Here is a 72,089-nt window from a genome sequence, read left to right as displayed (position 1 = left end):
AAAGGCTATACGATCGTTTAGGTCAACTGCACATGTACACGATCGTTTAGGAAAACTTAAGCTATCGTGTATGCCCTTATTAGCTAGACGATGGGCAGTGTACAAATCTCAAGCGATTGTTTGATCTCTTTGCAAAATGAAAACTATTTTCATTTTACTCCTCAGTTATGAAAACTGAATGCAACCTCCCACTTTCACGTACGGTTATGGAGAAAAACCACCAATAATTATCTCATAATTGTTTAATCATAAATAAATATAATCATATTATATTTATAACCTATAGTTTTAATATCACATCATATGCAACATATAAACCATAGTCATTTTCTTCCCCACTAGATATAAATCATATTTATACCATTTTTCTCCAATTAATGTATCTCATACATCATGTCAACTATATCATATATAATTGACCAGTTTAATCATATCATATATAATCAGACTCCCTCTTGTCAATTTGAGTACTTCAAATTGACCCAAAAATTGATTCTCAGCTTGAATCCATTGAGCTACCAAGGGGAGCTTATGGATCTGTGGCTTGAAGCTCCAACGGTACGTGAATAGCTTACTAAACTCTTTAGCCACGAGATCCACCATCCGTTAACTGCCAGACATTCCACTAAAGACTGACAACTGCACTATTCTCACCACAGATATATTTTTGTGTCCATCGGATATAACCAATCAATAGTAGGATAACCCTTCACAGATGCTCGTAAGTAAAATTGGGCCAATTTACTTTTTTCCCCTGTAGTTACATCTAACTTCTTAAGTACCACTGATCCCTCTAATGAACAATACAACATAGTCCTACTATGTGTGGACACCTCTCGGGTCATGAGAAGGTATATGGCGCCACATCATTGAAGCCCCAGAATCAACCCTTAAGGGAGCAATCTATTTACTTACCCCTGCTTTGGGGAAGGAGTGAATTCCATCTTGTGTAGCTGAGTTCCCAGCTCCCAAATCAGACGAATCCCCGAAGTGGTAGGTTTGAGACAGCAATTTGGCCATTCGCACCTATGCAAATCAAAGGACCGCCCTCAAACACAGGAGTTCCCAACTCACTCAGGATTGAGGTCTTGTTACCTATGGTCATCTTAGTGCAGTGAAGTCTCTGTCATGAACAATGTTATATAACGAGTAATGAGACTATAACACTTCGTGGTCTGGTCTTTTACAAACTCCTTTGTATAGGATGCCCCCGCTCGCATGTCTACACATGAATGATCAGGATCAGACCATTTGTAGCAAGTCACAACACTTGTAACTATTGTACAAAGCGAGCCACATCCATAGTATCACCAGGATAAGGTTTCCCTCCTATATCCATATACCACATACCATTTTGGTTATCACTTAAGGCATGATCCACTTGTATGTCTCCACATAGATGCTTAAGTTACAACGACAATCAGGGATCTTAGTTTATTGGTTTGTGGTAAAGAAAATAAAACATCCCATGTTTCATAGACAATAGTGAAGAAAATATCATATATTATTACATCACAAGCGTTTGTTCAATACAGTGTTTACAAACTACAAAACACAACGAGAATTTAGGACATCAACCCCAACACTTCTTGTAAACACAAGGTTCATTAACATTTTGATCGAAGCCATAGGATTTGATTGCAACATCAAACCTTATATTCCAAGATTGAGATGCTTGTTTGAATCCATAAATGAACCGATTTATTTTACAAACTTTTTACTCTTAACCTTGTTTAGTGAATCCTTCTGGCTGAGATCATCTTCTCAAGATTACCATTCAAAAAGGCACTCTTGACATCCATTTTTCGTATTTCATAGTCATAATATGTAGCAATGGAGAAGAGAATTCGGATAGATTTTATCATAGCAACAAGCGAGAACGTTTCCTTATAGTCCACCCCTTCAACCTAGGTATAACTCTTTGCTAATCATCTAGCCGTAAAGGTTTGCACCTTTCTATCTACACCTCTTTTCCTCTTGTAGATCCATTTTCAATCTATAAGTTTAACCCCATTAGGTTTATCTACAAGTTACTAGAAAGAATTGAAGTACATAGACTCCATTTCTAGATTCATGGCTTTAATCCATTCCTCCTTGTCGACATAAACCATTGTGTGCATGTAGGTCAATGGATCCTCAATGTTGTCATCTAAGGACATTTTGAGTTTCTATTAAACCCTGGTTGGGTTCTAACCCTCCCACTATGATGAGGCTCCCTCAACTCTTAAATAGGATGTGCTTGACTCGATGAAGCAATATCAACAACTCTGGTTGAAGTGTTTCCTTCTTCAACAACTCTTGTTGAAGTTTCAGTAGTTTCTTTGGTGAGTTCATTTAATACAATTTTACTCCTTGATTTATGTTCTCTAATGTGGTCTTCCTCTAAGAAAGTTTCATTTGTCGATATAAACAATTTATTCTCTTTCAGATCATAAAAGAGACTACCTCTAGTTTATTTGGTTGCCTACAAAATAACATAATTTTGAACATGGTTCCAATTTCCTTGGTTTTTCCACAAGCACATATGCTAGACATCCCCAAATTCTAAGATGTCGTCAACTACTTTTACGACCTCTTCATAATTCCAAAGGAGTTTTCGAAACACTATTTGATGGAACTTAGTTCAAAATGTATATTGTAGTCTCCACTACATAACCTCAGAATGAGATAGGTTGAGAAGCATAACTCATCATAGATTGAATCCTGGACCTCTCCATAATTCCAAAGGCGTTTTAGAAACACTATTTGATGGAACTTGGTTTAAAATGTATATTGCAGTCTCCACTGCATAACCTCAGAATGAGACAGGTTGAGAAGCATAACTCATCATAGATTGAATCCTGTCTAACAGGGTTTTGTTTCTCCTTTCTGATACACTATTTTATTGAGGTGTACTAGGCATTGAGAGTTGAAATGTGATTCCATGTTCTATCATATAGTTACGAAATCCTATATCCATGTACTCTCCATCTCGATCTGACTGAAGTGTTTTTATCCTTTTATCTAATAAATTCTCATCTTCAGCCTTATACTTCTTGAACTTTTTAAGTGTATCAGGCGTATGTTGCATTAGGTAAACATACCCATATCTAGAATAACTTTCAGTAAAAGTGTCGAGGTATTTGAAACCTCCTCTTACTTTGGCTCCATAACCTTTTATAGAAAAGGTCATTTTTTTATCATTTTTCCTTCTAGACAAAATTCATATACAGGTAAATAATTTTCTTCTAACTCGTTTAGAAGTCCATTCTTAACCAATCTCTCAATCCTACTAAAATTACTCTGACCTAGTCTTAGATGCCAAAGATGTACAGTTTTTTTTTGGAGAAACTTTCCTTCTTTTGTTTTGTGTGGTTGTAGTATTGAACATTTCAACATTATAGAGCATTTTAGATACTATCGAGAAAAACGCTTTATAACGAATAAACAATATATATTATAAGATTGTTCTATCAAACATGAAATTGGAATCAAGTTCCTCTTAAAATTACGAACATAGTAAACATTGTCTAACAATTAAACTTTGATTAAAAAAAATAACTTCATGCTCCGTATTGCAACTGTCGAGACAACCTTTCCAGTTCCAACCCGTAGAGTCATCTCTCTAGCCTCAAGCTGCTTTTAGAGACTAGTTTCCTGTAAAGAAGTACAAACATGATTAGTGGCTCTAGAATCAAGTATCCAAGAATCATTATCATGCCCCACTAAGCATATTTCTAGAACCAGTAAATCATATTTATCTTCTTTTTCCTTCTTCTTTTCGGCCTAGTAGTTTTGGTAGTTATGTTTCCAGTGCCCGTCCTAGTTGTAATGAAAACAGGTTCCCTTCATAACCTTGAAATTCTTACCGTTTTGGGTAGCAACAAGTGGGTTAGCTTTATTTTTCCCTTTGCCACCTTTCTTCTTCTTCCACTTTTTGGAGCTAGAGAAGAAGACGCGAACTTAGTCCTAGAGGTAGAATCCCTCTGGACATTTTTTTAAGAACTGGCAACGTTTTCCTTCTCAATTTGTCCTTTGACTTTCATCAATGACTCATAAGTCTGCAACTCATTTAGAAGGGTGGTGAGGTTTTATTCTATCTTATTCATGAAAATATTATTGTGGAACTAAAGGTAAGTCTTTGGAAGAGTTTCTAGAATAAAGCTTACTTGGCTGGACTCGTCTATGACAACCCCATTCATCTCGACCACATTGAAGTGGACCATCATATTAAGGACATGCTCCCTAACAGGCGATCCCTCATTCATTCGGGCGTTGAAGATGTTCTTCAGAGCATCATGCTTGAGATGTGTAGCAGGTTGGCCGAACGTCCCACATAATGACTCCATGATCTCACGTGCAGTGACCATGGGCTCATGCTTTTTGGCCAAGATTGTAGATAAGATTCCCAAACTATAGACCTTGTCCTTATTGCCATTTAGTTTATTTGTGCCAAGCAAATAGATAACTGCACTAGTCATTTTGCCGATACAAAACAAATCACTTATTTTAGACACTTATGCAAAAATTCGTCTTACTCCAATCAGTTTAGCAAAATAATAATTAATAATGATAATAATAATAATAAAACCAACATCATTTTATTTTGCAATGATACTTCAGTGACTTAGAATAAATGCTACCTCGAGGTGAATAGTTACTCCGTCACTAAATTGAGACATTCTCGATCAAATATTACACCATAATATCTCTTATTCCTATAGCATTGAATTATCATTGATTTGGTCCAGAAATCATTAACTACCTTAATGTTTTCTTGCAAGTGTAACCCTTCATTTTCAATCCTATTACCCTGCCCCTACCAGTGTGCCTCAGGGTATAACATAATTGGTGCAATTGATCATAGCGATCTTATCCATTTCTGAAGTTTGTTATGTCTCTTTCCCATGCAATCATCTTTCTAAGGGGACGCTCCCAGGGTACCAACTTGTCACACCCCCTCTCGAACCCCTTTCCTATCCTAAGAGGAAATGTGAAGACTATTGGGGCTAATGCCCTAAATCTTGTAAGGTCTTATAGTTTGTAAATGTTTTGTACAAACTCATTGTTTATTTAATAAAATATATATGATATTTTATTCAATATTTTAGTTGCATTAACGACAAACCAATAAACTAACATCCAAGATTAACTTATAGCTTAAACATGTATGTAGAAACATACGGGTGGATCATGTTTAAGTGATAATCTAAATGGTCTGTAGTAGATGGATAAGGCCGAGTACTTTATCCTTGTGACACTACGAGTATGATTTACTTTGTAGGTGTTACAATTGTTGTAAATTGCTATAAATATCTAATCTTGATCATTCATGTATAGACATATGAGTGGGGATATTCTATATAAAGGAGTTTGTATAAGACCGGACCACGAAAAGTTTAGTCTCATTATATAACGTCGTTCATAATAGAGACTTACATTTCCCTAGGATAACCATAGGAAACATGACCTGAATCCTGAGTGAGTTGTGAACTCCTACCTATGAGGGCGACCCATTGATTTGTATAGGTGAGAGTGGTCAGATCGCCGACTCAACAAGCCTATCACTTTGGGGATTTGTCTAATTGGGGAGCTGGGAACACAGCTACACAAGAAGGAATTCACTCCTTCCCCGAGGTCGGGATAAGTAGATAAATTACTTCCTTAAGGGCTAATTTCGGGGATTGAACAATGTGGCACCTCACCCTCTCCTGGCTCGAGAGGGGTTTAGTCATAGTTGGACTATGATCTATTGTTCATTGGAGGGATCAGTGGTACTTAAGGAGTTAGATGTAACTACAAGGGCAAAACGGTTTTCTTCGTCCAGTTGTACTTACGAGCAATTTATAAAGGGTCATTGTACTATTGATTGTTTATATCCAATGGATACAAAAATATATCTATAGTGCGAATAGTGCAGCTATTGGTCTTTAGTGGAGTCCCCGATAGTTAACGGATGGTGAATAATTTAAATAAAGAGTTTGATTAATTATTCATGAACCGTTGAAGCTTCAAGCTCCAGGTCCATGAGGTCCCCTTGGTAGCTCAATAGGATTAAATGAGAATCATTTTTTGGGTTAATTTGAATTATTCGAATTAATTGAGGAATTTAATTGTATATGATATAATTAAGTTATTTTAATTATATATGATATAATTATTATAATGTATTTGATACATTATAGCATTTTTTAGAGGAAATAAATATTTGAATGAGATTCAAATATTAATTATATAAATTGTATTTATAATTATTAAATTTTATATAAATGTGACTTATATTAAATGCCATATGAGAGAGAAAAGAAACTATAGATTATATTGTATATGATACAATATTAGAAATATAGGTTATACGTTATATTGATATAACATACAGTTAATATGTATATTATATGATAAGTTAGTTATCATATATATATATATATATTAATTTCTTAAAAAATAAATTTATTTTTATTATTTTATTTATTAAAATTAATTTAATTAATTTAGGGAGCATCTTTTTTCTATCCACCCACGTAAGTGGGTAGTTGATGATATTTGTCTTTTGATAGGAGAGAGTCTTCATCACCGAGACATAGAGAAATGTTATGTGTGTGGGATTTTCTCAGAGAACAATCACAATTCCTCATCCTCCTCTCTTCTCTCAATCCCTTCCCTCATTCCAAAATAGCAAGATCCCACCACTCCTGGGTTCTCTACCTGAGAATACCAAGGTCGCCATCGTGGTAGTGCTCGTTTCTAGTTCGAGGGATTCTTGAAGATCTACCTTCAAAGGTAAGGGTTTCGATAACCCTAACTTTTTAATTAAGCATGTTGTAAATTATGTAAATGCATAATTTTTTTTTCTTTTATGTAAAACTTTCATTCTATAAAAAATGGGAATTGGGACGATCCCGCTTCCGCTCAATGTTCCCTTCAATGGGATCCTTCAATTGGTATCAAAGTCAAGTTCTGATTCCAAATTCCATTTTTTTAATTAGTTTTTACAGTGCTGGTGAGTTTTTCTTTTCTGCATTTTGTTCATGATACACGTGATGAATGGCTTTGTGAAGAATGTGGTTTTGTTGATAGATATTTCGGGATAGGATATTTAGTTTTAAGGCTTTATTCTTTTACAAATTGGTTTGAAAAGGCCCCTGTTTTGGGCATATTTATGCAATTGAGTCTGTATATAAATTTTTGAGTCGCTCGTGCTATTCCCGATGAGTTTCAAAGAGGAAATTCAAAGCAATGCTACGATGAGGAAGAAAGTTCTTGCTACAATATCGTGTAGCTTTTGCTATGAAATCGTGCCATAAGTTCGTGCAACTGTTACTACATTGTTTGCTACACGATCGCTGTAGAGAGTTCGATGATGGGCGGTTCAAGGCCTGGCTCACCTGTTTCGAACCCGATGGCTCTTATTCTTGTAATAATTAGCATTTAAATTTCTTTTAGGTGTTCTATCCCAGTCCATTAACTGTTAGCTTTAAATATACACACGTTGTGTATATATATATGTCATATAGATGTAAAACCCACCATAGGTTATGCATTTATATTCATGCATCATTTTATATTATAATTGTTATAATATATATATATGCATGATTTAAATTATATAGCATGCACATGCATCATGTAGTATAAATGTTATAGTGTATGTATGCATGCATTTATAGCATATTCATGCATCATTTATATTATAATTGTTATAATATAAGGTTGAATGAATGTATGGATGTATACTATAGTTTGATTTATTATTTTGTTATATAATTGTTATATATGTTAGTAATGAATTGAGATTGAATGAAGCATGACACTACCTTAGGTTAATTTATAAATTTTATAATTAACTGAAGTATGTCAAGTATGCAATGAATGTTTTAATTGTTTCATTTATTTATAATCGTTATAACTAAATGAAATTAGAATTAAAATCAATAATTAAGAGTTGCATGCAAACTTTAGATTATAATCATTTTTAAAAATGTTTTAAAATATGATTGAGATAGACCTAAGATCATATTTCCAATAAGATTAGAAATCTAAGTTTAATCTTTTGATTGGTTTAATAGGATTAAATTGATTCTTGATAAAAGATTAAATATGTAACAAATGTATCTATAAGGGACCTTTTGTCTAAGGCGAGTTCTGTCTAGGCTAGGGTACTTAAGTTGACGAAAACGTCGCACCCCTACCTGGGAACATACCTGGAAAGGTGAATTAAATAGATTTGTTACATGCATGCAAGTTTGATTAAAGTCTATTAAAGAGTTTAAAGAGACTTCAATCAAAATTGTTTAGTCATCAAAGATAAGTGTTGTTTTTTAGTAAATTGAACGTTCATTTAGTTAAAATCAGTAGTCGAGTTTTTCGTAAGTTAATAGGTAAAACACTCAGTGGGAGGAAAATGAATATATGATACTTCATTTTATCCTCTACACATTTCTCCCTGTAAATTCACAATGTGAGATCTACACTCGGTCTCGAGGCACCATGGATATCCCCCTACGGATGGCATTTGGGTATATTAATAATAAGGTGAATGGATAGAGTGTTTATAGTAAGTGGGAGCGGGACGTGTGACAACACATCCCTCGGCCTCTCTCATTAGGTTAAATATAGTTTCATGCATCGCCTCGTAACATCGTGGGTGTCCCCCTAAAGGATGGCAGTATTGCATGACGCTTTATTCAATCTCCGGAAATGGATAGGGTTACTTTAGTTTCATGTCCCAATCAGTTTTTCCCTACGGTTGGCTCATTAGGGCAGAACTCTAGAGCCTAAAATGAGGGGTTACACTTACAAGAATTTTAAGCAAGTTAACAGATTCTGGACTGACCAATGGTGACTATTAGTCATAGTAATAAGGGGTTGTTTCTATCTAATGGTTGAAAATGTCTCATTTCAGTGAAGAGACACTTGATCACCATACAGTGACTTTTGTCCTATCTCACTGAAACATCATTGCAAAATTAGATGTCACTTAGGTTACATTAAAATTTTGCTAAAGTTGATTGGTTGTATGAGTGGTTTAATACAAAGTAAATTAATTGTAAATAGCTTGTTCTCTTTTAGCAATTGTTTTATTATGGCTACCGCTACTTTAAACTTGCTTGTCGTGGATAAACTAACGGGTGAAAATTACACTAGTTGGAAAAACACAATCAAAACAATACTGATAATCGATGATCTTCGTTTTGTCCTCATGGAGGATTTTCCTCCCATTACAACTTCCAATGCTCCTTGAAACTTGCGAGAAGTTTACGAGCATTGGTACGGGCAAATGATAAGGCCCAAGTATATATTTTGGAAAGTATTAATGAAGTCTTGGACAAGAAGCATGATCCCATGCTCACAACCCGTGAGATCATGGAGTCTCTGAGGGGAATGTTCGAAAAACCATCCGCACAGCTCAGGCATGACGCTCTGAAACACATCTTCAATGCCCGTATGCAAGAAGGGCCATCTATTCGAGAACATGTTCTCAACATGATGGTCCACTTCAATGTGGCGGAGATGAATGGGTCAAGCATTGATGAAGCCAGTCAGGTTAGCTTTATTTTGGAATCTTTACCTGAAAGTTTCCTCCACTTTCGTACCAATGTTGTTCTAAACAAAATTGACTACAACTTGACCACTTTGCTTAATGAGTGTCAGACCTTCCAATCCTTGATGAAAAGCAAGGAACACAAGGGTGAGGCAAATGTTGCTTCATGCTTAAAGAAGTTCCACAAAGGCTCGACCTTTGGGACAAAGTCTGTACCTTCTTCCTCTCGTACTAAAAAGGGAAAGAAGAAGAAGGATGGGATATGGAAAGCTAATCTATAATTGCTGCTCAAAGGGGTAGAAGGCCAGTCAAGGCTGCAAAGGAAATTTGTTTCCTTTGTAACCAAAATGGGCATTAGAAGAGGAATTGCCCCAAATACCTAGCAGAAAAGAAGAAGGCCAAGCAATATAAATATGATTTATATATTTTGGATCCAAAATGGGCCACTAACCATGTTTCTTCTTCATTTAAAGGAATTAGTTCTTAGTGGCAACTAAATGCTGATGAGATGACAATGCAGGTTGGAACTGGGCATGTCGTCTCGGCTAAGGCAGTGGGAGGTCTCTAGTTGACTTTACAGAACAAATTTCTTATTTTAGAAAATGTATATGTAGTTCCTGATTTAAAAATGAACCTTGTTTCTGTAAAATGTTTGATTGAACAATCTTATACTATCTACTTTCTTTTAAATAAAGGGTTTATTTCTAATAATGTTGTTGATATTTGTTCTGAAAAACTGGAAAATAATATTTATGTGCTAAGACTGTTAGCAACTAACGCCTTCCATAACATAGAAATGTTTAAAACTGCAGTAACTCAACATAAAAGGCTTAAACTTTCTCCTAAAGAAAATTCCTAACTTTGGTGCCTAAGACTAAGACACATCAATCTCAATAGGATTGAGAGATTGATGAAGAATGGACTTCTAAGTGAGTTAGAATAAAATTCTTTACCTGTATGCGAGTCTTGCCTTGAAGGAAAAATGACTAAAAGATCTTTTACTGGAAAGGGTCACAGGGACAAAGAACCTCTAAAGCTAGTATATTCAGACCTCTATGGTTCGATGAATGTCAAAGCAAGGGGAGGTTATGAATATTTCATCACCTTTACTGATGATTATTCAAGATATGGGTATGTTTATTTAATCCAACATAAGTTTGAATCTTTTGAAAAGTTCAAAGAATTCAAGGCTGAAGTTGAAAATGCATTAAACAGAATGATTAAAACATTTCGATCTGATCAAGGTGAGGAGTTTACGGATTTGACTTTCCAGAACTATTTGATAGAACATGGAATAATATCCCAACTCTCAACACTTGGTACACCTCAGTAGAATGTTGTATCATAAAGGAGAAATCGAACCCTATTGGACATGGTTCGGTCAATGATGAGTTATACTTCCTTACCCGACTCGTTTTGGATTTATGCAGTAGTGCAACGTACATCCTGAATTACGTTCCATCCAAGAGTGTTGTTAGAATACTTTTGGAATTATGGAATGGTCGTAAAGATAGTTTATGTCATTTCAGAATCTGGAGTTGCCCAACACACGTGCTTGACGCTATCCTAAGAAATTAGAACCACGTTCAAAATTGTGCCTATTTGTAGGCTACCCCAAAGGAATGAAAGGTGGTTACTTCTTCGATCCTAAAGAAAACAAAGTATTTGTATCGACAAATGCTACTTTTCTTGAAGAATACCACATAAGGGAGCACAAGCCTCGAAGTAAGATTGAGTTAAATGAAATTTTCAAAGAAACTATTGAATCTTCAACAAAAGTTGTTGAAGAACCTAGTACCTCAATAAGAGTTGTTGAAGTAGGATAATCTAGTAGGTTAAATCTACCTTAAGTGTTGAGGGAACCTCAACATAGTGGGAGGATTGCAAACCCACCTGTTCACTATATGGGTTTAACAGAAATCCTAGCTATGGTATCATCAACAGTTTAATAGTTTTTCTAGTATTATATGTAGATGATATCCTACTCATTGGGAATCATGTAGGTTTACTAACTGAGGTTAAGAACTAGCTAGCGACCCAATTCCAAATGAAAGATTTGAGAGAGGCTCAGTTTTTTCTGGGTATTCAGCTATTAAGAGATCGAAAGAACAAAATGCTAGCTCTGTCTCAAGCGTCGTATATTGAGAAGATGTTTGTCAAGTATTCAATGGAATACTCCAAGAAGGGCTTATTACCTTTCAGGCACGAAGTTACATTTTCTAAGGAACAGTGTCCTAAGACACCTCAAGAGTTCGAGGAAATGAGACAGATTCATTATGCATCGGCTGTGGGCAACCTGATGTATGCGATGTTATGTACTATACCTGGCATCTGCTATGCAGTAGGGATAGTTAGTAGATATCAATCTAATCCAGGATTAGATCACTAGACCATTGTTAAAAACATCCTAAAATATCTACGTAGAACAAGGGACCACATGATCGTGTATGGTTCTAAGGATTTGATCCTTATGAGATACACGGACTCTGATTTTCAGATTTATAAGGATTCTAGGAAATCCACATTAGGATTAGTATTCATTCTTAACGAAGGGGCAGTAGTCTGGAGAAGCACCAAGCAAGGGCACATTGCTGACTCCACCATAGAGGCTTAGTATATAGCGGCTTGTGAAGCTGCTAAGGAAGCTGTTTGGCTCAAGAAATTCTTCACAGATCAAAAAGTCGTTTTAGACATGTCAAAGCCTATCACACTTTATCGTAATAATAGTAGTGTTGTGGCTAATTTCTGAGAACCTAGGATGAAGAAACTCTTAAACAAGAGAACCGTTGAGTGGAAGAAGATCATTCCAAACTCATTGTGAAAGAATAAAACATTTACAAACACACAACAACAGTTGTGCATCATTGAGTAAATTACAACATTCTTTTAAGTTAAATACACAGGGAGTCGAGTGACATGCCTTTGAAGAACTTTTCTTCGAGTATTCCCTCAATCAACACCAATCAAGCATCCAAGAAAACTTGATCAAGTGCACAAATGCAACAAACAACCAGTGAAAATCATGAATTGTTAGATCCTTGAACATAATCGAGTAACACTTGATTCTCGACCCTTGAGCAGCAACTCGACACTACCAATAGGCTACCTTTGTATTCTCGGTGTGAGAATCCAGGAGGTGTGGGCTCTGTATAGATTTGGTAAAGGGAAGGAGGAACTAAACAATCAAGTAAACGATTGAGTAATTGGGAGAATGTGAAACATCTATCGTATAGAGTTGGATACTCAATCGCATAGCAAACGAGGAGCTATCGTCTAGTAGCAAGGCACTTAATCTTTTACTCTCTCAAAGGCTATCGTATAGCTTTTCTCTACCCGATTGAATGTAATGCGATTCTGAAAAATGAAAATAATTTTCATTTTTATCCTTCAGTTATTAAAATTGATAAAAACTTCCCACTTGATCAGTTAATAGAGAAAAATAACCAACTGCAATTATCTGATAATTGTTTTTGTTATAAATAAATATAACAACTAATTTATGATATTTTATTTATAACCTATAGTTTTAATATCACATCATATGTAATATACAAACTATAGTTCTTTTTCTCCTTTATTACGTTTAATATAAATCATATTTATATTCATTCCTCCAATTTAATAATGTATCAAATACATCAAATTAATTATATCATATATAATTGAACTAATTTAATTATATCATATATAATCAAATTCCCTCTTGTTAATTTGAATACTTCAAACTAACCCAAAAATTGATTCTCAACATGAATCAATTTAGCTACCAAGGGGACCTTATGGACCTATAGCTTGAAGCTTCAACACTACGTGAATAACTAACTAAACCATTTAATCACGATATCCACCATCTGTTAACTATAGGGCATTCCACTAAAGACTAAGTGCACTCTTCGCACTACAAATATATTTATGTGTCCATTGGATATAACCAATCAACAGTACAATGACCCTTCACAAATCGCTCGTAAGTACAACTAGGCTAATTTACCATTTTGCGCTTGTATTTACATCTAGCTCCTTATGTACCACTGATTCCTCTAATGAATAATACATCATAGTCCCACTATGAGTGAACACTTCTTGAGCCATGAGAAGGTGTGGCGCCACATTATTCAAGCCTTGGAATCAACCCTTAAGGGAGCAATTTATCTACTTACCATTGCTTCGAGAAAGAAGTGAATTCCATCTTGTGTAGCTGAGTTCCCAACTCCCATATCAGACGAATCCCCGAAGTGGTAGGTTTAAGTCAACAATCTGGCCACTCGCACCCATGCAAATCAAAGGACCACCATCAAAGGCATGAGTTCCCAACACACTCAGGATTGAGGTCATGTTACCAATGGTCATCCTTTAAGTGAAGTCTCTGTCATGAAAGACGTTATATAACGAGAATTAAACATTTTGTGGTCCGGTCTTATACAAACTCCTCTGTATAGGATATCTTCGCTCGCATGTCTTCACATGAATGAGCAGGATCAGATCATTTGTAGCACTTTACAACACTTGCAACATCAACAAAGTGGGTCGTATTCGTAGCGTCACCAAGATAAGGTTTCCCTCCTTTATCCCTATACTACAGACCATTTACGTTATCACTTAAAGCACGATCCACTTGTATGTCTCCACATACATGCTTAAGTTACAAAGATAACCAGGGATCTTAGTTTATTGCTTTGTGGTTAATGCAATTAAAATCTCTTATATTTCATAGACAGTAATGAATAAAATATCTCATATTATTACATCACAAAAGTTTGTTTATACATGTGTTTACAAATTATAGGACCCTTTAAGATTTAGGGCATCAACCCCAATAATCTCCCACTTGTTCTAAAGCTAGTGGGGTGTGGAAGATGATTACAAGTACAAAACAATAAACTAGGGCACTGATAACGGGCAGAAATGCATGTTATTACAGTGCTAAGTTATTAAATAATGCAGGTCTGCGTTGATAAAAATATACAAGATCATGTCCAAAAGAATTAAGTTCACAATATTGCGGTCGCATGCGTCAATCGCATTAAAACAATTAGCTTATGTATTTTTGTGTAGAATATGCATTGACGCAAGGCAAAAAATGCGATTACAAGAAATCAATGGCTGAGAGCACCAAGAAATTGCATTAACACAAGGATATTGCGTCACCGTAAGGCTATGCAATGATTTGTACTCGAAAATATCTCCTCAAGAAGATTGCCGCATAGAGCCGGCAGAACTTGGTGGGCGCATCAGGGTGAAAAGCATAATAAATCACGATGGGATAGAAAGCTTATGATGGTCGATTCCAAATTAAGTTGACAAGCCGCTAACGAACTACATAGCAAGTACACTCAAATTTTCGGTGACAAATATTCGGCGCATCAGATAGAGAATTAATGCCATCCTATCAGTGCAATCATAAGAGAGAAGAAGCCTTTCACTCAGAAGCTCTATAAATACCGAAGGCAACCTTCAGAAAAGGAGTTCGGCTAGTTAGAGAGTGAGACAGTAGATAATTTTCTTAGCCTTGTTCATAGCTTTTATTTTACTTAGAAGGCGGAGCGAGAGAAGGGAAGAAATACCAGAAGATCACTTTGGTTAGCCCGAGAGAGAACCCAGAGGCGTGGAAATGTAGAGAGAGGGCCGACTCTTGCGAGAGCGAGACTATCTTTTGAGCAAAGTAGAGAAAACAGTGTAAAAGCCTTGGGAAGCAAGAGATTGCTACCAGACTCTTTATTCTTATTCCGCATTGTTATTCTATATTTCAAATCTATATCTATAAAATGGAACTTGCTTATCTACATTTGTTCACTCTCTTAAAAGCACACATGAGTAGCTAAATTTATCAAATGGGTTGAGAAGAACTAAGCTAATATGACCTAGAATCCTCATTGCATGCAATCATCTTGTCTTATGTTGTGCCTAACACCCCTTTAGAGCTACTCGAGAGAGAGTCTAAAGAAAGAACCTAAGACCTGAGAGAGCTAGGTTAGAATCTAGACTCGAGAGAGCAAGATTAGATCTACATAAGCAAGAGATAGGGACTTAGAGATAAGCTATGTTTGCCAACATGCATCGCATGCACCCTAGAGATAGGTTATGATATTATGTGGTTGCCTTGTTTGTGTGTGTATCATTCGTCATCGCATAGACAAGAATAGAGGTTTATGTGTAGGCCCTATAGACTTATCGCATATATCGCATGCGTTCTAAAACTAGAAGTCGTAGCATTTGCGTTGACAGATGATTTGGTATGTATGTGTGTTGCATGATCGCATAACATGAATGTAATCTTAGGAAGTGTTAGCTGAACCCCATCTCAACCCGTTCCCCGCATACTCATCGCATCTTCCGTACCATTAACTCTTTTCTTAACTCTGCTTCATAACTTTATTACTGTATACAACAACCCAAAAATAACTCTTTGATTTATTGGTTACCGCAAAGTCTTCTTAAAAATTATCACCACATACCGTTTTCCTTAGTCCCTGAGTTCGACCCTGGACTTAACAGGAAACTCAGTAGGATTTATACTTGGATTCTGCTGAGAAAACTTGTTGCACAATGCATGCCCATCACCGCAATTCATTCCATAAAAATCACCGCATAAAACAAAGCATCAGGCACTAAGGGTAGTTCAAAATCTCCCACTTGCCCTAGTCCAGACGCGGTCGATCCTGTAGACCTATGCTCTGTAGGTGACCCTCAACATTGTAGCTTTGAGATCCTTCATAAATGAATCAGCAACATTGTGCTCCAAAGCTATCCTCGTGAGAATCAAGTCCCCTCGATGCATAATCTCTTTAATGGGATGGTATTTACGCTCTATATGCTTGCTGCGCTTGTGACTCTGAGGCTCTCTGGAATTCACCACAACACCACTATTATCTCAATAAAGGGTGATAGGCCTAGACATGTCTGGAACAACTTCCAGATCAGTCCGGTATTTTCAAAGCCAAACGGCCTCCTAAACAGCTTTACAAGCCGCTACATACTCGGCCTCCATAGTGAAGTCAGTGATGCACCTTTGCTTAGTGCTTCACCATGCTACAGCTCCTCTGTTAAAAGTGAACACTGATCCTGAAGTGCATTTTCAAGAATCCTTATCAGTCTGAAAATCAGAGTCTGTGTATCTTGTAAGGATCAAATCCTTAGAACCATACACAAGCATGTAGTCCCTCATTCTCCAAAGATACTTGAGGATGTTCTTGACGACTGTGCAGTGACCCTGTTCTAGATTAGACTGATATCTACTAATTATCCCAACAGTGTAGCAGATGTCAGGTCTAGTACATAACATCGCGTACATGAAACTGCCAACGACAGATGCATAGGGAACCCGTCTCATTTCCTCAACCTCTTGAGGTGTCTTAGGACACTGCTCCTTAGACAAAGTAACTCTATGCCGAAAATGCAAAAGGCCCCATTTGGAGTTCTGCATCGAGTAGTTGATCAATATCTTGTTAATGTACGATGCCTAAGACAGTGCCAGAACTTTGTTCTTTCGATCCCGAAAGATCTAAATCTCAAGAACAAACTGAGCCTCTCCCAAATTTTTCATTTGGAATTGGGTCGCTAGCCAGTTTTTAATTGAAATCAGTAAACCTATGTCATTCCCAATGAGTAGGATATCGTTTACATATAATACTAGGAAAACTACTGAACTATTGATGGTTTTCTTGTAGACACAAGGTTCATCAACGTTTTGGTCATGCCATAAAATTTGATCATAGCATCAAACCTTATGTTCAAAGATCTAGATGCCTGTTTCAGTCCATAAATGGACTAATTCAGTATGCAAACCTTTTGCTCCTGAATTTGGGCTATGAATCCCTCGAGTTGCACCATATAAATGGTCTCCTCAAGATTACCATTCAGAAAGGTAGTCTTGACATCCATTTGCCATATCTCATAGTCATAATATGAGGCAAAGAACCGGAGGATGCGGATAGACTTAAGCATGGCAGCAAGTGAGAAAGTCTTCTCATAGTTAACTCCCTCCACCTGGGTATAACCCTTTGCCACAAGTCTAACCTTGAAGGTTTGCACCTTCCCATCAGCACCTCGTTTCCTCTTGTAGATGCATTTACAACCTATAGGTGTGACCTCATAAGGCTGATTTACAAGATCCCATATTGAGTTGAAGTACATAGACTCCATCTCGAGATCTATGGCTTTGACCCATTCATCTCGGTTAACATCCTCCATGACCTTCTTATAAGACAACATATGCTCAATCTCGCCATCGCTACCATAGCTACGATTTTAGTTAAACCTATATAAGGAACAGGTGGGTTCGCAACGCTCCCACTACGTCAAGGTTCCCTCAACTCTTGAGGTGGATTTGACCTACTAGATGAACTTTCATCAACAACTCTTGTTGATGTAGCAGGCTCTTCAACAACTCTTATTGAAGTTTTAGTAGTTTCGTTGGAAAGTTCACACAACACGATTTTTTTGGACTGTGCTCCCTTATATGATCCTTCTTAAGGAAGGTAGCATTTGTCGATATAAACAACTTGTTTTCCTTAGGATCATAAAAGTAACTCTCTCATGTCTCTTTGAGGTAGCCTACAAATAGGCACAGCCTCGAACGTGGTTCTAGTTTCTAAGGATTAGCCTCAAGCATGTGTGTTGGGCAACCCCAGATGCAGAAGTGATGCAAACTAACTTTATGCTCGTTCCACAACTCAAAAGGTATTCTGGCAACACTCTTGAAGGGAACACAGTTGAGGATATAAGCTGTAGTCTCTACTGCAAAACCTTAAAACGAGTTGGGTAAAGAAGCATAACTCATCATCGAACGAATCATGTCTAACAAGGTTCTGTTTCTTCTCTATGATACACCATTCTGCTAAGGTGTATCAAGTGCTGAGAGTTGGGAAATGACTCCATGTTCTATCAAATAGTTTGTAACTCAAAATCTAAAAACTCTCCACCTTAATCAAATCGAAGCATTTTAATCCATTTATCTATTGCATTTCCAACTTCAATCTTGAACTCTTTGAACTTTTCAAAGGATTCTAGCTTATGTTGCATTAAATAAACATACCTATACCTTGAATAATCATCAATAAAAGGGATAAAATACTCGTAGCTTCCCCTGGTTTGCACATTCATCGGACCACAATGGTCTGAATGCACTAACTCTATAGGCTCTTTGGCTTGATAACCTTTGCTAGTAAAGGGTCTTTTAGTCATCTTGCCTTCAAGGTATGACTTGCACACAGGTAAAGAATTTTCCTCTAACTTGTTTAGAAGTCCATTCTTTACCAACCTCTAAATCCTATTGAGATTGATGTGCCCTGATTGAAGGTGCCAAAGTTGGGCATTCTCTTTAAGAGAAACTTTAAGTCGTTTATATTGGGGTTGATGCCCTAAATCTCATAGGGTCCTGTAGTTTGTAAGCACTTGTATGAACAAACGCTTGTGATGTAATAATATGAGATATTTTCTTCACTGTTGTCTATGAAATATAAGATATTTTATTTGTATTTATCACTAACAAATAAACTAAAATCCCTGGTTTTCATTGTAACTTAAGCATATATGTGGAGACATACAAGTGGATCATGCCTTAAGTGATAACCTAAATGGTCTGTAGTATATGGATATAGGAGGGAAACCTATCCTGGTGACACTACGGATATGACCGCTTTGTGGATGTTACAAGTATTGTAAAGTGCTACAAATGGTTTGATCCTGATCATTCACGTGGAGACATGCGAGCGGGGGTGTCCTATACAAAGGAGTTTGTATAAGACTTGACCACGAAGTGTTTAGTCTCGTTATATAACGTCGTTTATGACAGAGACTTTCATTTCACTAGGATGAGCATAGGTAACATGACCTTAATCCTAAGTGAGTTGGAAACTTCTGCTTATGAGGGCAGTCCTTTGATTTACATGGGTGCGAATGGCTAGATGCCAACTCAAACCTACCACTTTTGGGATTCATCTGATTGGGAAGCTGGGAACTCAGCTACAAAAGATGGAATTCACTCCTTCCCCGAAGCAGAGGTATCCACTCATAGTAGGACTATGATGTATTGTTCATTAGAGAAATCAGTGGTACTTAAGGAGTTAGATGTAACTACATAGGCAAAATGATAAATTGGCCCAGTAGTACTGTTGACTGGTTATATCCAATGGACACAGAAATATATTTGTAGTGAGAAGAGTGCAGCTGTTGGTCTTTAGTGGAGTGTTCGACAGTTAACGGATGGTGGATCTCGTGATTAAAGAGTTTAGTCAGCTATTCGCGTACCATTGGAGCTTCAAGCTACAAGTTCATAAGGTCCCCTTGGTAGCTCAATGGATTCAAGTTGAGAATCAGTTTTTGGGTTAGTTTGAAGTGTTCAAATTTACAAGAGGGAGTTTGATTATATATGATATAATTAAACCAATTTAATTATATGTGATATAATTGATATGATGTATGAGATACATTAATTGAAAGAATTTGATATAAATATGATTTATATTAAGTAAAGAAGAAAAAGATTGTGGATTAAGTGTTACATATGATGTGATATTAAAACTATAGGTTATAAATATAATATGATAAGTTAGTTATTATATTTATTTATAATTAAAACAATTATATTATAATTGTGGGTGGTTTCTCCTTTAACCGTGCGTGAAAGTGGAAGGTGTTGGGATTGTTGTCCTAATTTTCTCGGAGTCTTGTAGTTTGTAAACATTGTACACATTGTTATGAATAAAATAAGAGTTATTTTATTTGCATTTACTCATATCCAATAAACAAAGCTTCATGGTTATTGTATGTAATCTTAAGCTTGTATATGAGATACATAAGTGGATCATGCCTTAAGAATAACCTAAAAGGTCTGTAGTATACGAATTAAGGAGGGATACCTGATCTTGGTGACACTACGAATACGACCCGCTTTGTAGAGGCTTACTAGTGTTGTAAACTACTACAAATGGTCTGGTCCTGACCATTCATGTGAAGACATGCTAGCAGAGGTGCTTATACAAAGAATTTGTATAAGATCGGTGCACGAGATGAATAGTCTCTTTATATAACATTGTTGATACTTGAAACTTACATTTCACCTAAACGACCATAGGTGACATGACTTTAATCCTGAGTGTTTGGGAACTTTTGCCTTTGAGGGTGGTCCTTTGATGAGTATGGGTGAGAGTGGCCAAATTGCCAACTCAACGAGCCTACATTTTTAGGGATTTGTCTGATTGGGGAGTTGAGAACTCATTTACACAAGATGGAATTCACTCTTCCTCGAAGCAGGGGTAAGTAGTTATATTACTCCCTTAAGAGCTAATTCCGGGTCTTGAACATAATGGCCACAGCCTCTCTTTGGAAGAGAGGACTCAGTCATAGTAGGACTATGACTTATGTTCATTAGAGGAATCAGTGGTACATAAGAAGTTCGATGAAACTAAGGGGGCAAAATGATAAATTGGCCTAACTGTACTTACGAGCGATCTGTGAAAAATTATCGCACTGCTGATTGGTTGATATGGACACAAAATATATCTGTAGTAAGGAGAGTGCAATTGTCGGTCTTTAGTGGTCTCAAAACAGTTAACGGATGGTGGATCCCGTTACTAAAGAGTTTAGTCAATTATTCATGTATCGTTGAAGCTTCAAGCTACATGTCCATAAGGTCCCCTTGGTAGCTCAATGGATTCAAATTGAGAATCAATTCTTGGTGTTAGTTTGAAGTGTTCAAATTCAATTATATATGATATAATTAGTGTGATGTATAAGATACATTAGTTGGAGAATTAATGTAAATATGATTTACATTAAGTACCATAAAATAGAAAAAGAACTATGGTTTATATGTTTCATAAGATGAAATATTAAAACTATAGATTATAAATATAATATTGTAAGTTGGTTATCATATTTATTTATAATAATATTCATTATTTGATAATTATCTCTTTTTTTTTACACCAATTGAGTGGGAGCTAATTGGTGGTTTTATTGTAACCATGAGATAAAAGAAAAAATGTTTTTCCTAAATTTAGGAGAGTTACTTGATTTTGAAATTTTCTCATGGACAAGGCTATTAAGTGAAAGTGTTTCACTAAGTGATAGCAACAGAGAGACTAAACAATCATGGAGATTAACTATACGATAGTTCATTTAGCTGGTCGTAGTTAAACGATCACGTGGCATTGTTTATACGGTAGGCTTCCATCTTCTATACGATTGAGCATATTGTCTATACGATAGACACTTCTTATCTCCCATTTGCTCGATCGTCTACACGATCATTACCCTCCAGTCTCTTCCTCTAACAAAGATCATATAGAGCCCAGAACTTCTAAATTCTCACACCAAGAATACCAAGGTAACCATTGTGGTGGTGTCCTCACTCAACTCGATTGATTTCGAGGTTCTGGAGGTCGTTCGTTGGGTTCATGATCATTATGTTCATTGTGTTTGTTGTGTTCGTGTTGATGTTCATGTTGCATCGGTCGCTGCGTTTGAAGGCTGTGTTGTTGTAGACGCTGGTAGACTGATTGAGGGAGTTTGAAGAATGGTTATTCAAAGGTACCCATACTCTATCCCTTGATTCCTCCTAAAGCATGCTGTAATTTCTTGTTGTACATGACCTGTTAGTTTCCTTTCTTGTACTGTAATTGTTTATGTTCAATTTCGAATGGAATTTGGAACGATCCTTCCACTGCTCATGGAAATCCTCATGCTTGATTTCCTTCAATTGGCATCAGAGTCAAGTTGTTCTGATATTACAAATTTCACTTATGTTTTGAACTTCTTTTACAGTCATGGTGGATTTTTTACATTGCGTTTAAGTGTTAAATGCGTTTGTGGATGGATGTTGATGAATGTTTACGGGTTAATTTCCTCTGTTTAAAGCTTTGTTTAAAGTTACAAAGTGTTAATTTATTTAATACTAAACGATGGGGTAAAGTGTTTGCTTTATCATGTAGGCTCGATCGCGTGGACGCTGGAGGTAAACAATCGAGTCAGTGCATTTGATGCTCATCGTTTAATAAAAGGCGTGCGCACTAAACGATCGTGTAGTTAGCATTCTTCATTGCATAGTCACTGATTACACGATCACTCGGTATAAGATACCTCGTACTTGCTTAGCGATCGTTTAGACGATTGTGCTTCACCACAACATTGTCATTTAGTTGATTGTTTAAGGCTTGCGTTATGTGTTGCGTGTTGCACGATCGCGTGCCTTATGCTTCATTGCATAGTCATGGTACACGATCATGGAGTTAGTACACGATCAAGGAGACGTGGACTCTTTCGTGTAGGCAATCACATGGAGTTAGTACACGATCAAGGAGACGCGGACTTCGATCGGACGGTTCAAGACCCGGTTTGCCTGTTTGAACCGATTACTCTTTGCTATATGTAATAGTTAGCTTAGGTTGTGAGGATTTTGAGGCTAATTATCCTGGCTCATCAACTTTTATTTAATGTACATGTGATGTATATTGGTTTATATGACATAGTCTATGACATATAGATTTAAAACCCACCTTAGGTTGCTATTTGTAATAGTTAGCTTTGGTTGTGAGGATTTTAAGGCTAATTATCCCAGTTCATCAACTTTTATTTAATGTACATGTGATGTATGTTGGTTTATATGCCATAATGTATGACATATAGATTTAAAACTCACATTAGGTTGTGTAATTATTCATGCATCATATATTATAAGTGTTATAATATAGCTTTTGTCATGATGAAATTACAAGAGAGCATGTGCATGCATCATGAAATATAAGAGTTATATTTATACACGCAGTAAGCATATTCATGCATCATCTTTATATCATAAGTGTTATAATGAATAGAAGCATATTTTCTTGGTTCATTGCTCGGTTGTATAAGTGTTATAAAAGTATCAATGAATGAACAATGCATGGAGCATTACACTTAGGCTAATTTGTAATTGTTATGAATGCCTTGTATGTGTTTTCTTTGCATTGTGGAAGGTTTTAGTTATTTTCGGTTATAAGCGTTATAATGGAAATTAGAACTAAAATCGATAAGAAAGAGTTGCATGCGACTTAGGTGAACTCATGTTTTAAAAGGGTTTTTAAAATTGGATGTAGATAGACCTAAGTTCAAGATTCTAATGGGATTAGCAACCTATGTTTTAATCTTTTAAATCGATTTAATAAGATTAAATTGATTGGCATAGAAGATTAAAATTGTATTAAATCTATCTATAAGAGACCTTTTGTCTAAGGCGGGTTTTTTCTAGGTTGGGGTACTTGAGCTAACGGAAACAAAACACCCCTACCTGGGAACCTACCTGGAAAGGTGAATTAGATAGATTTTCTTCAAGCATGCGACAGTTGATCAAAGACTCTGTTAAAGAATTTAATGGATGATGATCAAAAGTTGTTCTACTTTCCAAGGTAAAACTTACTCTTGGGCAAATCTAAAAAGTCACTTAGTTAAAATCCTTATTCGTGTTTTTTTAAGTAAACTAAACCCTAGGTTATAAAATACTCACTGGGAAGAAGAGATATATATGATATGTCAATGATTCCACTCATGTTTCTCCCTCAATGTTCATGCCGTAAGATTCATGCTTGGCCTCATGGTGCCCTGGGAGCATCCCCCTTCAGATGGTGTTTACATGAGTCAATATCAAGGTGGACGGAAAGAGTATTTATAGTAAGTGGGTGAAGGGTGTGTGTCAACATGTCTTGCGGTCTCCTTCATTGGTTCACATCATGAGATCATTCTTCACTCCCTCGTGGTGCCCTAGAAGCATCCCTCTTCGAATGGGTTTTGTGCAATTGGTCAATATCAAGGTGAACTCCAGAAATGAATAGGGTCACTTTAGTTTATTCCCCAATCGAATTTTTTCCCTTCGAATTGGTTGCTTGGGGAAAAACTCTAAGGCTTAAAATGATGGGTCATACTTACAGGAAATTGTTAAGCAAGTTAATGGTTTCTTGACCAAGTCAATGATGGCTAGTTGTTATAGGAGCAAGAGTTGTTCCGATATTAATGAATGGTTAAGAACGCCTCAATTCAGAGGAGGGATAAATTGACCACCCTTCGACGGCTTTTGTCCTAAACGTTTGAAGCATCATTGTGAAACTAGATGTCACACGGGGTTCATTTCAGTTTTGCTAAACCGTATTGGATGTTGTATGTTTTTCAATGAGTATTTACTTAAAACCTAACATAGGTCAATATGTTTGTTTTTTAAACAACATGTTTGCTTTTCCGTTAAATGCCTCTAGTTTGACCGATTTCATACAGTGGAAAGAGTCCATTAAAACATATTTCATGGTCAATGAGCTCGAGTTTTTCATGGTTAAGGAATATCCTCAAGTCCCGACCCTTGATGCACTACAAAATGTTTGTAATGCATATGATGTGTGGATGAAGGCTAATTCATTGGCTCGATTTCACATATTGGCTAGCATACCTGATGCTTTGGCCAGAAGAGGTGAGAATATGGTCATTGCACGTGCGATCATGGACTCGTTGCAAGAATTGTTTGAACGTAATTTCTTACTTTTTGAGCACAAAGGGATGGATGCCAAAACCAGTAGTTTCAGTTCCCAAGTTAACCTCCAGGAAGAGACAACAAGTGTTGTGACTCTGTTAAAGTTCATTGACGAGAAGTGTTCTCTGACATGGAACTTGGAGCTTATTTAGGTTATGACAATGATCCCACTACTCTCCAAAAGAGGAGGAAGTCTAAAGATAATAAATGTTATTTATTTGTCTTGGAAACGTGTTTGGTAGAAAATGATGAATCTGCTTGGATCCTTGATTCGGGTGCTACTAATCACGTCAATTCATTTTACCAAGGATTTAGTTCCTGGCAAATATTGCCACAGGGAGAGTTGACTCTTCGAGTCGGTACTGGTGATGTTGTTTCAGTTGTTGCTGTAGGCATGCTAAAGTTTTTTTGAACAAGAAACGTTATCTGTTACTGGATAATGTTTTCGTAGCTTCTCATATCAAGAGAAACTTAATCTCGGTTTCTTGTCTCATTGAACAAGGCTATATTGTCTCCTTTTCTGAGAGTAAAGTGTTTATTTTCAAGAATGATATAGAGATTGGTTTTGGTTCAATGGAAAATAACTTGTATACTAAGGTCTTTAGTCATAAAAACCTTGCTTAATACTTAAATGTTCAGTATGACAACAACTGCTAAAAGACCAAAGGTTTCTCCTAGGGAAAACACCCATCTTTGGCATATAAGGTTAGGTCCATCAACATCAATAGCATTGAAAAGTTGGTGAAATGTTGACTTCTAAAGAGTTTAAAAGAAAAGTCCTTGTCGGTATGTGAATCATGCCTTGAAGGCAAGATGACCAAACGACCTTTTACTGGAAAAGGTTATAGAGTCTAGGAAACCTTGAAGCTTGTGCATTCATACCTTTATGGTTCGATGAGTGTTAGGGCTCAAGGTGGGTATGAATATTTCATCTCTTTCATAGATGATTATTCAAGGTACGGGTATCTCTACCTAATACAACGTAAGTCTGAAGCTCTTGACAAGTTCAAAGAGTATAAGGCTGAAGTTGAAAACTTATTAGGTAAGAAGATAAAATACTACGATTTGATCGTGGTGGAGAGTATATGGACCTCCAATTCCAGAACTATATGATAGAACATTGAATTACGTCCTAACTATCATCCTCATGTACACCTTAGCATAATGGTGCATCAAAAAGGAGAAACATAACCCTGTTGGACATGGTTCGGTCTATGATGATTATGCTCATCATCCAGACTCGTTTTGGGGTTTTACAGTTGAGACTGCATGTTATATTTTGAACAACGTTCCCTCGAAAAGTGTTTTCAAATCACCTTTTAAGTTGTGGAGAGGCCGTAAAGGTAGTTTATGCCGCTTCAGGATTTGAGGATGTTCGACCCACGTGCATGTGGCTAACCCGATGAAGTTGGAACCATGTTTGAATGTTTGCCTCTTTGTAGACTACCCCAGGGAAATGAGGGGTGGATACTTCTATGATCTGAGTGAGAACAAAGTGTTTGTTTCTACAAATGCTATCTTCTTTGAACAATACCACATCAAGGATCATAAACCACGAAGTAAGCTTGTTTTACATGAGATTTCTAGTAAGACTACTGAAGGTTCGATAAGAGTTGTTGAAAAGACCGACAGATCAACAAGATTTTTTGACGTTGGTACACCTAGTCCACCGTCTCAAGAGATGAGACTACCTCAACATAGTGGGAGGGTTATGAACCCACTGGAATGCTACATAGGTTTAACTGAAGCCCAGAACATCATTTCTGATGATGGGGTCGAGGGTCCATTGTCTTATAAGCAAGCAATAGAGGATGTTGACAAAGATGAGTGGATTAAAGCCATGAACTAGGAAATTGAGTCTATGTACTTCAATAATGTATGGGAACTTGTCGATTAGCCTGATGGGGTAAAACCTATAGGGTGTAAGTGGATCTACAAGCGAAAGGCAGATGTAGATGGAAAGGTGCAAACCTTTAAGACTAGACTCGTGGGAAAGAGTTATACCCAAGTCGAGAAAGTGGACTGTGAGGCAACTTTCTCACCTGTTGTTATGTTAAAGTCTATCAGGATACTCTTGTCCATAGCCACATTTTATGATTATGAGATACGGCAAATGGACGTTAAGACTGCCTTTCTTAATGGTATTCTTGAGAAGACCATTTACATGGCTCAACCGGAGGGGTTCATTGTTCTAGATCAAGAGCAAAGAGTTTGCAAGCTTAATAGGTCCATTTATGTGCTAAAAAAAATGTCTAGATCATGGAACATTAGATTTAACAGTGTAGTCACATTGTTTGGCTTTGATCAAAACGTTGATGAGCCTTGTGTTTACAAGAAAATTGTCAACAATTCAGTAGCTTTCCTCGTACTATATGTGGATGATATTCTACTCATTAGGAATGATGTAGGCTTTCTGACTGGCATTAAAAGGTGGCTAGTTACTCAATACCAAATGAAAGATTTGGGAGAGGCGCAGTATGTTATAGGGATCAGGATTATTTAGGATCGTAAGAAGAGGTTAGCCTTGTCTCAGGTATCGTACAACGATCTAATGTTGATCAAGTACAGGATGCAAGATTTCAAGAGGGGTTTATTATCCTTTAGGCATGGAATTGTATTGTCTAAGGATCAATGTCCTAAGACACCTCATGAAGTTGAGGAGATGAGACGAATTCCCTATGCTTCAGCTGTTGGAAGCTTTATGTATGCAATGTTGTGTACCAGACCTGACATTTGCTATGCAATAGGGATTGTCAGTTGTTATCAGTCCAATCCAGGATTAGATCACTGAGTTGCGGTCAAGACGATCCTCAAGTATTTTCAAAGAACAATGGATTACATGCTCGTGTATAGAGATAAGGATTTGATCCTTATAGGATACACAGATTTTTACTTTCAGACTGTTAGAGATTCTTGGAAATCAACATCAGGGTCAGTGTTCACTCTGAATGGAGGGGTTGTAGTGTGGCAAAGCATGAAGCAAGGATGCCTCATTGACTCCACTATGGAAGCCAAAAATGTAGCCGCTTGTGAAGCTGCTAAGGAGGCTGTTTGGCTGAGGAAATTCCTTATAGATTTGGAACTTGTTCCAAATATGTCTTTGCTGATCACTTTTTATTGTGATAACAGCAGGGTTGTGTCAAATTCGAAGGAAACTCGGAGTCATCGTAGAGGCAAGTATACCAAATGGAAATATCACTTGATCAAAGTGATTGAATCAACAAAGGCTCTCATGACTAAAGTGTTCGAGGGTCATCTGGAGAGTCTGGGTCTACGAGACATGCAATATCTTGTTTAGGGCAAGTGGGAGATGATACTAGGGTATAAAGTATGCCCTAGTTTATTTTATATTGTACTTAAATTTTTCATGTATTGTACATTAGTCTCCCGAGGCATTAAGACAAGTGAGAGATTGTTGGGATTGGTTTCCTAATTCTTCCGGAGTCTCATAGTTTGTAAACATTGTACATATTGTTATGAATAAAATAAGAGTTATTTTATTTGCATTTACTCATATCCAATAAACAAAGTTCCATGGTTATTATATGTAAACTTCAGCATGTTTATGAGATATACAAGTGGATCATGCCTTAAGTAATAACCTAAAAGGTCTATAGTATACGAATTGAGGAGGGATACCTGATCTTGGTGACACTACGGATACGACCCGCTTTGTAGGGTTTACAAGTGTTGTGAACTACTACAAATGGTCTGATCTTGCCATTCATGTGGAGACAAGTGAGCGGAGGTGTCCTATAAAAAGAGTTTGTATAAGACCGAACCACGAGATGAATAGTCTCTTTATCTAACGTCGTTGATACTTGAGACTTACATCTCACCTAAATGACCATAGGTGACTTGACCTTAATCCTGAGTGTTTTAGGAACTCTTGCCTTTGAAGGCGGTCCTTTGATTAGTATGGGTGAGAGTGGCCAGATTGTCAACTCAACAAGCCTACCTTTTTGGGGATTTGTCTGATTGAGGAGCTGGGAACTCAGTTACATAAGATGGAATTTACTCCTTCCACGAAGTAGGGGTAAGTAGATAGATTGCTCCCTTAAGGGCTGATTTCGGGTCTTGAACATAGTGGCCACAACCTCTCTTTAGAAGAAAGAACTCAGTCATAGTATGACTATACTTATGTTCATTAGAGGAATCAATGGTACTTAAGGAGTTAGATGTAACTATAGTGGCAAAACGGTAAGGTCGAGCTGTACTTACGATCGATCTGTGAAGGTTATTGCACTGTTGTTTGGTTGATATGGACACAAAATATATCTGTAGTAAGACGATTGCAGCTGTCAGTCTTTAGTGGAGTGCCCGACAGTTAATGGATGGTGGATCTCGTGACTAAAGAGTATATTCATATATTCACGTACCGTTGGAGCTTCAAGCTATAGGTCCATAAGGTCCCCTTGGTAGCTCAATGGATTTAGTTGAGGATCAGTTCTTGGTGTTGATTTGAAATGCTCAAATAGACAAGAGATATTTTGATTATATATGATATAATCGGTATGATGTATGAGATACATCTAGTGGAGGATTGATGTAAATGAGATTTACATTAAGTACCATAAAATAGAAAAAGAATTATGGTTTATATGTTTGATGAGATAAAATATTAAAACTATAGGTTATAAATATAATATGGTAAGTTGGTTATCATATTTATTTATAATAATATTAATTATTTGATAGTTATCTCTTTTTCTCTAATAACCAACTGAGTGGGAGGTTGTTGGTGGTTTATGGTAACCTTGAGTTGAAAGGAAAATTGTTTTTCCTAAATTTAGGAGAGTTACTTGATTCAGAAATTTTCTCACGGACAAGGCTATCAAGTGAAAGTGTTTCACTAAGCGATAGCAACAGAGAGACTAAAAGATCGTGGAGATTAACTATATGATAGTTCATTCAGTTGGTCGTAGCTAAACGATCGTGTGCCATTGTCTATACAATAGGCTGGCATCTTCTATACGATTGAGCATATCGTCTACACGATGGACACTTCTTATCTCCTACTTGCTCGATCGTCTACACGATTGTTACCCTCCAGTCTCTTCTTCTAACCAAGATCATATAGAGCCCACAACTCTTAGATTATCACACCGAGAACACAAAGGTAATCATTGTGGTGGTGTCCTCACTTAACTCGATTGATCTCGAGGTTTTGGAGGACGTTCGTTGGGTTCGTGATCATTTTGTTTATTGTTTCATGCTGGTGTTTTGTGTTGCACTGGTCATTGCATTCGGGGGTTGTGTTGCTGTGGACACTGGTAGACTGATAGAAGGAGTTTAAAGAATGGTTCTTCAAAGGTATGCATACTTTATCCCTTGATTCCTCCTAAAGCATGTTGTAATTTCTTGTTGTGCATGACTTTTTAGTTTATATTCTTGTACTGTAATTATTTATGTTCAATTTTGAATGGATTTTGGAACGATTCTTCCGCTGCTCATCGAAATCCTCATACCTGATTTCCTTCAGGAGGTTATGTTCAGTTTTCATAAATGAAGGATAAAATGAAAAATGTTTTCATCTTAAATGTAATCGCTTCATTAAGTGTTTTACTAATTGTTTAGCTGGCGAGAGACTACACGATAGCCTTCTAAGCGACAACTAAATGATTGTGTATGCGCCTTTCTCTAAAATATCATGTAAAGAGATTTACTAAACAATCGCGTGCCAAGCGAGATACACTAAACGATTGTGTAAACGATCAGGAGTGTTTTTACTAAATGATCGTGTACTTAGCGAGATTTACTAAATGACCAAGCAAACAAAGTCTATGCGATAGACAATTCCTTCTCCCACTTGCTTGGTTGTTTAGTTCGATCCTTGCCTACCTCCATCCCTCTACCAAATCTAATAGAGCCCACACCTCCTGGATTCCCAATCCGAGAATACCAAGATTGTCAAGTGGTGGTGTCTAAGGGGTTGTTTGTTCGTGATCTAACTAACAACGAGAGATTAGCTAGACGATTGTAGTGACAACGAGAGGTTGTTGTTCCACTTTTTCACGAGAGCAAGAGATCTTCAGAAGAAATGTTCTTCAAAGGTAAGTCTCTCACTCCTTTTGTATTTAATTATGAAAGCATGTTGTAATTTGTTAGAAGATGCATAATTGTTATGTACATTTGTGTATGCATTTAATTCTTTCACAATGGGCTTGGAAAGATCTTGCTTCCACTCAATGGTTCTCTTGAATAAGAGTTCCTTCAATTGGTATTAGAGCCAGGTTCTGATAATCCAAATCCATTATTGTATAGAATTGCATTTACATTCTTGGTGGGTGTTAAGCATGTCTATATTCTGTTTAAGTGTGATATATGTTTGTGGATGTGGATTAATGGAGTTTCTAGGATGATTGCCTGTAATTTTTTAATTCTTTTACAATTTCAATGTTAATTGTAAGGGCCCTTGTGTTTTTAGGTATATTAACTTGCTATTGAGTCTATAATTCAAAGTGTTTGAGTTAGCTTGAGCCGTTCGTGATGAAGCTTCAAGGCATGGAGATGCACATTACTTTGAGGAAGAAGAAGACCAAGCATTGGTCAGATCATGTAAACATTGGGTAGGCGATCGTTGTGTATGGGATACTCATTACAAGGTTGACGTGCACGTTTAGCATGCTTCATTGCATAGTCACCGACTACACGATTGCGGGGTAAATGTTACCTATTGCTTGCTTTTCGATCATCTAGACGATCATGCTTCACAGCATTATAGTCGTCTACCCGATCGTTTAGATTTACATTTAACTTGGTGCACTGAACGATAGAGTGGCCTTCATGCTTCATCACATCATCAAAGGTACTCGATTGTTGCTAAATGATTGTGGTTACACGTTCCAATTTACTAAACGATTAGGAAGAAGAATTCGCCCAGGCGGTTCAAGACCCGGTTCACTTGTGAACCAGTTTGCTCGATGGTTTTATGTAATAGATAAATTTAATTTCCAGTTTTTGAGGCTAATCATCCTGGTCCATTAATTTTGGTGAATGTACATAAGATGTATGTTTTATTATATGTCATAATGTATGCCATATAGTTTAAATCCCACCGTAGGTTATGCACTGGTCCATTATCTCTATATTGTAAGAGTTATGATATAGTAGTTTGCATGATTAAAATTACTTCAAGAGCATGCTCATGCATCATATAATATAAGAGTTATATTTATGCATGCATTAAGCATATTCATGCATCATCTTTATATTATAAGTGTTATAGTATAAGGGTGTATGGAAGCATGTATGCTTAATTCATTACCAAGTAAATAAGCGTTATATATAGTTATGAATGGGCAGTGCATGAAACATGACACATAGGTTAAATTTCTAAGAGTTATAAATACATAGTGTTGCTTAGCAATGTGAATGGTTTTGATTGTTTCCTTTTATAAGAGTTATAATCGAAATTAGAACTAAAATCAATAAGAAAGACATGCATGCAAACTTAGGCTTGAATCATGTTTTAAAAGAGTTTTAAAATATGATGGAGATAGAACTAAGATCACGGTTCTAATGAGATTAGAAACCTCATATTTAATCTTTTAATCAGTTTAATAAGATTAAATTGACTAACAAAAGATTAAATATGTACCAAATCTATCTATAAAGGACCTTTTGTCTAAGGTGGGTTCTATCTAGGTTGGGGTACTTAAGCTGACGGAAACGAAACACCCTTACTTGGGAACCTACCTGGAAAGGTGAATTAGATAGATTTGATGTATGCGTGCAAATTTGATGATTGTCTGTTAAAGAGTTTAATGGACTTGATTTGAACTTGTTTAATTATCAAAGACAAGAGTTGTTTTTTAGCCAATTAAAATCACACTTTGATAAAATCAGTAGCCAGATGATCTAAGTTAATGAACCCCTAAATAGAACATTAAATGTGAGATACTTGGGGTATATGATACTTCATTTAAACCTCTTCACGTTTCTCCCTAATGTTCATACAGTGAGATATATCCTCAGCCTCGAGGCACCCTCGGAGTGTCCCCCTAAAGGATGGTGTTTGGGTAGGTCAATACCAAGGTGAATGGAGAGAATGTTCATAGGTTCATAGTAATTGGGAGCGGGACGTGTGACAACATATCCCACGGTCTCTCTCATTAGGTTGGATAACGTTTCTGTGCATCGCCTCGAAGCACCCCAGGAGTGTCCCCCTATAGGATGGCAGTTTTGCACGACTCTTTATCTGATCTCCTTTATAGGATAAGGTCGCTTTAGTCTCTTTTCCTAATCTACTTTTTCCCTACGATGGGCGAATTAGGGCGGGACTCTAGGGACGAAAATGAGGGGTTACACTTACGCGGAATTGTTAAAGGTTAACAATTCTAGACCGAAAAATGGCGACAATTAGAGTCAGTTACAAGAGTTGTTTCTGTCTAATGGTTGAGAATGTCTCATCCCAGTTAGGGGCACTTGATCACCCCACCCATGACTTTTGTCCTGCCTCGCTAGGGCATCATTGCAAAATAGATATGTTGTCACTTAGGGTACATGGAAACTATTTTGCTAAAACTAAAATTGGTGTTAAAAGTGGTAATGCATAGACTTATTAAGTTTGTTCATGTTTTTCAACAATGATAAAATGGCTACAGCCATGTTAAATACTATTTTGATTACGTTAGTTGGAAAACAATGATAAGCGCCGACAAACTGACTACCAAAAATTACTCTAGTTGGAAAATCACGATAAATACTATTTTAATCATCGATGATTTGATGTTCGTCCTTATGGAGGATTGTCCTTCTATTCCGACTCAAACTACCATTCAAAATGTTCGAGAGGCATATAAGAGATGGACACGGGTGAACGAAAAGGCCTGAGCTTCCATTTTAGCCAGTCTAAATGAGTTTTGGCCAAGAAGCATGAGCCTATGGTCTCGGCGCATGAGATCAGGGAGTCCTTTTGGAGAATGTTCGGACAATTGTCTAGACAACTCAAGCATGAAGCTCTAAAATGCATCTTTAACTCCAAAATGGAGGAGGGTACATCTGTTCGTGAACACATTCTGAACATGATGGTCCACTTCAATGTGGCAGAGATGAATGAGTCACGCATCGATGAGGATAGCAAGGTTAACATCATTATGCACTCGTTGCCAGATAGCTTTATGCACTTTGTTAGCAATGTTGAGCTGAAAAAAGTTGACTACACCCTTACAACTCTCCTCAACAAATTGCAGACATTCCAATCCTTGCTGAAAAGTAAGGAGAAGAAGGTTTGTGAGGAAAATGTTGCTTCATCATCAAGATGTTCCATTGGGTTTCGACCTCAAGGACAAAGTCTGCACCTTCTACTTCTAACACTTCCAAGTGGAAGAAGAAGAAGGGGAAGGCACCTACTAACCCACAACCTGTCGTACAGCAGGGAATACACCTATTAACCCACAACCTATCGCACAACGGGGAAGGTGACCAACGCTGTCGACAAAGGAAAGTGTTTCCATTACAACTAGGATGGGCACTGGAAGTGAAATTGTCCTTGCTGGTTAAAGGAGAAGGAGAAGGCTAAGGCCAAGGCAAAACAAAGTAAATATGATTTACTAGTTTTGGAAACCTGTTTAGTAAAGAATGATGATCCTGCCTGGATTATTGACTCTGGGGCCACTAATCATGTTTGTTCTTCTTTTCAGAGGATTAGTTCCTGGCGGCAGCCTGAGGCTGGTGAGATGACGATGCGAGTAGGCATCGGGATCGTCGTCTCAACTGTGGCAGTGGGAGGACTCCAATTGACTTTACAGAATAAATTAATCATTTTGAATGATGTATATGTTGTTCCCGAGTTACAGCGGAACTTAATTTCTGTAAAGTGTCTGATTGAATGTAAAAATAATTTTCACTTTTCGATGAATCAAGTGTTTATTCTGAAGGATGGTGTTGAGATTTGTTCAGGTGCTAAGGCCGTTAGCAACAAATTCTCTCCATAACTTAGAAGATGAAGAAACATTTTCAGCAAGGATTGGAATGTCTGTAACTCCTTGAGGAGAGTTGTAAGGGTGTAATCAACCTTGTTCAAAACAACATTGCTTACGAAGTGCAGAAAGCTTTCTGACAATGTGTGTAAAATAAAGCTAACCTGACTACCCTGATCGATGCGAGCCCCATTCATCTTCGCCACATTAAAGTGGACCATCATGTTCAGAACATGTTCTCGGACAGATGTACCCTCCTTCATTTTGGAGTTGAAGATGCACTTTAGAGCTTCATGCTTGAGCTGCCCAGACGGTTTTTCGAACATTTCCTTCAGGGACTCCATGATCTCACGAGCAGAGACCATGGGCTCATGCTTCTTTGCCAAGAAATCATTCAGGCTAACCAAGAAGTAAGCTCAGGCCTTCTCATTCACCCGTGTCCATCTCTTATAAGCCTCTCGAACATTTCGAGTGGCATTTTGAGGTGGAATAGGAGGACACTCCTCCATAAGGACAAATCAGAGGTCATCGATGATAAGAATTGTGTTAATCGTGTTTTTTCAACTAGCGTAGTTGTTGTCAGTCAACTTATCAACGACTAGAAGAGCTAAAGTAGCAATTGCCATTTTAAAAGTTGCTGAAAAAAGAACAAACTTAATAAGTCTATTTGCATTATCACTTTTAACACCAATTCGAGGTTTTAGCAAAATAGTTCTTTTGTACCCTAAGTGAAATGACATCTATTTTGCAATGATGCCCCAACAAGGTAAGACAAAAGTCACCGGTGGGGTGATCAAGTGCCTTTTCACTGGGATGAGACATTCTCAACCATTAGACATAAACAACTCTTGTAACTGACTCTAACATTCACCATTTTTTGGTCCGAAATTTGTTAACAACCTTACAAATTCTGCGTAAGTGTAATCCCTCATTTTAAGCCCTAGAGTCCCGCCCTAATGCGCCCACCGTAAGTAAAAAGCATATTAGGACAAGAGTCTAAAGGAACCTTATCCTTTTCAGGAGATTAGATAAAAAGTTGTGCAAATACTGCCATCCTTTAGGGGGACACTCCCAAGGTACCTCAAGGCGATGCACAAAAACGTTATCCAACCTAATGAGAGAGATCGTGGGATATGTTGTCACACGTCCCGCTCCCACTTACTATGAACATTCTCTCCATTCACCTTGGTATTGACCTACCCAAACACCATCCTTTAGGGGGACATTCTCAGGGTGCCTCACGGCCGAGGATAGATCTCACAGTGTGAACTTTTAAGGAGAAACATGTAGAGGTTTAAGTGAAGTATCATATATCCCAAGTACCTCCCACTGAATGTTCTACCTAGGGATTCATTAACTTAGACAATTCGGCTACTGATTTTATCTAAGTGCAAGTTTAATCTGCTAAAAAACAACTCTTACTTTTTATAATTAAACAAGTTTGAATCAAGTCTTATTAAACACTTTAACAAACTATCATCAAATTTGCATGCATGCAACAAATCTATCTAATTCACCTTTTTGGGTAGATTCCTAGGTAGGGGTGTTCCATTTCTGTCAGCTTACATACTCCAGCCTAGACAAAACCTGCCTTAGACAAAAGGTCTCTTATAGATAGATTTGGTACATATTTAATATTTTATTAGTCAATTTAATCCTATTAAACTAATTAAAAGATTAAACGTAGGTTTCTAATCACATTAGAACCATGATCTTAGGTCTATCTCAATCAAATTTTAAAACTCTTTTAAAACATGATTCTAGCCTAAGTTTGCATGCATGTCTTTCTTATTGATTTTAGTTCTAATTTCTATTATAACTCTTATAAAAAGAAACAACTAAAACCATCCACATTGCTAATCTAGACTAGGTATTTACAACTCTTATACATTAACCTAGTGTCATGTCTCATGCAATGTTTATTCATTACTATATATAACTCTTATAAGTTGTAATGAACCAAGCATACATGCTTTCATACACCCTTATACTATAACCCTTATAATATAAAGATGATGTATGGATATGATTAATGCATGCATATATTATAACTCTTATATTATATGATGCATGAGCATGCTTTAAAGTAATTCAATCATGCAAACTACTATATTATAACTCTTATAATATAAACATGATGCATGAATAAATGCATAACCTATAGTGGGATTTAAAACTATATGACATACTTTATGACATATAATTAAACATATATCACATGTACATTTATAAAAAATTAATGAACCGAGATGAATAGCCTAAAAAATCAGAAATTTAAACTATCTATTACATCGAGTCAACCAATTCAAACAAGCAGATCGGTTTTGAACCACCCGGGCGAAGCCTCGTTCCTCTGATGATGTAGCTTTTCCTTGTGATCATTGAGTAACGATGAGCAAGTATAGACGATCATGTAGCATTTATCTATTGGGAATGTTTTAGAACTTGCAATTCATAAATTTTATGTTAAAATATTCTATTTATCAATAAAATATTATTGAGTACTTTTTTCAATAAAGTCATTGATGTTGCATTCTATTATGAAAATTCATAACATATCCATGGCTATAGTATGAATACTTTAACTTTATGTGGTGACATAAATAGAATCAAGTTATAATATATAGCCTAAATAGTCTATAAGTATATGGACTATCAGTTTATGGATGAAGTTGGGTATTTCATCGTGGTAACAGTATTGGATGCGACTCATTTCGTAAACTAATACAAATGATGTGATCCATAAATTTGTATTAGTAGTCGCAAATAAAAGTGCTAAAGGCAACTTTTTTTGAAATGATGCAAAAAAAGATATCTTTGTTCACAACAGAAAAACTTTCTTATGATGAATTTGATAATCCTTGGAATTATCTTATTGAACAAAAAAAAAATCAATTTAAACAAAAAATTGATAAATAGAATTCAAGTTTTGGATAAGGGATCCCTTACTCTAGCTTGGGATGTACTGGAAAAAAGGACTCAATTATGTAATGAGAAAACTAAAAAATACTATTTACCAAAAACATATGATCCGATGTTGAGCGGACCTTACTGCAGACGAATTCATTTTGTTTTTTTCGTTCTCAATTATAATTGAAACTTCTAGAAAAAATTATAGTGAGAACATTTGGACAAATAAGATTCATGCTATCTTTCTTAATACTAACTACCCACAAATTGAAGATAAAATTGAGTCAGAAGATCGAATAAAATCTTTAAAGTTTTTATTTGATACAGTTATAACTCCTTACAATGCTAAAGCAAGTTGTAAAACTCGATTGGAATAAGAGAAATCAGTAAAAAAAAAGTTCCTCGATGGTCATACACATTAATCGACGAGTTAGAACAAGAGGAAGGAGAAAACGAGGAAAGTCTGGCAAAAGATCATGAAATTCATTCAAGAAAAGCCAAACGTGTCATAATTCTTTCTGATGATATAGAAACTAGCGATACTTATACTAATACTAGCGATACTTATACTAATACCAAATATACTAATAATCCTGATCAAACAGACGAAGTTGCTTTGATACGGTATTCCCAACAATCGGATTTTCATCGAGACATAATCAAAGGCTCTATGCATGCTCAACGACGTAAAATAGTTACTGTGAAACTGTTTCAAGCAAATGTACATTCTTATCTTTTTTTTTTTTTGACAGACTAGACAATTTCTTTTTTCTTTTGATATTCCTGGCCTAACGAAAATACTTTTTAGACCTTGGATATGGACAAACACAGAATTGACTATTTCGGATAATAGAGAAGAAAAGAAAAACGAAAAGCAGAAAAGAGAGGCGTACATAAGAGAAAACAAGAAAAGAGAGGAATAAAAAGAGGAAAACGAACGTATAGAAATAGCAGAAGCCTGGGATAACATTCTATTTGCTCAATTAATAAGAGGTTTTTTTTTAGTAACTCAATCAATTCTTAGAAAATATATTGTCTTACCCTCATTGATAATAGCTAAAAATCTTATCCGTATGCTATTATTTCAATTTCCTGAATGGTCCGAGGATTTTCAAAATTGGAATAAAGAAATGCATGTAAAGTGCACCTATAATGGTGTTCAATTATCAGAAAAAGAATTTCCAAAAAATTGGTTAACGGACGGTATTCAAATAAAGATCTTATTTCCTTTTCGTCTGAAACCGTGGCACACATCTAGGTTACAATCCCCTAATAAAGATTCAATAAAAAGAAAGGACAAAAAAACGAAAAATGAAAATGATTTTTGTTTTTTAACAGTTTGGGGAATGGAAGCTGAACTGCCTTTTGGTTCTCCCCGAAGACAACATTCGTTTTTTGAACCCATTTTCATAAAAGAACTCGAAAAAAAATATGAAAAAATGGAAAAATAAGCATTTTCAAATTATAAGACTTTTAAAAGAAAGAACAAACTTGTTTATAAATATCTCAAAAGAAACAAAAAAATGGGTCATCAAAAACATATTATTTATAAAACAAATAATAACAGAACTTTTACAAAGAAACCCATTTCGATTATTTGAAAGAAATATACGAGTTGAATGAAGCAAAAAACGAAAAAAATTCGATAATAAGTAATCGAATGATCCAAGGCTCGTCCATTATAACTCGGTCTATGGAGTGGACAAATTTTTCATTGAGAGAAAAAGAGATGAAAGATCTGACTGATAGAACAAACACCATACTAAAAAAAATTGAAAAAAATTAGAAAAGACACGAAAAAAGAGTTTCTAAATAACAGAAATCAATATTAGTCCTAACAAAATAAGTTAGGATGATAAAATATTTGAATCTCAGAAAAATATTTAAAAGATATTAAAAAAAAGAAATGTACGATTAATTCTAAATCGCATCATTTTCTAAAATTTTTCGTTGAAAACATATCATAGATATCTTTCAATATATGATAATATGCGAGGGTTAATGGGAAACTTTTTATTGATTCAATAAAAAAAAAATTGACTAAATCCATTTCCATAATGAAGCAAATCAAGAAAGAATTGATAAAACAAATCAAAGTTAATTCACTTTATTTCAACTATCAAAAAGTCACTTTCCAATATTAATAATAAAAATGGAAAGATCTTTTGGGACTTATCATACTTGTGCAAGCATATTTATTTTACAACTTATCACAAACACAAATTATTAACTTATCTAAGTTAAGACTTGTCTTTCAATATCACGGAACATCTCGTTTTCTTAAGAATGAAATACAGGATTATTTTGTTGAAGTTGTTGGAGCACACGAAATATTACATTCCGACTTAAAACAAAAGAATCTTCAAAATTCTGGAATGATAAATCAATAGAAAAACTGGTTAAAGGGGTCATTATCACTACGATTTAGATCCGGTTAGATGGGCAAAATTATTCCTCCAAAAATGGCGAAATAGAGTCAAGCAAGATCGTAAAAATAAAGATTTTAACCAATGTTATTCATATGAAAAAAATCGATTAATTGATTACAAAAAACAAAATTCTTTTGAAACACACTACTCATTATCGAATAAAAAAGATAATATAGAAATATATATATATATGTGTGTGTGTGTGTGTGTGTGTGTGTGTGTGTGTGTGTGTGTGTGTGTGTGTGTGATCTTTTATCATATAAATCTATTAATTATGAAGATAATAAAGATTCATATATTCATGAATTACCAGTACAAGTAAAAAATAATGACTAGTTGCATAAATAGAATTCAAGCCCAAAAAATAGAATATGTAGTACAAGGATAAAATAATTGCATATATAGATCAAAAAATGATAAAAGACTAAAAAACCCATGCCTAGCTACCATTTTGTTCGCTTCTTCCCAGTTTTCTCAAATTAAAAGTTATCAATGATAGTAGCTATCCGTGATAACCATTGATAGCTGCTATCAGCTGCTATCACTCATATCTTCTATCAATTGCTATCGATGATAGCTGCTATCAGCGATAGCTTTCAATTTGAGAAAAATTAATACAATCTTGAAATATTAGCTTTTAATTTGCTATCGATTATTAGTAGCTATCATTGATTCACTCTCATCAATTAGAATCAACGTTGAAATATTACTACTTACGACTATTAGTGGCTATCAATGATAGATTTATAAATAGTGATCAACTTTGAAAGAAGACCAACAACTTTGATTACCATAGTAGTTATCACTAATAATTTTTTATCATGGCTATCACTAATAGCAGTTATCAATCGTTATCACTGATAGACATCAATTAGAATCAACCTTGAAATATTTAACACTTAAGGCTATCAATGATAGACTTCTATAACTAGTTATCACCTTTGAAAGAAACTCGATATATAGATATCACCTATGTTTTATCACCGATATCACTAACATCACTCATATTGTGGTTATCAGTGATAGCTTCTTTCACTGATAACATCACTAATAAGATGCTATCAATGATCTCACTGATATCATGCTATCAGTAATAGTTTTCTATCGTCGATAACGTACTATCAGTGGTAGCTTCTATCACCGATAACGTGCTATCGGGTGGCTTCTATCATCAATAACATGCTATTAGTATTAGCTTCTATCACTGGTAACATGCTATTAGTAGTAGCTTCTATCAATCATAGTCACTGAACACTTTTTTGCCCCTTTCTTGTCCTTCCTAAACATTTATAAGTCCCTTTTCTTTTCGATAATAGCTTCTATCACTGATAAACATGCTATTAGCGATAACTTCTAGGCATTCAACTTATATTTTAGTTCGAGATTCAACTTTATTAATTAAATTCACTAAGTTGGCTATCAATGATAGATTTCTATAAGTGGCTATTAACTACGAAAATATAATCAAAGATTAAGCTATCAATGATAGAAAATATTAGTGGCTATCACTGATAGACTTTCATTTTCTATTTATATTTATTATTTGTTATAATAATCAAACTTGATGATTGACCTGTTGGTGTTAAGTCACTTATGAATTGAGTACTTTCAAGTCCTGCGTACGGAACTCAACCTCATATCTCTTGTGAAAAAAAAGGGGAAGAAGAAAAAATTCAAATAAAGGAAGAAAAATTTTAAAAATAAGAGAAAGAGAAGAAGCAAAAACTGAAAAAGGAAAGAAAATTAAATAGGAAAAAGGAAGTGAAAATTGGACAAAGGAAAGAAAAACTAAAAAAAGAAAAAGAAAATTGGAGAAAGAAAAGAAAATAAAATAATAAAAAAAAAAGATAAGGGAAGAAGCAAAAATTGGAGAAAGGAAGAAAATAAAAAGAAAAAAGGAATAAGCAAGAACTAAAGAAAGAAAAAAGGAATAAGCAAGAACTAAAGAAATAAAATAAAAATTAAAAAAAAATAAGCAAAAACCGAATAAAGAAAAGAAAACAAAAAAAAGGAAAAAAGAAAGGAAGGAAATAAAATAAAAAAAGAAAGGAAAGAAAAAGAAAGGGAAAAAGAAGTAAAAGAAAGAAAATAAAAATAAAAAGAAGCAAAAATCGGATAAAGGAAAAAATAAAATAAAAAAAAAGAAGAAGCAAAAACTGAGAAAGAAAATAAAATGAACAAATGAAAAAAGTGAGGGAAGAAGCAAAAATCTAGGAAAATAAAGAAAATAAAAAGACTAAAAAAGGGTGTACAACAAGATAAGACAAAAGAGGGCGAAATTTGAAATTAAAAAAAAAAAATTAAAGATTGACTAGTCAACTCATCCATATTTGCAAATATTTTAAAGATGTAATATATTTTTAGATTTTTTCTCTTATTCTACTATGTATTACAAATATCCAAAAATAATCAAGAAAGTTCTTATAAGTACAACACAAATAAATGGAAAATTTTTGATATACCGACTGGTATCCCTATCAATAATTATCTAGGAGAAGATGATATTATAGATTTGAAAAAAAATCCGAATAGAAAATATTTTGATTGGAGAATGCTGCATTTTTGTCTTAAAAATAAGGCCGATATTCGAGCCTGGATCAATATTGAGGCTGACACGAACAGTAATAAAAATACTAAAACTGGGGTTAATAATTTTCAACTAATTGAAAAAATCGATAAGAAGGATTTTTTTTATCTCACAATTAATCAAGATCAAGAAAGCAACCCATCCAACAATTAAAAAAACAAATCTTTTTTTATTGGATGAGAATGAATGTAGAGACATGTGAATGGAAACATCCTATGCAATGAGTTTTCATAAGACTGGACCACGAAATAGCCACTTTTTCTTTATAATGACTATTTACTGTTAAAACTGACTATTTCAAACTAAAATGACCTAGGGTAACATGATTTTAATCCTAAGCTAACTATGAACTCCTGTTTATTTCGGGATTATCCTTTGATCTGCATAGGTGAGAGTAGTCCAATAGCAATGCTCAATAAGCCTTCCATTTTGGGGAGAAGATCGGGTAAATACCTGGGATATAGCTATGCAAGATGAAATTCACTCCTACCCGACTTAGGGTTAGCAGATAAGTTGTTTTCTTAAGCGTTGATGCCTAGTTTTGAACAACAGGGTCTCATCCTCTCTTGATAGAGAGGGATATAATTTATAAATAGTATTACAAATCAATTGTTCAATAGAAGGTTAATGGGAGCTTAAGGTGCAAGATGTATTTAGAGGGGTAAGACGATAATTTTGACCCAACTGTAAATACGAACGACCTGTGAAGAATCGACTTACTAATTATGGTTTACATGAATAGAAATACATCTAAAGTGAGGAGAGTGCAACTATCGAGTTATAGTGGTGTGCCTTGATAGTTAACAAATAGTAAATAATTCGGTTTAAAGAGTTTAACGAATTAATTACAAATCGTTGGAGCACATGATCTGTAAGTCCATTAAGTCCCTCTACTAGCTCGTAAAAGGATTAAACCTTAGATTAGAACATTAAGGATTGAAATGTTCAAATTCGAATTAGGGTTTGGATAACTAGATTTGATATAATTAACGTTCAAATTTATTGAAATTAAATGTATTTAAAGAGTTTAATATATTTAAATATTGATTATATGAATAGGGTTTTATGTTTGAATTAGGCGTTTTATTAATTTAATATTTGATATTAAATTATTATTATTTAATTAATTATTTAATGAATTAATAAATCAATTTCAATTTTGAAAATTCGATTTCCGATTTAAGACATTGAATTTCAGATTTAAGACATTGAATTAAGATTATGTTTAATTTGATTTTAATTGAAAATTAAATTAAATTAAAATTAAAAATTTCGGTTTTTAATCCATAGTGGTTTCTCCCAAAATTGAACACCTAATCCACTAAATTAGAGATGTTTGAAGTGTCAAATAATCTATTAATCCTGTTTGCATTTTTTTTTTTTTTTTTTTTGCAATAATACTTCATAATTCGTTTGAATTATGAGCATGCAAAATTGAAAAAGAGAAAAATCTCTACTGAAGAAGAAAATAATGTTTCTCTCTAATTCAATCCCAAATTCATCTTCAATTGTAGTTCTATCACTCTTCCTAAGACCTGAGATTAGTAGAGAAGACTCTCATGGTTGTCGACCATAAGATTTAAAGGTCAATTTCGTGGAGATTGAAAGGAACAAGTGAAAATCATCAAAGGTATTCAACTTGAAACCTTATTGTTGAAAACTATGAACGTGCATGCTAATTATCTAAAATTGATGTAGTTAGAGTGCTTAAATCCTTAATAGCTTACGTTTATTGATCGACGACTCCATCAATTGGTATCTAAGCATGTTTTAAGCACTCAATTTACGTTAATTTTAGTATGAAGAATGTTTTTCATGAGTTGCATGAAATGGTTGCTGAAATGGATGAATTTTGGGTTTTGGCATCTTTTTTTTTTTTTTTTTGTTCAACATGCAAGTAATTGTTGTAATTTGATATTTGGTTATGGGCCTTAATGTATGTTCAAGAGTCTCTAAATTTATTAGAGTTGTTAAAGTTGAAATTAGGTTGTAATTGAAGGAAATTCAAAGAAAGCTCAGTAGCAGAATTCCAAAATTTAAGCTTCTGTGAGACAGCGTTGCAACGCTACCTTCATAACGTTGCAACGCTGTTCTTCAGCCAGCCCAAATGTGAAGAACATTCCCCCGTGGCGTTGCAACCCTGGGATGAAGTGTTGTGACGTTATTCATCCCAGTATAGTTCGCGTGCGCGCCAAACGACCAACAATTCAACTAAACCAGTCAGACTTGTTGAAGTCTTTGAGGTTCGATTTTGTTTAATTGTTGACAAGTTTAGCCCATTTTGAAGCCCTGGAGGTCTGGTTCAGGCCGTTCGAGCGGTCCAGAGGCTTTTTGAAGTTTTTTTTTTCATTTATTAATGTAGTAATTAATTTTTTTGCTTGTTTAGGGTGCAAAAACCAATCCGTTTCATTTTATGCTTAATTATCTATACATTATTAATGTATGTTTAATTAAATTAAATCTTTTATATGCATAAAGTATGCTATGTAGATCTAAAATCCCACCATAGACAGCATGTACCATGCATTGAAAATATGTTATAAATAGTTATAATATATAGTATGCATGTTTAGAGTTTCTTAAATTTAATATAATTGTTATATTAAAGTATGGAATGCTTCATGTTTGATATAACATGTCTATAGTTTTAGAAAAGGATATAAAATGGATTAGAAATTTAAAATCCATAATCAAGATAAGCAACATGCTCACCTAGGATTAATAAATCACAACTTGTTTATATAGTTAAAATAGGTCGTTATCTTAGAAAACTTTGGTTACAAACTTAATCGATCTATAATCATGTCTAAGATTGGAGATACTTAAATTGATAGTTTATAAAACACCTGCTACCGAGGGATTATAGCAGAATTATAACCCGATTTTATGAGAATGCATGAGTGGTGTAAGGTAATAAAATTGTTTTATTACCTAAAGATCATAGGTTAAAATCTAAATATAAACATTATACTTGGATAAGCCACATAGACTTAAGATGTTTTTTTAATGGGTATCTAATACTCTAGTTTATTCTTTTTGTTTTCTCTCATTGAACTCAATACTATATATATTCATCCACTAGAATTTTAGTCCAAGTAGGAGTTTGTTAGGTTGTATATCCTAAAACTCGCAATTTGTAGAGTTAAACATTTTCTATATCAATAAAGATGTTATTCAACATTTCTTCAATCAAGTGGTTATTGAATTTGTCAATTGAACTTTAAAGATTAAATCCAATAAACGAATATCCATGGCTATTATATGAATACTTGAACTTTATGTGGGGACATAAAAGTGGACCAGGTTTGAGTAAATAGTAAAAATGATCTATAGTATACGAATAAGGATGGGTGCCTTATTTTGGTAACACTATTGGATGTGGCCCACTCTGTAGTTGTTACAAGGAGTTGTAAAGTACTACAAACGAAGTGATCCTGGTTCATTCATGTGCTGACATGAGGAGTAGAGGCGTCCTAATTCTCTTGTTGGCTCGGATACCATGAAAGAAAATCGAACTATACGACCATGCTGATTGCAAGGATGGACCCGCTGAAGTATCTACGAGAAAAGAAGAAGAAAAACTTCTCTTGAGCCTATTTTCTTTCATTGATCTTGCTTGTGATCTATGACCACCCTTGCTTTCTGGTTTGTCAGTCTCGTGATTCATTAAGTGAAAGACGCTAACCGAATAGTTAGAGATGTCGTAAGCAAAGATCATATAGCCTAATTGACTGCAAGTTGAATAAGCTATGACCCTCTTTGAGTTCATAATGAATGAAATTCACCCTCGGATGAAGATCGGCCGCCAATAGTTCTAATTCCTTCGCTATTGGAACTATGACTCAATGCTTGGTGGTGTTCCTGTCTGGCATGGTAATTTGGAAGGCACTAAAAGTTGTAGAGCTGGTCGTCTTTCATATCGAGCCAAATACAGCATTATTGTATACTTTTTCATATGTATGGCGCAGTAATGCTTGTATTCCCTTACTGAACGGAAGGAACAGTTCCTGGCACCATCGGGTCTGCTTCTTCTCAAACATCATCGTTATCTCAGCTAAATTACCTGGGATGCCTATGCCCATAAGAAATCGCGAAGCCACAATCTCTCTCAAATAGGTAACGGGAAGTACTTTATAATGTTGTTTACTGTTTAAGACAGACTATTTTTCTTAGATGACATAGGTAACTCGATCTTAATTCTGAGCTAACTATGAACTCCTGTTTATTCGAGATTATCCTTAGATTTGCATAGGTGAGGGTTGGCTCAATAGTCCTCCCATTTTAGGGGTAAGAGCAGGTAGATAGCTGGGGACATAGGGTGCAAGATGGAATTCACGCCTACCTATTTTAGGGATAGGAGGAAGGTTGTTCTCTTAAGTACTGAATCCACATTTTAAACAATAGTCCTCCCATCTTAAGTACTGAATCAAGTGGACACAAATATATCTATTGTGAGGAGAGTGCAACTATTGAGCTATAGTGGTATGACACGACAGTTAAAGAATATTGATTAATTCGGTCTAAAGAGTTTTAGCTAATTAATCTTAAATCGTTGGAGTTCATGACCTGTAGGTCCATAAGGTCCCTCTACTAGCTCGTAAAGTGTTTCAGATTGTTGAAATACATAAATAAGCAGCGGAAGAAAACAAGATCATTAAGCATTCTAATTCCTTAATTTTGACATCAAAATAAGCATGTTCATAGGGTATTAAGAGGGTTTCAACACATAGCTTTTCAGATGCTCTTCAAACACGAATTTGAGCTGCTATCTTCTCCAATTGAAGTCGTGGACCACTAAGAGATTTTCTTTACTATTCTTAGCCTTGAATTTGAGTGGTGGAACTCACAATTGAACTGAAATTTGTGAAGAATTGGTGTGGGTTTTAAGAGATGGAAAAACCATTTCTGCAAAAACTAGTTTTTCAACGTCTTTTAATTTTTTTCAATCTCAAAATTGAAGAGTTTTATCATTCTCTTTCATACAGACACTCAAGAGACCAGTTGATGCCACTTCAAATGCATGGAATTAATGGGCATTGTGTGTGAATTTAGGAGAAACACCTCCTTACTTCACCAAAATGAGGAAAAATCCACTACCAAGTTTCAATTTCCATTTTCAAACTTTAATTTTAATTATTTCAAAATTAATTAAAATCAAAACAAATATTTCAATTTTTTAAATTGAAACAAAAATGGAAATTAATTTTTATTTTTAATTAATTAAATAATAATTTAATATCAAATATTAAATTAATCACACACCTAATTTTAAACATGAATCTTATTCATGTAATTAATATGTAAATCAATATTTAAATATTATAGACTCTCAAATTTTATTTAATTTTGATAAATTAAACATTAATTAATTATATCGAATATAATTATATAAACCCTAATTTGAATTTGAATTATTCAAATTCAAACCCTAAATTCAATTTGAACACTTCAAATTTATATCATTCCAAATTGGCTCAATTTATTAATTCAAGGTGTTCATGTTTTACGAGCTAGTAGAGGGATCTTATGGACCTATAGATCATGAGCTCCAACAACTTGAGATTAATTGGCTAAAACTCTTTATATCGAAATAATCAATATTCGTTAATATTCATTAAACAGTAAACGTTATAAAGTAAGAGTGACTTATTTTAAGGTTCGATCTTATGCATACTTGTTGCATAGGACGCCCCCACTATTTATGTCACCACATTCGTATATTATAGATCATTTTGACTATTTACTCAAACCTGATCCACTTTTATGTCTCCACATAAAGTTCAAGTATTCATATAATAGCCCTAAATCTTTGTTTATTGGATTTAGTTTTTACAAGTACAATTTACAAATTCAATAACCACTTTATTGAAGAAATGTTGAATAACATCTTTATTGATAATAATAAAATATTTAACTCTACAAACAGCGAGTTTTAGGATATTCAACCCAGTATGTTTCCTAATAGGTCAGACTTAAAGCAAGAAATCATAGAGGAAGCCCATAGCTCAGCCTATACGATGCATTTAGGTAACACTAAAATGTATTTGAAACTGTTCTATAAGTGACCTAGGATGAAACGTGATATAGCTAAATATGTCTTGAAGGCATTATTTGCTAGCAGGTTGAACCTATCTGACAAAAAACATATGAGCTTTTAAATCCACTCCCAGTGCCAAAATGGAAGTGGGAGCATGTTACCATGGACTTTCTGTGTGAACTTCTTTGCACTTAGAATGGTCATGATGACATCTGAGTGATAATTGATAGGTTGACTAAAACAACGAGATTTTTACCAATTAACACCACTTATTTTTTTGATATGTTGGCTAAGATGTATGTAGCAGAGGTTGTTAGTCACTATAGAGCATCAGTATCGGTTATCTCTGACTGAGATTTAAGATTCACGTCTAAATTTTGGCCAAGCTTGCAATAGGTTCTTGGTACTAAACTTAAATTTAGCACAACCTTTCGTCCTTTGATAGATGGGCAATCAGAAAGGACTATTTAGACTTTGGACGACATGCATCAAGTATATGTGCTACAGTTCAAAGGAAATTGAGATTTTCATCTTCCACTAATGGAGTTTGCGTATAATAACAGTTATCACTAAAGTATTGAAATGGCTCTATATGAGGCTTTGTATAGGAGGAAGTGTAGAACCCAGTATGTTGCGATGAAGTTTGTGAAAGAAAGTTGCTTAGTCTAGAATGAGTGCAAATCACTACAAATACTATTGATATTATAAGGGTCAAACTTAAGATGGCTCAAGATTGCCAGAAAAGTTATGTTGACAAACGCTGTCGAGAACTGGAATTCGAGGTGGGAGATAGAGTTTTTCTTAAAACTTTCTCCTTAAAATGGAGTGTTACACTTTAGTAGAAAAGGAAAACTGAATCCATGTGTCGATGTTGCGTAAATAGGACCCTATGAAATCCTGGAATGCATAAGGCCATTAGCTTACCATTTGGCATTGCTAATGGAGCTTTCCAAGATACATGATGTGTTCCATGTATCGATGTTGCATAAATATGCTCCATGCCCGTCACATGTTCTAAAGTCACAACCACTACAACTTAAGGAGAATCTATCGTATGAGGAAGAACCTATGCAAATCTTATATAGAAAGAAGCAAGTATTGAGAAACAAGAAATTTCCACTAAGAAGCAACCAAGGAAAGCGAATAAAAAATGAGAGCCAGATACCCTCAATTTTTTCTCCAGATGGCTTATTGCTGAATTTCGAGGATGACTTCTGTAATGACCCGACCCCCTAGGACTTAAGTTAGGTCGTTACTAAATACATGCATGCATGGAACTCAAAACGACACTCGGTTATGATGAAATAAATGCTAATTAAATAAGGTAAGTTCAAAAGACTTTCATTAATTTCAAATATTAAAACAATAGTAGGGTACCCATAAATCATAAAGGATAATAAATAAGTTTGAAAAACGATTCTTAAAAATAAGTTTTAAAACATCAAAACTAAAAGTTAAAGAAACATGAAAAAAACTCTAAATTTCATGATGCGGAAGCGTAAAAACTAGTCCCAGTGGCTCGATCACGAATTCCGCTTGTCCATCACCAGTGCATCTCTACCCTTACCTGAAACAATAACATGAGAAAGAATGAGTATAAAATACTCAGTATGTAACCCCACTACTGGGGTTAGGCTGGGCATCTATGTCCTCTAAATACCACCTCTGGTAAAACATATAACTGCTTTAGTCCTCATGGGACACATATGCACATGAAATAAGAAAGAGACTGAGTCCTATCCTACTGTAGTTAAGTATGCCCACTACCTCTGATGAATCTCGAAGGAAGCACAAACTGGTGATCCTGAAGGAAACATAAACTGGTGAATCCCGAAGGAAACACAAAATCTAACGGGCATCTAACCAAAAAGCAATTGAATCTTTGTGAAATTCTTGAATCCTTAATCAAGCCTAAACATAAACCAAGCTTTAAAATTAATAGTTAAAGGCAAATTCCAAACACCCAAATATTACAAAATATTTCCAGATAACCTTACCTAAAGTGTGGTCCAATTCAAATTCACTTTCCAAACCTCCAATTTTAAGTCCAAATAATTAGCAAACCAAACTCTTCTTCATCTTGAATGAAATTCTTGAATCAACCCTCTAATCATAATTTGAAATTAGGCTTACATGATTAAAGCTTGAATCAAATATATACTTCACTACCAATGTCTCAAATTATTATCTATATGTAGCTTCGTCAAAAAAATCACTTCCAAATGACTTTACCAAAATTTCTCAACAACCAAAATTAATCCACAAGAGGGTAATCAAAGCATAAAACTTACCAAAACTCGCTAAAACAAACTCCAACTTCATTGAACAATACCTCAATACCTTCACAAACTTGAATCCAAAGTTGAAACACAATGGGTATCAACCAATTGATGCCAAAAGTAAATGAATATTCAAGAATCAACCGAAAACAAACCCAAAAGGCAAAAATCTTACCCAAATTGATAGATCTAGTGACGGCAAAAGCGAATGACGCTTGAGCAGTGGTGGACGGAGTTCATGAAGAAGAAACTGACGTGGCGGCTTTGGGCGGCGTCGGACGGGCTCACGAACGTGAGGAAGAAAAAGAGGGTAGGGTTTGACTTTTTATAAAAAAAAACAACAACAACAACAACAATAATAATAATAATAAAACAAAAAAGGAAGTAAATATATTACATTTAATTTCTTTCTGTTTTATACTATTAAATTTCTTTCCGTTTCAAAAGAAAATTAATTCATGCCATTAATTTCCAATTTGAATTTCAAATTGAATAATTTCACGCCTACAATTAAATTCCCGCACTTATACTTGATGTCCAAAATTCCAAAAATGTCCTCCAACTAATAACAATTACTGAAATTCCAAATAATAAAGTTACTGAAATTACATTATTACTAAAAAATGTGCAGGGTGTTACATTCTTCTCTCCTGAAAGAACTTTTGTCCTCGAAAGTTCATTCTTGAAAAAGCTCTGGGTACTGGGCCTTCATCTCATCCTCTCACTCCCAGGTAGTCTTCTTGAACTAGTGATTCTGCCATAAGACTTTCACAAAAGCAATTTCCCGACGGCGCAATGTTTTTACTTCTCTAGCAAAGATCTCCATGGGCTTCTCCTTGTAGCTAAAGTTATCATTCAATCGTAAGGGCTCGTAATCGACTACGTGGGATGGATCTGTCACACACTTTCTTGACATCGAAACATAACAGACATTATGAACTGAAGACAGTGATGAAGGCAAGCTAATCAAAAGCTACGGGGCCAATTCGCTTCAAGATCTTGAAAGGCCCAAAGCATCACGAACTCAGCTTCCCTTTCCTACCAAACCTCGGAACTTCTTATCACCAGTCTCAAATTCCAGGTCCTTACGTCTCACGTCAGCATAGCTTTTCTATCTACCCTGAGCTGTTTGCATATGTGCTCAGATCTGCTGTATTGCCTCATTTGTCGTCTGCACTAACTCAAGTCCTAGCAACTTCCATTCACCAACTTCATCCTAACATGCAGGGGACCTGCAACTCTTCTCATATAAGGCCTCCAATGGCGACATGCTAATACTAGTATGGTGACTAATAATATAAGCAAACTTTATGCAAATGAGAGTCCCAACTCCTCAAAAACTCCACCCATACACCCATAACATACTTTCCAATTTTTGGTTCGAACGCTTTGTTTGACCATCAGTCTATAGGTGAAAAGCTACAATAAATTCTAATTGGGATCCAACACCTTCTGGGAGACTTCCAAAAATGGATGTAAAACATGGGTCGTCATTTGACATAGCTGAAACTAGCATCAAAGAGGTGTGACAACCCCATCCATACATAACTATGAAACTTAAGATGCTGAAAATCAACAATACTTTAACATGTTCAAGCTAAGAACTATGAAAGCTTTTATAAGCTTAAGAAAGTCTTATCGACTAAAAACATATATCTGAGCTTACCATTCTGTCATAGGGAAAACTTCATAGGTGTAGTGGAGAAACTGGTCATACGATATAATAATTCATCTGAAGATACGTACTAGAACAAATCTGGTCAACTAAAATCTTCTTCTATTCTAGAAGCGCTGACTGTGATGTCTTTCTTAGGGTCTACATGTCTAAGAATAACTCTATCTAATTAAGCCTCACATTCATGAGAAACTCATCATAAGGCTCTATACTATCATGGGCTATAAAACTGGCTTGAGCTAATCCTCAAATTATTCTTTAGCTTTAAAACAATCACATATCATTACTTAGACCCTGTTGTGGATGAGTCTAAAATTCCCTCTGAAAATAAGGTTTTGAAGTCCCTAGATGCTAAAGCACCAGCCAATTGATAACACATTTCTATAACCTCGTAATAACCATAATTGATCCCTAAAGTCAATTTTTACGATAAAACCTTCTTGATTCATAAATCATAGCTTGATTTACTCCTACTCCTTAGAGCTAGTTAACTCATTGCCCATACAAGAGAAAACATACTATCCTGTACTTCTCCAAACCCACCTATAGCAACTTCTTGTTATCAACTCAACTTTATTACAAGTCTATCCCTTATGCCAATGGTGATATTGGAAGATCCAACTTACTTACTTTTGTGCATCTACCACTTTTGTCTACCTCGAGCTGGATTAAGTTCCTTTTTCAATCAAATTGATGGTCTTGCTAGTTCATGTTTCCAACACTTGCACACAAAGTCCAAATCCCTTAAATCTTACTAATGCCTTCAATGTTTTACGCCTTAACTAATGAAGCCTCAACATACCATATCAATAGTTCTCGAACATCTACTATTACTAGTAACTCCATTTTAACTTATCCTTTCTTTCTGTTTCAGTAATAGATCTTGTGTTAAAACAAAGTTCCATATCAATCACTCACATAAGCTAGCTTTCCATCTAACACATATTGTCCTAATGTTCCACATGATAATGAGGTATTCTTCTTTTACACAAAACAAATTCCTTGTAACCCCTTTATCAGCCTTCAAACCATACTTAACTAAAAGTTTCGAACACATTAAATTTCTCTCTTCCAGAGAGTAAACTTTCTTGGATACTTTTCTCTCATTTCACACTTATCTCTGATAAAACCACTAAATTCAAGACACCTCTTTTTTTTTTTTTCCACTTTCCTGTGAAACATAATCTTTTACTAAATTATATTTTACTTAAATCCTCCATAAATCTTATCTCTCTCTCACTTAAGAAATTTCCATCTTGTAGAATTCTTCTTTGCCAATTTGCATACTTTAAATCCAAAAGACTTTTGTTTCTTCAAATTTGCCAAACTTGGATCTCCTCATCACAATAAGGCTCTGTTTTCGTCTAGGTATACTAGAATAATCCTTCAACCTAAACAAATAAACACCTTACTTTATCCCCTTTAAGTCCAAGGTCATGTCAAACTATTTTTAGCTTCTTTAATGACATCAATCTTAGCTAAATAGTCCAAAATAATTCTTCATATTATCACATATAACTTTATCTACTCCAACAAGTCGTCAGTTTATCCAAGTGATTATAACTTTATGAATCCTTATAAATTTTCTTCTCAATGTGGGTTTTTAATATCTTAAAACCTTTAATAAATCCATCGTCTCTTCTTCTTGTCCTTCATATCCATAAAACAATTTTTAACCTTATTTTCGAGAATGTGCCATGTGAAGGAATTTATTTAAAATGTCTCCAATTGCACCACAAAACATAACACTAGTCCTTAATGAATTCTTGTCAAGACAATTTTATTCCTGGGCTTAAACATATACATACCTTTATTTCTAAACTGTCATAACTCTACATAGTTTCATCAACTTTTAAGATCTCTGAACTGAGGTATATGTATTTGTTCGTTTTTAACATAATTCCCATGAGATAAACTACTGCCAATTGACCTCATAATTTATTTTATTTTATTTTCCTCCTTTTGTAGTGTCGTACCTGATAATGCTCTTATAATAACTTCTAACGAGTCATTGTCCTAGCATTAGAACATAACGGGTGCATTTAAGCTAAACAAATATTTTAATTCACAACTATCATAAAACTTGTAATTGATAGGATATACCTGGCGATGACGAGGAATCCATTCATAGGCCACAGGGACAATCTAGACTTACATAGTAAGTCAGTCTACAAAACCCAAAACATGGGCTCTGATACCAACTGTAATGACCCGACCCCCTAGGACTTAAGTTAGGCCGTTACTAAAATACATGCATGCATAGCACTTAAAACGATACTTCTTTATGTTGAAATAAATGCTAAATAGACAAGAGAAGTTCAAAAGCCATTTATTAAATGCAATTGATAAAACAATAATAGGGTACCCATGATTCGTAAAGACTATTAAAAGTATTAAAAAAAAAATCCTTCCTAATAAGTTTCAAACAGTAAAACTAAACATTAAGGGAAAAATAAGGACTCTAAATTTCATGATGCGGAAGCGTAAAAACTAGTCCCAGTGGTACGATCACGAATTCCATTGCGCCATCGCCGGTGCATCTCTACCCTTACCTGAAACATCAACATAAGAAAGAATGAGCATGAAATACTCAGTAAGTAACCCCACTACTGGGATTAGGTTAGGCATCTATGTCCTCTAGATACCTACCTATGGCACATATACACACATGAAATAAGAAAGAGACTGAGTCCTATCCTACTGTAGTTAAGTATGCCCACTACCTCTGGTGAATCCCGTAGGAAACACAAACTCGTGAATCCCAAAGGAGACACAAACTGGTGAATCCCAAAGGAAACACAAACTATTGAATCCCGAAGGAAACACAAAATCTAATGGGCATCTAACTAATCAGTAAGGACATTTGCATAGTCTCAACATCATAATCATCACTGTACGAATCTATGACATACATATAAACCTCAACATCATGGCTCTACAACATACACATATACCTCAACTTCATGGTTCTACAACATACATGTATACCTCAACATCATCAGATCAAATACAACCATGGAAGCACATACCATCTCATATTAGCATTCAAGTGTCTATATACATAAATAAATAATTCGGATCTCGTAATAGAACATACTTTAATAATATTACACTATCAATCTTTCATGTTGTCATTCTGCCATAACCTTCATTTAACATGCTAGCATACATCTAATGCATGGCCCGTGGGCAGTTCCAGTAGTAAGATTACTTACCTTGATATTAGGTCGAACCAAAAAGCAATTGAATCTTTGTGAAATTCATGAATCTTTAATCAAGCCTAAACATAAACCAAGCTTTAAAATTAATAGTTAAGGCCAAATTCCAAACACCCAAATATTACAAAATATTTCCAGATAACCTTACCTAAGGTGTGGTCCATTCAAAAATTCACTTCCAACCTCCAATTTTTAAGTCCAAATAATTAGAAAACCAAACTCCTTCTTCATCTTGAATGAAATTCTTTGAATCAACCCCCTAATTAATAATTTGAAATTAGGCTTACATGATTAAAGCTTGAATCAAATACATACTTCACTACAATGTCTCAAATAAATTATCCATATCGTAGCTTCGTCAAAAAATCACTTCCAAATGACTTTACCAAAATTTCTCAACACCATCCACAAGAGGGTAATCAAAGCATAAAACTTACCAAAACTCGCTAAAACAAACTCCAAACTTCATTGAACAACACTAATACCTTCACAAACTTGAATCCAAAGTTGAAACACAATGGGTATCAACCAATTGATGCCAAAGAATATTCAAGAATCAACTGAAAACAAACCCAGAAGGCAGAAATCTTACCCAAATCGATAGATCAGTGACGGCGAAAGCGAACGACGCTTGAGGAAGAAAGGGGGTGGGGTTTGATTTTTTATTAAAAAAAATAATAAAAATAATAATAATAATAATAATAAAAAAAAAAGGAAGTAAATATAATTACATTTAATTCCTTTCTGTTTTATACTATTAAATTTCTTTCCGTTTCAAAAGAAAATTAATTCTTGCCATTAATTTTAAATTTGAATTTCAAATTGAATAATTTCACACTGAAGTCCAAAATTTCAAAAATGCCCTTCAACTAATAACAATTACTGAAATCCCAAATAATAAAGTTACTGAAATTACATTATTACTAAAAACATGTGTGGGGTGTTACAACTTTTGTTGTATTTAAATTTAAACATGTCTGTGCATATAGTATGCCATTTAGATTTAAAATCCCACCACAGGAAGCATGTTATATGCATTAAGTATATGTTATAAATTATTATAATGTATAAAATGCATGTTTAGGGTTTCTGTTTTTAATATAATTGTTATATTAAATTTGATGCCTTTGATCGTATTGGGATATATAAGCATGTCTAGTTTTATAAGTTGTTATAAAATTGAATTAGACATTAAAATCCATAACGAAGATAAGCTGTATGCTCACGTAGGTTAAACACTTGTTTTAATAGTTAAAATAGGTCGCTATCTAATAAATCACGGTTACAAACTCAACTAGTATATAATCCTGTCTAAGGCTGGGGGTACTTAAGTTCACGGTCTACAGAACACCTTCTACCTGGGGATTGTGGTCGAATAATTGAGCGTTGTTAACCGGTTTTATAAGCGTAAGTCAGCAGTTCGAGAAAATAAAACGGTTTATCACATAGACATCGTAGGTTAAAATCCAATTATAAGCATTATACTCGAATAAACCACTTAGACATAGGGTGTTTAAATTAGCCGATATAAACCTAAGTATAAATTTAACCAAATAGTAGTAGAACACTTCAGTGGGAGATTAATAACATATACAATACGTTATTCTTAGCCTTTACGTCCCTAAGAGTTCACAATTGAGATTTAAGTGATACTTCGTGGCGATTCTTCCCCGACTGCTCCATTCGAAAAGTATTTGCATGAATCAAGATTTAGGTGAATATGGGGAAGTCGTTCAATTATAAGAATCAAATATATGATATATTTGATTTCAACTTTCACGTCCCCACAAAATTCACACCGTGAGATCCATACAATGGTTCGTGTTGGTTATACCTCAACTGCTCCATTCGGAAAGTGTTTGTATGGGGTAAGAGCAAGATGAATGAGGGAAGTAGTTCATAGTAATTTGGTGAAGACATATCCTTCGGTCTATCCCCTCGAATGGTTGTAACATAGGATTCGAAACAACTCAAAACTCCAAAAATTGATAGGATTTCTTAGGTCCATTCCCAGCCTTGACTCTCAATTTCGGTTGCATAGTCGAGGTCGACCTCTAACTTGTGAAGGGTCGACTTACTAGTTATGGTTAAATCATGTGGACACAAATACATCTACAGTGAGGAGAGTGCAATTGTCAAGCTATAGTAGTGTGACTCGATAGTTAACGAATACTGATTAATTCGGTCTAAAGAGATTAGCCAATTAATCTTAATCATTGGAGGTCATGATCTGTATGTCCATAAGGTCCCTCTACTAGCCCGTAAAACATGAAAACCTTGAATTATTAAATTGAGTTAATTTGGAATGATATCAATTTGAATTGTTGAAACTTAATTTCAATTTGAAAATGTTAAATTGAAATTATGGTTTTTGAGTTTGAATTAGTTCAAAACCAAATTAGGGTTTGCTTAATTATATTCTATATAATTAATATTTAATTTGTTGTTCATGATATTTAAATATTGATTTAAATATCATTACATATATAGGTTTCATGTTTAAATTTAGTGTGTGATTAATTTGATATTTGATATTAAATTAATTAATTAATAATGTTTAATTAATTAAAAATAAAATTAATTTGCATTTATAAATGCAATTTGAGAAATTGGATTATTCAATTTTGGATTTGACTAATTGAGAATTAATTAAATCAATTTTTTATTAATTTTAGAATTGATTAAAAGAAACAAATTGAATAATTTGGAAATTAAACTTCAAAGTGGGTTTTTCCCACATTTGAAGCTAGTAGGAGGTGTCCCTCCCTAGTTCACACACAAATCCATCTTCCAATTTGAAGTAGCTGCTAGTTAATTCCATAACTGAAGGAGTTGCACGCAACCAAGTAATAAGACATTTCAAATTGGCTGAGATGAGGATGATGGACAAAGAATTTTGAATGTTGGAAAATAGTTTCTGCATCATCTTCTTCTTCCTCTTCAAGCCCACATATTTACTTACCAAATTCACTCAAATCTAAGTTCTACTACTCAAATTCAAGGCCAAGAATAGTAGAGAAGACCTCTTGGTGGTTCACGGACTGATTTGGAGCTGAATTGGAGTGAAGAGCAGCTTGGATTTGAAGATTTCATCTTAAAAGGTATGTAACTTGAAACCCACTTGAATATGAATGCTCTAGAACTCAAATTAAATGTAATTAGAGTGCTTATTGATTCTGTTTCTTTCTGTTGTATGCCTGTGTATCCTATCAATTTATACCAGAGCTTAATAAAAATCGATTAGATCGAGGTGGTGAGTATGTGGACTTGGAATTCCAAAACTATTTGATAGAACATGGAGTCCAGTCTCAACTCAAAACCCCTGGCACACTTCAGCAAAACGGTGTGGTAGAAAGGAGAAACAGAACCTTTTTGGACATGGTTCGTTCCATCATGAGTTATGGTTAGTTACCAAATTCTTTTTGGGGTTATGCAGTTCAAACTGCAGTATATATTTTGAACATGGTTCGCTCAAAAAGTGTTTCTGAAATACCTTACGAGCTTTGGGAGGATGTAAAGGAAATTTACGTCACTTTAGAATTTGGGGTTGCCCGACACATTTGTTGGTGCAAAATCCTAAAAAGTTGGAATGTCATTCAAAAGTATGTGTATTTGTAGGTTACTCAAAAGCGAAAGGTGGTTTCTTTTACGATCCTCTGGAAGACAAGGTATTTGTATTGTCAAATGCAGCCTTCCTAGAGGAAGACCACATGAAGAATCATCAAACTCGCAGTAAGCTAGTAATAGATGAAATGTCTAGAGAAACAAAAAATAGATCAACAAGAGTTGTTGACAGAGCAGGTCCACGAACAAGAGTTATTGATGAAACTGCTATTTCACATCACTCTCAAGAGTTGAGAATGCCTCGTCGTAGTGGGAGGGTTGTGCAACAGCCTGATCGGTACATGGGTTTAACTAAAACTCAAGTCATCATACAAGATGATGACTTAGAGGATCCATTGACTTTTAAATAGGCAATGAATGTGGATAAAAACCAATGGATTAAAGCCATGGTCCTTGAAATAGAATTTATGTATTTCAATTTTATTTGAGATCTTGTAGATCAACCTGAAGGGGTAAAACCCATCGGTTGTAAATGGATCTATAAGAGGAAATGAGACCAAGCTGGTAAGGTACACACCTATAAAGCAAGACTTGTGGTAAAAGGTTTACCCAAAGAGAGGGGGTAGATTATGAAGAAACCTTCTCTATAGTTGTCATGATAAAGTCAATTAGAATACTCTTGTCCATAGCTACATTTTATGATTATGAAATATAGAAAATGGATGTCAAGACAGCCTTTCTAATGACTATCTTGAAGAGAGTATCTATATGTCTCAAGCAGAAGGGTTTATTGAACAGAGTTAAGAGAAAAAGGTTTGCAAGCTTAATCGATCCATTTATGAGTTGAAACAAGTATCTAGATCCTGGAATATGAGATTCGACACTGCGATCAAATTTTATGATTTTGAACAAAACCTTGTGTTTACAAGAAAATCATTAACAAAACTGTCACTTTTCCGGTGTTGTATGTTGTTGATATTCTACTCATTGGGAACGAAGTAGAATTTCTAGCTGACATTAAGAGATGGCTGGCTACACAATTCCAAATATTTAGGAGAAGCACAATATGTTCTTGGGATCCAAATAGTTCGGAATCGCAAGAACAGAACATTAGCACTGTCTAAAGCATCTTATATAGAGAGGATGTTGTCTAGATATAAAATGCAAAATTCCAAGAAAGAAATGTTGTCTTTCAGACATGGAATTCATCTGTTGAAGGAACAAAGTCCTAAGGCACCTCAAGAGGTTGAGGAAATGACATGAATTCCATATACATTCGCGGTAGGGAGCTTAATGTATGCTATGTTTTGTACACGTCCTGATATATGCTATGAAGTTGGAATAGTTAGCATATTTCAGTCTAATCCGGGATATGATCACTGGACTGCAGTTAAGAACATTCTCAAGTATCTTCAGAGAACGAGAAATTATATGCTCGTGTATAATGCCAATGATCTGATCCTTACTGGGTATATTGATTCTGACTTCCAAACCGATATAGATTCAAGGAAATCAACTTTAAGGTCAGTATTCACTCTTAATGGAGGAGCAGTTGTGGGGAGAAGCATTAAGCAATGTTGTATTACAAACTCCACAATGCAAGCTGAGTATGTAGCTGCAAGTGAAGCAGCAAAAGAAGTAGTATGGCTCAGAAAGTTCCTGACTGACCTGGAAGTAGTTCCTAATATGCACCTGCCTGTCACTATTGTGACAATAGTGGAGCAGATGCAAATTCAAAGGAACCTTGAAGCCATAAACGAGGAAAGCACATCGAGCGGAAGTACCATCTCATCAGGGAGATTGTACATAGAGGAGACGTGAATCGTCACGCAGATAGCCTCACAAGACAACTTAGTTTATCCATTTACGAAGGCCTTCTCGACTAAAGTGTTCGAGGGTCACCTAGTAGGACTAAGTCTACAAGATATTTATCACTAGGGCAAGTGGGAGAATATATGGGTATTTAATGCCTTTATTTATTGTATTTATACTTTTTGTTCTCTCAGTGTAACTCAACATTGTATATATTTGTATATATTGATCCACTGGAGTTTTAGTCCAAGTTTGTATTGTTAGATTTTATGTCCTAAAACTCGCAGTTTGTAAAATTAAACATATTTTATTATCAATAAAAGATGTTATTCAACATTTCTTCAATAAAGGTATTGAATCTATTAATTGCATTCATAGAGTCTAAATCTAATAAATTAAGATCCATGGCTATTATATGAATACTTCAACTTTATGTAGAGACATAAAGATGGATCAAGTTCGAGTAAATAGCCAAAACAGTCTATAGTACATGATTAAGGTTGAGTACCTTATTTTGGTAACACTATTGGATGTGGTCTACTCTGTAGCTGTTACAAGTTGTTGTAAAAATACTATAAACGAAGTGATCCATATTCGTTCATGTATTGACATGAGGAGTGGGGGCATCCTATGTAATGAGTTTTGCATAAGATCGAACCAAGAAATAAGTCACTCTTACTTTATAATGATGTTCACTATTTCAGACTGACTATTTCGTTTAGATGACCTAGGTAACTCGATGTAATACTAAGCTAACTATGAACTCCGGTTTATTTGAGATTATCCTTAGATTTGCATAGGAGAGGGTTGGCTCAACAGCGCCGGTTTAATAAGCTTTCTATTTCAGGGGTAAGACCGGGTAGATAGTTGGGGACATAGGGTGCAAGACCGAATTCAGGCTTACCCGATTTAGGGATAAGAGAATGGTTGTTTTTTTAAGTACAAAATCCAGGTCTTGAACAAATGGCCCCACCATCTCACTGGCTCGAGAGGGATTTGGTTTAGTGACTGGATCATAAATCAATTGTTCATTAGAGGATCAGTTGGAACTTAAGGAACAAGACATAATATCGAGGGTAAAATAACACATTGATCTAGACGATATTACAAATAACCTGTGAGAAGAGTGCAACTATCAAGTTATTGTGGTGTGACTCGATAGGTAGTGAATACTAATTAATTCAGTCTAAAGAGATTAGCCAATTAATCTTAATCATTGGAGGTAATGATTTGTTGGTCCATAAAGTCTCTCTACTACCTCGTAAAACATGAACACCTTGAATGATATTTAAATGTTCAGATTGAAATTAGAGTTTTTGAGTTTGAATTAGTTTAAAATCAAATTAGGTTTTGCTTAATTATATTCGATATACTTAATGTTTCATTTGTTGAGTTAATGATATTTAAATGTTGATTAAGATATCAACTACATGAATAGGATTCATGTTTAAATTTATTGTGTGATTAATTTGATATTTGATTTTAAATTAAATAATTAATAATATTTAATTTATCAAAAATCAAATTAATTTCCATTTTTAAACTCAACTTGAGAAATTGGATTTTGCAATTTTGATTTGATTAATTGAGAATTAATTAAATCATAATTTGATTAATTTTAGAATTAATTAAAAGCAAGAAATTAAGAAATTTGGAAATTAAACTTCAAAGTGGGTTTTTCCCACATTTAAAGCTAGTAGGAGGTTTCCCTCCCTAGTTCACACACAAATTCATCTTCCAATTTGAAGTAGCAGCTGGTTAATTCCATTACTGAAGGAGTTTGCATGCAGCTGAGTAATAAAACATTTCAAATTGGTTGAGATGAGGATGATGGACAGATAATTTTGAATGTTGGGAAACAGTTTCTGCATCATCTTCTTCTTCCTCTTCAAGCCGAGATATTTACTTACCAAATTCACTCAAATCTGAGTTCCACCACTCAAATTCAAGGCTGAGAATAGTAGAGAAGACCTCTTGGTGGTTCAGGGACTGATTTGGAGCTAAATTAGAGTGAAGAGTAGCATGGATTTGAAGATTTCATCTTAAAAGGTATGTAACTGAAACCCACTTGAATATGCATGTTTTATAACTCAAATTAAATGTAATTAGAATGGTTACTTATTATGTTTGCTTTTGTTGCATGCTTGTGTATTCTATCAAAAAGATCAAACAAACAGTTGGTTGGTTCAAAATAATTAGATGAAAAAAGGCAGTTTTTGGCAATATATGAAGGACATTTTTGGAAGGCTAGTTCTTCCAATTTACTCATGCCATCTTTATGTTTTTTGGAAAAAATGAAAGTTGATTGAGTATAGAAGAAAACTGTAGGGCTGTTGGAGTGGTTGGAGATCTAAAAGGTTGAGAAAACTTAAAGGAAGTAGAGATTGTCTGAAAATTAGATAAATCTGAGCTTGCTTTTGAAGGAGTTTTCAAGGAACTTAGAGGACGATTTTTGTACCCAATATTTTTGGTAAACTAGTTAAAAATTCCCTCTTGAGTTCCATAAAATTTATTTAGACGTTATTTTACTGGAAATGGTGTTTTGAAGCTTTGGAAAATCGGGATGCAATAGGCATTTCATTGGGCGAAGATAGCAACCTGCCACCCCCCCTTCCCCACGCATGCCCAGCTCCGTGCGTGCATCTCTCGTCCACAAGCCACACATGCGTGCACCCACCTGCCATGCTAGCGCGTGTCCCACGCCCCCTGTCATGTGCCCATACCTATTTTTGGTTCCCATTTGCTTGTTGTTAAGCATTTTAGGTGTTGGTGAGCAATTTTGAAGCCAATATAGAATTTTATTGATATATTAACTCTAAATGAAAAATTTTGTATTAAAAATTGATTTTGGGGCCATGGATCATTTGAGAAAAATGGACTTAAGGGGCAAAATGTGAGGGTTTAGGAATTAAATTGAGTTCAATTGGTCTCATCGAATCATTAAGGGTTATTTAGGGTTAATCTTGGGATTTTGTTCAAGGCTTATAAGCCAAGGAACTCATGCCTGAGTGGTTTATTTTTTAGTATTTTGATATGAAAAAAATATATGTAGAACAGTTTATTGTGATTTATGAAAGGTGATGACATGATCTGTTTTACTTGATTATTATTTCAAAAACGCTTGAATCTTGATTTATGAATTCTCATTGATTTGATATGACTTGGATTTTTTAAAATGTATTTTGGAATTTGATTTTACATTATTGTGTTTTTTATGATTTTGTAAGAAAACCTCTGAACGGTGGCTTTAAGAATGTGGAATGGTTCATGAAAATGATTTCAAACTTCTAATTCTTGTCCCCGAGAGATGGTTATTTTCCCATGCTACATGAATGTGTTTCAGCAACACCGCTCAGACGATCAAAGGGCTACTGGGTTAGATGTGGCCAAAGTATACCAAAAAGTTCAGAGGAACCTGTGCCTGCAGCGTCACCCAAGCTATCAGAGGGCTATTAGGGTCAGGTTGGCTAGAGTATATTAAGAAGTCCATAGTATCCTGGGCCTCTAGTATGTATCTATGTTTAGCATTGAGGCAGCCCTACGTACACGTATGACCTTGTGCTTTGGTTTATATCGCCGGAGGCATTCCTTGTCCAGAGTAACCCGCCATTTTAAACAAGTATTTCGGTAAAGATTTCGTGTGGTTTTTTGATAACCTCTAAATGCTTTATAATATGCTTTATGAGATATGATCATGCAACTGGTTTACTAGCACGTGTTTAAGATGTTACTGAATCATTCATACTTTGCTATTATTTACTGAATGGTTTGACCAGTTTTATTGATGATTTAAAAAGAGAAAACTTATGATCATATAAAATTACTACTCACGGGGCTTTCACTCATGCTTTTCAATGTTTTATGTTTCCCCCCTCCCCTAGGTAGTGATAAAGTTTCAACATTAAGTTGAGTTATCCACTGCCACACGACAAGGGTCTTCTGCTACAATGTAGGTCTACATGATTTTGAAGGTTTGTTGTAAATAGTTTGTATATCACGAACTATATGTATTTGAGTTTTAGGAGCAAGGGACAAAAGTGGTTGTTTGGTTGTATAGTTATAAAAAGTGTTTCTATAGTACATAAACTACGTTGATGGTTTATATATAACAGGAGATGGGAAAACTATGAAATGTGTTTGTGAATGTCATGAAATGGAATATGTTGAATAGAAGTTAAATGTATTAAATGATCATTGTGTAATTGTTTATTTTCTTATACATGTTGAGTTGGTTGGTCGAATTCTGATAGCTCTCAAAAAGAGCTATATTTCCTTGCTTAATTAAGGCTCATTAAGGGATTTTATATGTTAATTATCCTATTTTGTAGAGCAACTGAGAGGTAGAGTCGAGCTTTTGGAGCTAAATGGGGTCAATTTGAAGTAAATTGGAGTTGGTTTGAGCATCCAGGCTTCAAAGGAGTGAAAATGACCAAAATGCCCTATTAGAGCGTCACAACGCTTATTACATGCCTTAGTCCAACGCTTGCCCGACGCGGTAAGACTATAATTGCATTCGTAAGGTAGCATTCCAATGCTGCCATTAATGTTGCAATGTTACGAATCCTTTGACGCTCCCAGTCGTTCGTGTGTGCGTCTCTTCTTCACCCCATACACGGGGCTGCGTTGTAACGCCAGTCTGAGGGTTGCAATGCTGCGATCAATTTCTATCAATTCTCTCTTCTGTTTAGGTTAAAGGGTGTGCTATGTAAACCCTGAACTTAGGTTCCCTAGATAAGCATGTTTAGACAAGGGATGTTATATTACATATTTATTAAGTAGAAATTCATGTTGTTTATAGGGATTATGAAGGAAGGGAAGAAAATATATTAAATGAAGAAACTCAATCATTAGTTTTCTGAAGGCACTAAGTGTGGGGTGACGTAGCAATCTACTTTTTGAACTCAGGAAGCGGGAGAAAGATTAAAAGGAACGTGAAAATTCAAAACCATGATTTTGGCAATTGACAAAAGAAAATTTAACAAATTTGGTGCCATTTGAGAGCTGGGAGAATTTAGTTTTCAAGGTTTTCCTGTAGGAAAAAAATTGCAAGAGGAGAAGAACAAAAGTGGAGAATTTGTAGAAGAGGCAGAACCACAGATTAATCAGGGCCCAAGGTGAAGTTTGAAAGTTCCAAGCTAAATATAAGGAATTCTGGGCTGAAATTTTAAGGTAAGTAAGTTAACTCAAATCTAAACAAGTTTGTAGAAGAAAGTTTCTTGAAAAGAGCTCTGGATTTTGAGTTATGAATTTTTGAAGTTATAATAGGGAATTCATGCATAAGCAGACAGCTGCTTGTGAAGAATAAGCAAGCAGTTCATTGTGGAGAATTATAGCGAGACTTGGGCATGAGGATCTCGCTTATAAAGGAAATCTCACTGATTTTGTAAGGAGGATCTCACTCTAGAGGGAAATCTCACTAAGAATTGAGGTGAGTGTCATTAAAAATTTCACAGGAAAAGCTTAATCTCGCTGTAGAGGATCTCGCTGATATCGCTCTAGAGAATCTCGCTAACATCGCTCTAGAGGATCTCACTAGCATCGCTCAGGGGGATCGCCCTAGAATCGCTCAAAGGGATCTCGCTAGCATCGCTCAGGGGGATCTCGCTTACCTCGCTCAAGGGGATCTCGCTAGTAAAGCTATCTGTATTGATGGAAGTTCCTTTAATAAATGAATTATTTGAGGTATTTTACTAGGAATTCTAAGTAGTTTAATTGGGAATTATATCTTTTTAGGCCAAGAAGAGCTAGGGGAAATTTATAAACCAATAACTGCTTGACGAATGGTGAGTGACTAAGTAAACTTAAGGTTTCCAATACTCATGCATATATGATCAAGTAAAGCACAGTGACATTAATGATGTATTTATACTTCCTCAAGCAAAAAATGGTTGGAGAATGACTTAAATGTATGTTTCCCGGCTTGAATGTGTGTAACACAGGCCAAGGAATGTCGTGTAACCATTACAAAAGCTATGTTTCTGATTTTGATATATGCTTCCTAGAGGAAGGCTATGAGAGAATGAATTCTTGTGTAAATGAATGGCAATGGAATAGCTCTTATGTAAATACTAGGTAATGGAACTTAATTTGATGTTACAAAATACACATTTGATACCGAAGGACATTGAGAAGGTATCTAACCAATTAGGTACCGAAGGACATTTTAGAAGGTACCTAGCCAATTTGATACTGAAGAACATTTGAGAAGGTATCTAGCTAATTTGATACCGTAGGACATATGAGAAGGTATCATAGTAGCTCGATACTGAAGGAAAAATTTAAGAAGGTATCTGAGCGTATAAAATATGATGGTACGTAGTGTGGCCACGTGCACGTAGGCAGTTATAAATGAGAGACCGAAGTATGGGTCTCTTGATCGGTAATAAACGTTTGGAGTTAGAGCATTTAGGCTCGTTCTCAACTAGGGAATAATAATGTTTAATGATGTCTGAGAATGGTTTACAGTTACATATAGAGACAATTTCTTGAATTTACTCATTCGTATATTTACATGTTTATAGTTATGCTACGCTTGTTGCTTTACGATTCTATAGTCACTCACTGAGCTTTTAGCTCACAGAATTTCTGTGTTTTCCCTTTTTAGGTAGCGGTCAGTTTTCTCAAGGTTGATCCTGCTGCTGCTTGCCACCGAAAGACTTGGCTTATTAAAAGACTTAGGTTGATGATATGTTTATGTACACATGTTTTGTGAGGGACTAGGGCTTTTGTAGGAATGTTTGGGCCACCTCTGAATGTTTTTTTTTTCTATAAAAGTAATGTCTTGGCAGTATGCATGTATTTATGTAATCTTTGTAGAACCTTAAGGGAGGTTAGTTGTTTGCATATATTACTAATGAGATGAATAGGTTGGTATTTAGATTAAAAGGCTTGGGTGCTGAGTGCTGGCAATAGGGCTAGTAACTACCACGGTCATATCCACTTCCAGAATAAAAGGGTAATCTGAGAGAGGGTGTGACAAGTTGGTATCAGAGCATAAGGTTTTGGGAATGAGAGAGAAGTTTATGCATAAGTCCAAGTCCCTAAGTGTGAGTCCCTAACATGTATACATTGTATTAGGTGAAATGCCGAGGCAACATGGCAGACCGAGTAAGCAGACAGGTGGCAGGAACACGGACCCTACCAATAGAGGCCCGGAGGTTGGGGAGAACCCACCAGGTGGCAAAAAAAAGGTGAATGATCCAGTGGGTTAGGAAACGATGTCCGAGGGAGAGTCTAGTATCTCCAAGCAAGGGCAGATTCGCAGCTAGAAGATGCAGTGTTTGACAAGATAGTGCAGAGGTTAGCAGCCAGTGTGGGCTCTACACGAGTCGACCCAAAAAAGAAATATGGTATTGAGAGGTTTAAAGCCCTAGGGGCTGTGACATTTAAAGGTACAACAGATCCAGCTGAAGCTGAGTTGTGGCAGGATGTAGTTGAAAAACGTTTCAATGTTATGAGTTGTCCAGAGGATAAGAAAGTGGGATTAGCCACCTTTCTACTACAGAAAGGAGCAGAGAAATGGTGGAAAGTGATATCCGTCAGATGAGCCAGTACAGATGTGATGTTATGGCCTGAGTTCAGGAAGGCCTTTGAAGATAAGTATTACCCCAGCTCGTTTCAGGATGCAAAAAGGGATGAGTTCCTCATATTAACATATGGAACGATATCGGTGGCAGAATATGAGCAGAAATTTACAGAGTTATCACAGTATGCCCTGCTGGTTATTGCTGAGGAAAGAGATAGATGCAGGAAATTTGAACAAGGTTTGGAGAAGGAAATCAGAACTTCAGTGACGTCTATGGCTAATTGACTAGATTTTAACCAGTTAGTAGAAACAACAATACGAGTTGAGCGGAGTTTGGCAGATGTTGAGCAGTTGCCAAGAGGTAGTGAGGCTGTAGTAGGGCCTAGAGATAGGGGATTCCGATCTCCAGTGGCAACATAGACTAGTGGAAGGCATTTTGGGGCATGCTATAGTGGCAGAGGTGCATGTTTCCAGTGCGGACATACAAGGCATTTTAAGAGGGACTGTCCTCAGATGAATAGGGATGTTCCACTAGCACAACAGCCGACCTTCCAAATAGTTAACCAACCAAAGAGTGCTGGAAATCGGGGCGAAGGGTCAAGTGGTGCCAAGTAGAAGAATGTCGTAGGTCGACCTCAACAGTAGGGGCGAATGTATGCCGTGACACACCAGGAGACAGCAGAGTCTCCAGATGTTGTGACCGGTAATGTTATGTTATGTGGGCAGTCTACTTATGTTTTATTTGATCCTGGTGCCACACATTATTTATATCTAGCATGTATGCACCTAGTATAGATAGGTTGGTTGAACCTATACCTGAAGAGTTATTTATCTTTACCCCTTTGGGAGATGTATTGTAGTAGATAGATGCTATAATCATTGTGAGATACTGATCAATGGTCAGAACTTCTATGCTGATTATACTTCCTTTAGAACTGTTGGAGTTTGATGCTATCTTGGGGATGGATTTTCTAAGTAAGTATCATGCTTCAGTAGAACGTTTACAAGAAGGAGGTAGTGCTCAGAAAAACAAATGGCCAAGATGCAATGCTAATAGAAGCAAATGCTTAGTCGCGGGGAATTTGATATCGATAGTGAATGCTCGGAAGCTATTGAGCAAGGGATGTAAAGCCTATCTAGCTCATGTGATGGTTGCTCAAGGGAAAGAGCTGAACCCAGAAGATGTCCTAGTGGTAAATGAATTTCGGGATGTATTTCCTGAAGAATTACCGGGATTACCATCCGACAGGGAGGTGGAGTTTACTATTGACTTAGTTCCAGGAACAACTCCCATATCGCAGGCACCATATAGAATGACGCCGACTGAGTTGAAAGAATTAAAGGTTTAACTACAAGAGTTAATTGACAAAGGATACATTCGACCTAGTGAGCTCAGGTATTGTTTATGAGGAAGAAAGATGGTACACTTAGATTGTGTATCGACTATAGGCAGCTGAATAAGGTAATGATTAAGAATAAATATCTGTTACCATGCATTGATGATTTGTTTGATCAGCTAAGAGAAGCCACAATGTTTTCAAAGATAGATCTGAGATCGGGTTATCATCAACTGAAAGTGAGAGAAGCCGATATTCCAAAAACCACATTTAGAACGAGATATAGACATTATGAATTCCTGGTAATGCCTTTCGGATTGAAAAATGCCCCTGTGGCATTCATGGATCTCATGAATAGGATATTTTATCCCTACTTGGACTAGTTCGTGATAGTATTCATTGATGGTATACTGGTGTATTCTGGTAGTAGGGAAGATCATATTACCCACCTGAAAATAGTATTGCAGACGCTGCGAGATAGGCAGTTGTATGCTAAATTCAGTAAATGCGAATTTTGGTTAGATCGGGTAGTATTTCTTAGGCATGTTGTTTCAGCAGAGGGCATTAGTGTAGATACCCAAAAGACGGAAGCAATAGTTAATTGGGAACAACCCACAACTATTTCAGAAATATGCAGTTTCCTAGGGTTGGCAGGTTATTATCGGAGGTTTGTGGAGGGCTTCTTTAAGATAGCCCTTCCGTTGACGAACCTGACTAAGAAAGGCGTGAGGTTTGAATGGTCGTTGGAGTGTGAACATAATTTTCAGGAGCTGAAACGGAAACTAGTATCAGCACCAGTGCTTACCTTGCCTATTTCAGGTAAGGAATTTGAGATTTATTGCGACGCATCCTGACAAGGATTGGGATGTGTGTTGATGTAGGATGGGAAGGTGATTGCATATGCCTCTCGTCAACTTAAGAAACACGAGGGCATTTATCCCATGCATGATCTGGAATTGGCAGTAGTTATTTTGGCTCTGAAGTTGTGGAGACATTACCTATTTGGAGAGCGCTGCAGGATATTTACAGATCACAAAAGCTTAAAATATATTTTTGATTAAAAGAAATTGAATCTAAGACAACGAAGATGGATTGAATTGATTAAAGATTACGACTGTTCCATCGAGTACCACCCTGGTAAGGCTAATGTTATGGTAGATGCAGTAAGTAGGAAATCTTCGGGACCGAAGGCCATTATTGGTTCAATAAGAGGAATGCTATTGCAAGAGTTCAAGAATTCCAGAACTGCTTTATCAGTGGAACCATCAGGAGGAATGATAGCTACTTTTCAGATAAGGCCGACCTTAGTAGAAAACCTTAAGCGGGATCAGTTAGAAGACCCTAGTTTTCAGAAGATTGCTGATGATGTGAGTAAGGGCATCAGGGTTGACATTCAACTGGGAATAGACAGTGTACTAGAAAAGGAGGAGAGAATGTATGTGCGTAACAAGCTACAGCTTAAACAAGCCATTCTAGAGGAAGCACATAGTTCCATTTATGCCATGCATCCAGGTAGCACTAAGATGTATAGAACTTTGAAGAAATCTTATTGGTGGCCTGGGATGAAGAGAGACATAGCAGAATATGTGGACCGATGTTAGTCTGTCAACAAGTAAAACTTGAGAGACAAAGACCAGCAGGATTACTCAATCTACTTCCAGTGCCTGAGTGGAAGTGGGAGCATGTGACAATGGACTTTCTATTTGGTTTGCCTAAGACACCCTCAGAATTTGATGGCATTTGGATAATAGTCGATAGACTAACTAAGACGGCCAAGTTC

The sequence above is a fragment of the Benincasa hispida genome, chromosome 12 (genome assembly GCF_009727055.1).
Source record: "Benincasa hispida cultivar B227 chromosome 12, ASM972705v1, whole genome shotgun sequence".
Taxonomy (NCBI): Eukaryota; Viridiplantae; Streptophyta; class Magnoliopsida; order Cucurbitales; family Cucurbitaceae; genus Benincasa; species Benincasa hispida.
The sequence above is the reverse complement of the archived record's forward strand: the minus strand, read 5'-3'. Positions refer to the sequence as shown.